The sequence below is a fragment of the Barbus barbus genome (assembly GCF_936440315.1).
Source record: "Barbus barbus genome assembly, chromosome: 11".
NCBI classification, from domain to species: Eukaryota; Metazoa; Chordata; class Actinopteri; order Cypriniformes; family Cyprinidae; genus Barbus; species Barbus barbus.
The window spans coordinates 142,271-213,788 of record NC_136739.1 but is presented as its reverse complement, the minus strand read 5'-3'; the positions used below and the strand labels follow the sequence as shown (position 1 = coordinate 213,788).

General features: G+C 41.3%; 2 protein-coding genes across 2 annotated transcripts in view; one reads left to right on the top strand and one right to left on the bottom strand.

Annotated features, from left to right (window-relative positions):
* Positions 1-31,465, bottom strand: part of LOC306877241 (E3 SUMO-protein ligase RanBP2-like) — a 41,252-nt gene extending 9,787 nt beyond the window's left edge. The window contains exons 1-21 of the mRNA XM_079428882.1: positions 31,262-31,465; positions 21,530-21,597; positions 21,325-21,436; positions 19,952-20,104; positions 19,653-19,877; positions 18,545-18,687; positions 18,039-18,234; positions 17,661-17,961; positions 17,396-17,577; positions 15,705-15,886; positions 15,503-15,626; positions 14,933-15,094; positions 14,684-14,821; positions 14,448-14,579; positions 11,181-11,369; positions 11,017-11,100; positions 9,377-9,515; positions 8,996-9,090; positions 4,721-8,900; positions 1,047-1,226; positions 804-881 (exon numbers count right to left, since the gene is read on the bottom strand). Coding sequence (XP_079285008.1) covers positions 804-881; positions 1,047-1,226; positions 4,721-8,900; positions 8,996-9,090; positions 9,377-9,515; positions 11,017-11,100; positions 11,181-11,369; positions 14,448-14,579; positions 14,684-14,821; positions 14,933-15,094; positions 15,503-15,626; positions 15,705-15,886; positions 17,396-17,577; positions 17,661-17,961; positions 18,039-18,234; positions 18,545-18,687; positions 19,653-19,877; positions 19,952-20,104; positions 21,325-21,436; positions 21,530-21,597; positions 31,262-31,333 — 7,135 coding nt within the window. The 5' untranslated portion in view covers positions 31,334-31,465. The remainder of the gene's footprint in view (positions 1-803; positions 882-1,046; positions 1,227-4,720; positions 8,901-8,995; positions 9,091-9,376; positions 9,516-11,016; positions 11,101-11,180; positions 11,370-14,447; positions 14,580-14,683; positions 14,822-14,932; positions 15,095-15,502; positions 15,627-15,704; positions 15,887-17,395; positions 17,578-17,660; positions 17,962-18,038; positions 18,235-18,544; positions 18,688-19,652; positions 19,878-19,951; positions 20,105-21,324; positions 21,437-21,529; positions 21,598-31,261) is intronic.
* Positions 31,466-36,670: 5,205 nt separating this feature from the next.
* LOC306876920 (interferon alpha/beta receptor 1a-like) lies at positions 36,671-65,643 on the top strand. Its single transcript, XM_079428372.1, has 7 exons — positions 36,671-37,364; positions 39,871-40,000; positions 46,540-46,730; positions 47,184-47,347; positions 51,385-51,532; positions 52,329-52,486; positions 63,392-65,643. The coding sequence occupies exons 1-7, from the start codon at positions 37,304-37,306 to the stop codon at positions 63,686-63,688; spliced, it is 1,149 nt and encodes a 382-aa protein (XP_079284498.1). The 5' UTR covers positions 36,671-37,303; the 3' UTR covers positions 63,689-65,643.
* The last annotated feature ends 5,875 nt before the right edge of the window (positions 65,644-71,518 follow it).

Here is a 71,518-nt window from a genome sequence, read left to right as displayed (position 1 = left end):
TTAACTTTTATTTTTTTTTTTTATTTTTTTAATGTATTTGAAATATTTAAAATATTTTCCAGAAATAAAAACAGGAAGCTGAAGCTACTTATGTGATCTCCCACAGCATCGTCGACCTCGAGCCTGGAACTTCAGACCCTAGAGTGATGACACCCAGTTATTAGACTAGAATCCAACCATCCACTGGGTGTCATCACTCTAGGGTCTGACGTCGATGGTTCCAGGCTTCAGCTTCAGCTTCCTGTTTTTATTTCTGGAGAATATTTTAAATATTTCGGCACTAATGCGAATAACGTTCTGTGAAAATAACTTACAACTCTCCAGCTGATCTGCCACATCCCGTAGCAAACAAATTACTACTTGCTGCTATTTTCTTTGAAAACTCTCATCTCTATCGCTTAGCTGGCCTGACGATTCGACGCGTGAGCTCTCAACCAATGATGCTCTGAAGCTACACAAGCACCACCTTCCTCATTTACATGTTACACACGGAAAAGTAAAAATAAATGAATAAATAAATCTAAAAATAAATACATGTGGGAATAAATCCTTCTAAAAACAATTAATGCATAAATATATAAATACATCTCAAAATAAATGTATATATAATAAAAAATAAAAAAAAATAAAAAATACATTAAAAAAGAAAAGAAAAAAAAAGTGATTTTTTTTTTTTTTTTAAATGTATAAATGTGTAAAAGCATAATTAAGTTAATGGTAGATTTGAGTATTTTGTTCACATACACCCCCCACCACGCCTCTGTGTACCTCAGTTTGAGAACCACTGGTCTAGAGCCACCTACCGTGATCAGACGCTGCATCAGCTCCATCCGCATACAGCTTCCCCTTCAGATTCCTCACTGCGCTTTCAAAATCCTCATCTGAGAACACAGCGGTGTGAATCTGAGGTTAACCGTTTCTCACTGCGACACAAACCACTTCAATCAGAAGATGTGAATACTGTTAAAGATTTAACAATGATAAACTGATAAACTAAACTGGGCTTCGGTCATGTGTTTTACTGTTAAATAGAGTGTGGATCTTACCATCGTTGTCATCGTCGCTGACGTATCCCGGACGGTTTTTGTAACAGAAGAACGTAGAAGGAAGCATCAGACTGGCGGCCAGCTCTGCTTGCTCTCTCGTTGACTTCAGCTCAAATACGATCTGAACATCATCATCATCACACATGTCCTGAGCGCTCTTCTGCTCCGACGGTGAGGAAACTGAGCAATAAACAAAAACTAGATTAACTACAGCAATAACTACGGCTAAACGGATAGCTCATCCCAACACGAAAACTGCTATCATTTACTCACTCAGGCAGTTCCACAGCGGTACGACTGAAAAATATGACCGTTTCACTGGGGTCTAAACAACATTAGTCCCATTGACTTTATACTGTACTGGGAAACACAAACCCTGAGATGTTCCACAGAAAGAAGTCAAACATGGTGAGAACTTCAAGAGATAGTTCATCCAAACCTGTACAAGAAGCTCTTTTAAAAGCAATCAGAGTCATTTCAAACCAACAAGTGTCAAAGCATGTAGCAGACTGAAGTACTCTGACCGTTTCAACGTCAACACACTTCACAGACAACGTTAAATCAGTAACTCTACAAAGACACACGCATGCAAACACTCATGCTGTCTATCAAACAGTGAGATGAAGCGTCTGCAGCTCTCTCTCACGGATGATCACGATGAGTTATATTTAAATACATGAGAAAAACAAGAGTCGAGTGACACGCTGATGCAGAAAATGAGTGAACGATGACTTTGGTTGTATATTTACTTGTTCTGCCAATATATTGACTGCGATACACAGGACTATTGATAGCACTCACCACAAACACTTCTAGCTGGATCTCCTTCAGGTTTCTCATACAGAAACCGCTGTGTGCCGTCAAGATCACACAAAGTTTGTGATTCAGCTCGTGAATTGTGATCATGTGTTCTAAGCATAGCCATATTTTATCTGGGGGGTGCTGGGGGGTGGGGCTTGATGTGGCAGGGCGGGGCCACGGTGGGGGATTTTTGACAAAATCATATTAACACGAATATAAGACGACCCCCCTTTTTCCAGATGTACTTTTTGGAAAAGGCTTTTTGAAAACCAAATCTTGTTTATTTTTTATTTTTTTCAGTAAAACACATTTTTTCTTAAATTATTTTCATATTGCATATTTTTCCTATTTTAATTTTTGTTTTGAAAGTATGGTAAATACTGGCAAGAATGTACCAACAATCGCATTTAAAAAATAAACACTTTTTGATATACCGTGAAAATAACAGGCAGCCCATCTGAATTATATTTAGGCTATCCATCACAAAGTAGCCTTGCAAAACGTCATTAACAGTAGAAGTGAAATCTTATTGTAGTCTTCAAACCTGGGTACTGTCTTATGATCTTATGATTTAAAATTGCTAACATGACAGTCACGACTCATGCTGCTGTAAGCTTTTCTTTTTCTTTTGTTTTCACTTGCGATCTTTACAACACATTACATTACGTCCTAGCTCATGTATTGTCCTGTATACAGAGTCTGATCTCTGTAGTCCTCGCTAGAAAAATTTGCCAAGTCTATTTTAATGTAAAATCTATTCATTAAAATTAATGAGAGAAATAATGCAACCCTCATATAGCTCAAGAAACACTGCGGTTAAGACAGTACAGAGGAACCACACAAAAACTGAACTCTGTACAGGTATCATATTAGTTGGTCTGTTGGCAGAAATAGCTCTATTTGTAAGGGAAAACATTAGCAGAAGAGTCAGCAGCTGGTTACAATGCTACATGTATGATGTATAGCAGAGCCAAAAATAGCCATAACCATATAGCCGAGATAGAAATACTTGGACCTGCCAGTGTCACATTTAAAGATGGGAAATCACTTTGCAAGACACTCACTGCAGAGTACCTGAAGGACTTGTAAATTCTACTGAAATTTCAAACAAACGAGTAAAGGTTAGCAGATTTCAGACCATGCAAATGTTTGGATTGAGTAATGTTGGGTTATCACATCATTCAGCCAAGGTCAGGTCTCCCGGCTCATGCCAGTCAGTGAGAGCTGTGTCACAGTAAACCGTGACCTGAAATACCTCGGGCTTCAAACTGGTTGGCTGATGTGCAGGTCCAAAAAGCCATAGGATTATTTTTGAAAAGCCTAAAATCCAAACCTAAAAAAATAATGTTATGTGTTAAAGTTTTGTGCCATTTTGTTGAAAAACTGAGTGGATGAAAATATGTCTATGTGTCAAAAATATTGACTTAAATGAGGCAGAGGCAACATATACCCCTTTTCTACCAACGCAGTTTTGGCGCATTTCCACTGCATGCTACGGCACGGTACGGTTCACTTTTGGGGGTTTTCCACTGGGTACAGTACCTGGAACTTTTTCAGTACCACCTCGTTTGAGGTTCAAAGCGAACCGTACCGTTACCAAAACGTGATGTGTAAACTCTGCTGATCACTGATTGGCCGGAGAAAATAGTCACTGCCTGTGTCATTGAACTTGAGACACGAGACCCAACACACCCGCTATTTAAATCAGTACAGCCAGCGAAGGATCGAATGCAACGGTTTTGAATGAGCGCACCTTTCTTTTAACAACCAAAAAAATGGCTGTTTCGTTGTCTGTTGTGGAAGTACAGACGTTCCTCTCGTTCATACCCGAGGAGCAGATCCAGTGAGAGCTTGATGGAGTCACGGCAGTAGAGGCGGCGCAACTATAACGACATGTGAATATCCCACCCACTCTAAAGCAGTACTAAACTGCAGTGGAAACACAAACCGAGCCGAGCAGAGTTGTACCACACAGTAGAAAAGCACCATTTGAGTGTGGTTCGGAGCCAGAGCCTAGTTTCAAATCGGTTCTTTGTCTTTCGACACCCAAAGCACCAGCTCCGAACCAGGAAAAGTGGTTCGTAAATAGCACCAAAACAATGCTGGGCTAGAAGTAAGAACCGTTTACGTCAGGGACTGGGGGCAGGGTTTCCGTGACCAACATAATATTTTTGACCGCCATGTTTGAAATAACAGCTAAACACGAACACGTTGGATTCGCTGTGTTTGGATGCTGATGTAGGTTCTTAAAGCCATGACCATCAATAGCAACACAATGTCCACCACTGTTGATGGTGTTTAGGCTTGTTTGGGATGCATTGGCACCGGGTGGACCATGCCATGCGCCATGGGAACGACTGGAAAGCAGATAGCTCTTTATGCTTTTGTATCGCTCCCAAACAAACCCGCTGAGTTTGGCGCTGCCGTGCTAGCGTTGCTAGGGGAAGTGAGACGTATTCAAATAATGTATTCAGTGACGCAAGACCTGGCTCTGTGGTGGCTCTCTAGCCAGTGGAAAGGCAAACCGGTTCTTAGAAGGCTTGCCCGTCGAACCAACTCTGAACCAGCAATAGCACTGGCTCTGAATGCTGGTGGAAAAGGGGTAATAGTGCAAGGATGTTTTACAGCAATAAGCTACACAATAAGAAAGTGTAGAATGGTCCTCATTAAAAAAAGTAACTTAACTAAATAGAACCTAAACCAGGGATGCACTTAACTCCAGCCTTAGTTGAACACACCTCAAGCAGCTAATCGTAATCTTTAGGACTACTTAAAACTGTAGGCAGGTGTGTTTGGGGCAGGGTTGGAAAGCTGTGAGCTAAACAAAGAGATACAGTTTTATTCATTACTATGGGTCACAAAACATAGCTTACTTGTTGGTATGCTGAAAGGAGCCCCACCTGAAGACTGGCTGGTCACTGCTGGTCCAGAGGTTTTCAGTCTCGAGACATCTTTTGAACTGGGAATCATAACCGGAGATTTCTCTTTTGATGGCGAAGGGCTTCCAAAGATCTTCTGCACAGAGTCTGACCCAAAGACGAACTTTGGAGGAGAGACCACATTCTTGATGCTTTGAGGTGTCTTATCCAGTTTAGGACTGCTTTCCTCAGAGAGTTCAGTACGTTCTTTTGTGGTTTCCTCAAGTACAGCAACTGCAGCCTTGCCACAAAGCGTCTCCTGGGTGGAAGCAGGTACTCTTGCAGAAAATGGGGTAAGTAGAGTGTCTTTTTCCTGTGCAGTCTTTGCCTCTTCGAAGATTTCTTTGAAAGCATTTGCAGTTTCCTGCAGTTTAAATCGAACTGCCAGCTGTTCCATCTTGCCCTGCACTTCAGCGAAATCCAAGGCACTCCAGATCCACGCTTTCTCTGCTCCTTTCATGGGCTCGAGATTCATATTGGAAGCAATCCAATGGTTTGCACACAGTTTGAGGACCTGGTCCCGTCTCATCACAAGTCTGACACATTTCGTTTGGTAGTGCTGTAGTATTTTAAGGTCTCCTATACCTCGTTCCTTCCACTGACTAAGATCTTTATCATAGCGGTATAATTTGGCCCGGTGACTGAAAAGGACTAGCTCATTCTCCTCTCCTGTTGAGACTTCAACAAGATCAGGCAGTGGCACAACAGGCTCGAAGTACTGACCATCTCTCTCTTCCTCCTGTGATGCTTCTTGCTCATCATCTGTGCCAACAGAAGCCTGGCTCTGGTTTAACTTAGATGGAGACTTAGAGGGACTGAGAATAGGTTGAAAACTGAAACTAAAGCCTGTGGACGATTCGCCAAAGCGGAATACATTTTTTGCTACTGAATCTGGCTGTGAAGGAGTATTGCGCACAGAGGGGCTGGCATAGTCCTCGAGCACTTCCTTTCGCAAATCGTAATTATCCCATTCTAAAGTGGGTGCGGTGCTCTCAGAATCGAGCTTGACTACAACTGCAGAAGTACTATGACTTGTATCGCCACTTTCGTCATCCTTGTTTTGGTAAGTCAAGAATGATTTGAGGTCCTTAAGACCAGATTTCATTTCTTCAGCTTTCTGTATAAGATGGGCCGTTCTGCCAGTGTTCACGAGCTTGTGAGGGGTCTGCAAAGGAATATCCAAAAGCAGTCGCTGACACTCCTCGAATTTCAGCTTGAATTCTTCTGCAAGCTCTGGTGTTTTGAATTTTGCCGCAAGTTGTTCTAATTTGGCATCTCCATCTGAGAAGTCACTTGCCAGCCACATCCAGGCTCTATCCGAGCCAGAGAGGGGCTTTAAGTTCATTGTGGTTGTGATCCAATGATTAGCACACACTTTCAACACCTGCTCTCTCCTCATAAGAACTCGCAGTCTCCCGTTCTGGTTATTCTTGAGCAGTTTAAGGTTGCCGACTCCTCTTTCTTTCCATTGGTTTGTTTCTGTATCAAATCTGAAGAGCTTGACACGCTGTGAATACAAGACTTTCTCATCTTCTTCGCCTGTAACAAGGTCGACCTTCTCTGGCATCTGAACAACAGGCTCAAATTGAATATCGTCATTCTCGTCAGTTTTGTACATTTCATCATCTAGATCGCCAGAGATGTCGGCCTTGGGGTCGGAATGAAACCCTGTAAAGAGCTGTTTGCCAGCCCCTGCAAAGCCTTTGAAAGTGGAATCGTTCTGGGACTGAAAACTTCCTTGTAACTTCGCCAAGTCAGCGAAACTAAAGGCGTTAGGTTTACCAGTAAAGAGGGGATTATTATCATGATTTTCAGCATCTACAGATTGTTCTGAGGAACTTGGGGCTGCCTCTTTTTCTTTCTCTTTGTGAAGCTCAGCAATATTTTTGAGGAGGTCAGATGCAGATCCATTTTGGGACTGTCCTTCTGATGGTTTTGCCTCAGATTCTGCAATGCCAAACTTGAATCCGCCAACAGGCGCCGGCATAGAAAACGAAAAACTGGAACTGCCTGATGACTTTTCAGCCTCCGTTGTGGAGGACTCAAACTTGAAGCCTTCTGAAGATACTTTTTCCTTACTTGTGCCAAACTGAAAAGCAGTGCCTGGATTGAAATTGGCTTTAAATCCTGTCGCAGCAGGTTGGCTGTTAGAACTACCAAAACTAAAGGTAAAAGAGGAACTTGGTGCAGCAGAGGTATTGTTTTTCATATTTGGGTTTGCAGTCTGACATGAAACACAATGGCTAGATGAACCTTCGTTTCTTACCAAGCAAGTGTCACAATCCCACTGTCCATTTGTTTTAGCAAACATGGCAGCTAGCCCAACTTGCGATGCTGCATTAGTTGTTTCAGTGTTGCAGGGGGATTTGCAAGAAACACATTCAGTTGCTGAGGCATTATTCCTCACTAGGCAGGAGTCACAGTCCCACTGACCCTCTTTCTTGGCAAACTGAGCACCAAATCCAGTGCCAAATGGGACTGCTGGAGCTGCTGACACTTTCTCTTGTTTTGGTGCATCAGCCTGAATTGTTTTCTTCTCAGCCTGAGCTCCAAAGCCAGCAGATGTCATCACAGCATCCTTTGATCCAAACTTAAAAGAAACTGGTATTTGAGATCCAAACGTGAAGCCCTTCGAGCTGACATCAGTGCTGGAGGAGTTCTTAGCGGAATCTCCAGAAAGTCCAAAAGAAAACTGTTTGGCAGGAGGAGCCACAGGGCCAGAGCCTTTGGGTTCCTCTATAGGTTTGATCTGTGCTGTAGAAGGAGCTGCACTGTTGCAGGCCACACACACCGCAGACGTGGGAGCGTTTCTTACACAGCACACATCACAGTCCCATTCACCCTTCTTCTTGGAAAACAGGGTTTTGAGATCCACTTCTTTGGATGAAACCTGAGGCTGTGGAGTTTCGTTTTCATTTTCAGTCTGTTGGCCTTGTGGGGATTCCGAAATGAACTTTTGAGCCTCCTCAAATTTAACTTTAAACAGCGCCGCATCTTCTGCCGTTTTAAAACGAATGGCCAACTGCTCAGTCTTCGGCATTTCATCTGCATAGTCCATAGCATACCACACCCAGGATTTGTCAGATCCAGCATTTGGTTTGAGAGCCATGTCGGCATTGATATAGTGATTGGCGCAGATTTTCAGAACCTGCTCCCTCCTCATCAACAGACGAACTTTCCCAGAGGTTTTGTGCTTCAGGATTTTGATACTGCCAATACCCCTCTCTTTCCATTCTTTAGTCTCGGAGTCAAATCGGAAGAGTTTTGCTCTCTTGCAGAACATCTCCTCCTCCTCCTCCTCACCAGTTTTCACGTCAACCTTATCAGGTAGAGGCACAATGGGCTCAAAATGAGGCCCATCCTCATCCTCTTCCACATGTATGCTATCATTGTCACTTTCCACACTTTTCTCTTCCCGAGCCTCTGAATTCCCTAAAGTTGGCTTGGTTCCACTTGTAAAGCCAAACCTTTGGTCGGTGTCACCAAAAACACTCATCTTGTTCTGAGCACCATCAGTGAATGAAAATCCTGCAGAATTTTTACTTCCAAAGGTAAAGACTTCGCTTTGGCTAGGCAGCTGGTCTTGAGTCTGATGTTTCGGTTCTGACGGCATCTCCGCTTTGGGAGGAATATCTGATGTCAGAAGTCCCAAGAGGCTTTCACTATTTTTCACCTGAGCAGAGGAGAAGGTGAAATCACCATCATTGGACTTGAAATTGGAGTTGAACTTGAATGCAGTTGTTGTTGTTTCGGTGACAGCTACTGCTCCAAAGTTGGGAACCTTAGCAGGTTCACCTGTGAACTGTGACCCAAAACTCATCTTGGGGTCGACAGCCTTGCTTTCAGTGCTCCTGGTTGGCTGTGTGGGTGTAACAGCACATGGTTTAGTGAAATATCCAGGCTCTGGCAATGTTGGATTGACTGTGGGCTGAGGAACATTGTGACCGTAATACTCCTCACTGTATGGGGAGAGTAATGATGTAGCTGGTGACTCAAATCGGATGGGAGGACCGAAGACCTGCTCTTGAGGATACATGCATGCAGGTGTTGACTGGAGAGGTGGAGTGTGTGTTGATTGTTGGTAGGCATACATATGCTGCTGTGGAGGAAGACGATTCATCCCGTATACAGGGCCCTGCAGACACAAACAAACAACACTTTGATGTAGGTTCTCTGCCCCGTTACTGTAATGTAGAATATTTTGTGTTTACATGAAAATCTCTCCATTACCTTTGTTGGTGTGACATTTGCAGCGGTGCGCAGAAGATACTGTGAATTATATGCTGGAGACTGGTTGTAGTACACAGAGGGACCTGTAGTAGCAACTGAGACAAATAAAAGGAATGGTTTAGGCATGTCTCAACTACTGTATACACAAGTGGTTCTTTAGTTAGTTTGCATAAACAAAGCACATACATAGAAGAAAAACCTGCACAAGCCTCATTGTTTCTCACATCTACTTTTGTGAGACTGTGTGTATATTCAAATGCTGAAATTGAACAAGACTCATGGGGGACGGGGGGTCTGGCACACTTTGAGAACCACTAGTATACATGTACAATTTCAAAATTCATACAAAGACTGCTGATTTGGATAAGTCATTAAACTGACCAGTGAGAGGAACACCGTGGAATGTCTGCGCTGCAGGAAACGTTTCCTGGAGTCCTTCTGCAGGGTAGTTGTCTCGATACATCCTATATGAGGATGCTGTGGCATCTGAAGAATTATGGCGCAGGTCATGAACCTCATTCTGCGTGAGACAAAAAAAAATAGAATAATAAAAATCAAAAATGAATTTCCTAACACTAACACTTGTTTTCAGCCGGTACTACAGGGCATTTATTATAGCTTATTTTTAAGTAATTTTTTGCCTTGTATGCCTTTATTAGGAGAGCAGAACAAGAGCGAGAGAGGCACATGAGAGATAAAGACCTTGAGCTGGGATTGGAAGCTGTGCTAGATGCCAGAGCACTGCAGACAAGACCAATTAACTCAATATTCAATCATTTACTGGGTTAATACAGCTTCACTGTATGAGAATTTACCCTTACCATCCCCCTTTGCTTGAAGTTGAAAACTGGTTAAATCACACTACATTAAATTCTCTCTGTGAAAAACTGCAACAATGTACCACCAGTAATACGCAGGTTTCAGGGTTTGGACCTAATTTTAAGAGTAAAAACCAATCGTTTCACTAGATAAGACCCTCAACTCCTCGGCTGGGATCGTGTAGACCCTTTGAAGCTGTATTGAAACTGCAATTTGGACCTTTAACACGTCGGCCTACATTTAAGTCCACTATATGGAGAAAAATCCAAGAATGCTTTCCTCAAAAACCTTAATTATTTTTCGACTGAAGAAAGACAGGCATGAACATCTTGGATGACATGGGGGTGAGTAAATGGTCAGTACATTTTTATTCTAGAAGTGAACTAATCCTTTGAAGTGATCAAATATGGATTATTCAACAGAAGACATTAAAAACAGACAGAAAAGTAACTATGCTTTTTAAAGCTTTAGCTAGAGTTGTCAAATGTAGCAGCACTTTTTTACTAAGGTGATTCTGAAATTATAAAATGTCCCAATACCAGTGTTTGGTAATACGGACTCAGTTTGGCTCCCTCTGACAGCCGACTGCTTTTGAACACTCCTGCCTGTATTTATGAGTGCAAAGGTTTCTAAACCGTTCAAAGCAGTGTTCAGTGCGCTTCTGCACAAAGACATGAGGAGAATAAGAGGCTGAGTTTATTAGCTTCAATAATAATGGGAGTTCTGGCAAGTGTGCGCTCACTCTGAAATGAAGTGAGTCACTGCTTCAGTGATTTTGAAGGAAGTGTTTTTAATATATCTGTCCTATGAACACCAACTTGAATCTAACATTTAAACTTAGTGTTGTTTTTTTCTTCTAATAAGCACTAGATTCACAAAGCATTTGTGCGTCAATGGATCAGTAAAACATATCTCTGTTGACTCACAATCTCAGCTGAACCTCTTGTGTTAGTGTATGCTCTCCAGTGGCATGCAAATGTCATTCGGTCTAGCTCTGAACTAGTCTACAGCACTCTCCTAATTCTCTGCTCAAACTGTTTGTCTCTTTGTGCTCACTCAGTTAAAACGCCAAAAGTTATATATTAAAAACAAAGAAGCTTCCATAATAAAATCATAAAACAAAAATAACGCTCAGAAGGTAAATTCACACAAAAACAAAAGCAAAGAAACTGACTGATTCTTCTGCAGGCCGTTGGACTGACCTTCAAGGCTTCGATCTGCTGGCATAACATCTGCAGCAGAGACTTCTGGTCCTCCACCCAGTGAGGAGGCGTTTTGGGGGAGAACTGCAGGAGGGAGACAGAGACAATCAGCGACAGTAAACAGCACGCAGAGTTTGAGCAGAAATAGCAGAGCCGTGACGTACCACAGATCTTTTGGACTGTGACGTGACATTCTTGGATGGGGAAGGTGTGGAGAATTTAATATGGCCTTCAGCGGGCTGACTGGATGTCACAGGATAGTCCACCTGATCTTCCTCCACCTCACCAACATCTTCAAGCTGCTGGTTGACCTCATTCAACAAATCCATCACCTCCTCCATAGATACAGGTAACTTCACAAAAACACATACAGACACGCCAGCGGTGCGCCATAAGCAAAGATTTATGTCACAATATTATTATAACTCTGGCTGATTACAATAAAAATCCCCATTATAGATGTGACCATTAAGAATGCGCATTTTTCTTGCGCCAGCACGCAACTAGTCGCGCGTGAACATAGAGCTCCCTGCAGGCGCTTTTTCAGATTTTTTAAAAACATTGTTGTGCTTCACACAATATACACCAGGTGGTGCAAGGAACAACATTCGTCAGTTAAACACCCAGACAAATAAACAAAGAGGACTATGAGATTGAAGTCATAATATTTTGAGAAAATCAAAATTAGGAGAAAAAAAAAAGTGCTAGCCATATTGTTGAGAATAAAGTCTTTAAGATTAAATATTAATTTATTTTGAGAATAAAGTCAAGGCAGTATAGTAGTAGTAGTAGTAGCCCTTTATTGTCACTAGTCACAAGTACCAGCGAAATTAGCCATCAACCTGTCCATACATACACATACATACAATATGACAAGGGGGTAGACAGGACAGGAAGACAGGGAATTGAGGAAGAAATACATCATAACATGAGGAAGGGGGGGAGAAAAAAAAAACCCAGACTATGCTCCTTTGGGAGTAGTGTGAGAACAGGAAAAACACCCCAGCAACAAAAGCACATAATCAATACAGCATAGACACACGACTTTGCAACAGGGGAGATAATCCAGCTCCGACAAGCAGATTATTGCAGTATATTGCTTGAATAACGTTAATTAATATGAAAATTCCACCACCTAAGCTAGCCTACTATGCAAAAAACATCCGTGGCATCCAACCTTTCATTCTTCACATGCATTTAATTTAAAACAGCAATAGTCTCTTTTCTGAGGTAAATAACATTACTTGACTATTCACAAGCTGTTTTATTGACTGTATAATAAATAACATTTCACATCTTCAAATATATATTTGTTTATTCGTTATAAAACTGATAAGCTAGGCCTAATTAAAAAAAAAAAAAAAAAGACTGCAAATAAAGTCTTAAAACTTAATTACAAAAATAAAAAGATTTTAAAACAATGTGCAGTGAGTAAATCTTTTTTTTTTTTTTTTGTTCAAAACACGTAGCCGCAAATTTGCTGTTTTCTTGCAAGTTGATGAGTTTTGAATTCAAGTGGAGCTGTATTCCAGAGGACGGAATTGCTAGGTGCAAGAATGAAAGACCTGATGCAATAGTTTTGTAACCACCCAGAGTTTGGTTAGTGTGTTTTTTTGGTGTTATGCCACTACCATTCACTACGGGACTCTAGGTAGCATTCTTTCTTGTATATAGCCACGTAAGGGGGAGAAGTTGTCAGTATTGTTTGGGGAAGGGGGAAGCATGGTTCACCCAAACTACTGAGTCCATCTGCCTATCTTTCTGCCGCTTTTAACACGGAATCATCAGATCCTCCTGTCCACCCTCTCATCACTGGGCATCACAGGGACTCCACTTCGCTGGTTTGAATCCTATCTCACTGGTAGGTCTTTCAGGGTGGCCTGGGGAGGGGAGGTATCCAAACCACATCAACTGGTCACTGGGGTTCCTCAGGGATCAGTTCTTGGACCCCTCATCTTCTCCATATACACTACATCACTGGGTCCCATCATACATGCACATGGCTTCTCCTATCACTGCTATGCTGATGACACACAGCTCTATCTCTCTTTTCAACCAGATGATCCAACGGTAGCTGCATGGATCTCAGGCTGCCTGGAGGACATCTCGGCATGGATGAAAGAACATCACCTACAGCTCAACCTGGCAAAGACTGAGCTTCTTGTCTTCCCTGCCACTCCAACTCTACAGCATGACTTCACCATCCAGCTAGGCTGTTCTACAATTACCCCATCAAGTTCAGTCAGAAATCTTGGTGTAATCTTTGATGACCAGCTGACTTTCAAAGACCACATTGCAAAGACATTTGCAAAGATCCTGCAGGTTTGCACTACACAACATCAGAAAGATCAAGCCCTTTCTAACGGAGTATGCTGCACAACTTCTTGTCCAGGCCCTTGTTGTTTCTAGGCTGGACTACTGCAATGCTCTTCTGGCTGGACTTCCATCAAACACAATCAAACCTCTACAAATGATTCAGAATGAAGCGGCACAACTGATCTTCAAAGAGCCCAAAAGAGCGCATGTTACACCTCTCTTTATCTCCTTGCACTGGCTACCAGTGGCAGCTCGCATCAAGTTCAAGACACTGATGCTTGCGTACAGATCTACCACAGGCTCTGCACCCTCCTACTTCCACTCACTATTACGAACCTACATCCCCTCCAGAAGTCTGAGATCTGCTAGTGAGCGACGCCTTGTGGTACCATCACAGAGAGGCTCAAAATCACTTTTCAGAACATTTTCGTTCACTGTTCCTGGCTGGTAGAATGATCTTCCCACCCCTATCCGGAATGCTGATTCCCTGACAATTTTCAAACGACAGCTGAAAACTCATCTCTTTCAACACTATATGACAAAAACATTGTCTTTTTTTTTTTTATTCCTTCCCTTTCTAGCTTGTACTTATTTGAACAATGCCTGAAATGTGGTATTATGAGCACTTTCTGTGTCTGTTTGACTCTTTAAGATGAATCGCTTGATGTATTCCCCAATTGTAAAGTCGCTTTGGATAAAAGCGTCTGCAAAATGAATAAATGTAAATGTCCAGACTGAGAAACCTCGGTTTCAAGCTCAATCATGTAAGTGTTCTGTTTTTTTCTGGTTAATGTTATGCTGGTTATGTGGTTATGTTATGGGTAAGCTGTATTTTCTTTTCTTGTCTTATGGCTGCTGTTTGGTGTGTAAGTGGTGTGCTAATGCTAGTTTATATGTCTTGTTTGTAGAGGGACTTTTTTGTATAGCATCTGTCTTCATTCCTTCATTGTTGGGGGTCGATGCTAATGGTACAACTGGAACATGAGTTCTACAATCGGAGGTCAGTAGTATCAAGGCCTGACTTCATTGTTGTGGTGTTTAGATCTGGATTTCCAGTTTCACTGCATCACATCACTCAATGGACATACGAGGAGTCAGTGGTGCATTTCACATACCTTCTCCATATCCTCTGCATTGGCCTGATAAATCTTGGTCAAGTATTTCCTGTACTTCAGGAGGAAGTTGGTACACCTGCCTTGAGTTTCCTCAAGCCCGTTTCCTGCCTCCTCTGACAGCCTCTGATAGATCTGATGATCAACACATGAGTCACGTCAAAAGCTGGCAGACTCGCAGCGCTTTCAGATGGAGCTGTGGATGAGCTGAAGCTGAGTCAGTGTGACTGCACCGTTACCTTCGCCAGATGCCAGTTAGACGACATGCTGTTGAGCTGCTCCAGCTTCGCGATGGCCTCCTCGGTGTTGCCCTCGATGTCAAGGAGTGTGGCGAAGCTTATGATGGCATCTCCCTCATATACTTGCACCTGAGAAGGCTAACGTCCAAAAGATCATTAGAGACGACACGACAACAGAAAACAAAGAGACCGCAGCAGGAAGCCACGCACATCTTCCCAACAGCCAAAGGACAGAAGTAATGTAGATACCTGTATGTCTCTGCTCCGAAAGTGCATGAACAAGGGGTGGAGGGGTTCAGGGATGCTGCGTTTGTGTAGGACCTTCTCCAGAAGGGGGAGCACAACCTTCCAGTAGTGCACACTGCGACCAGCGTACTCCTTCTGAGCGTAGTAGGAGTTCACCCGCTCAGCCTGACACACACACACACATACAAGACTTTAATTTCTCAAGACTTCATTTTACATCTCCAGTGAGCATATCTTGATTTAACGATGTTTAGATATTTGTATTGGAAAGCAAGACAAAACTACTGATGAAGCAATGCATGCAAACAATTTGTGGAGGTCAAATAAAGACTTTTTAAAAAAAATAGAAACTGTTGCAGAAATTGTTACTAGGACTCTAAAATGTGGCCAAAACTAATGAAGTCAAAAACTATTAATCATTTTGTGACAAAAACCACAATGTGAAAGCAATGAAAAGAGTCTTATTTGTCCAGCTGATTCCCTCAGTAGACTGCATGAGCTGCTGCCTGCGATGGATGCAAGAAATGAAGTGTATGACCTCAGGTGACGAGGGTGCTGCTCATCAGGACGTACCGCGTCAGTCAGATGTTTAGCCCAGTGTATGAGCAGCGCCGGCTGAAGGCCGTGTTTCTCTCCGGCGCGCAGCGTGCCCAGACCGTGCTGAACGACCAGACGCAGTTTAGCAGACGTTCCGGGCCTGAGAGACACACACTGCAGTCAGGAACACATGATGTCTCACACAAACACAGCTCAAGCGGCATGAGGAGTCACTCACTGCGCTCTCTTGTGAATCAGGCTGTAGACGGCATCCCACCACGCTCTCTGCCTGTCAGACGACAGCAGCTTCATGATGTGCAGCGGCAGACAGCGCGGCTCGTGCGGCTGAGAGCAGGACGCCATCTTCACCCTCTCCTGTAGCTGCACCTGACTGCAGAACACCACGCCGCACACAAACACCTGCAACACACACAATCAGCACCGCTGCCATCAGACACAGATCTACATCACAGCCTAGACCAGTGTGTCCGTTTGTGTCCTCATGCAGTCAGATGACACACAGGTCGTAGCACGGGTCGAGAGACTTCACCTGCTTTGACTTGCTCAGCTGGGCTTTAAAAGACACATAATATCAGTAATATTATCGATTTAACTGCACTGACACTCTCAGGAGAGAAAAAAAATTACATTTAGCTGAATAATGACACTATTGTCTTCTGTAGAGCTGCTTAACAGCAGAATTTGAATGTCTCCTGTTTGATTACGCTTGCATCATTGTCTAATTTCCTGCTTCTCTGTGAAGCTGCTTTCAAACAATCTGTATTGTATAAAAAAGGGCTGTTTAATTACTCTAAATACGGTTTAGATTTCGGCCTCCAACGATTATGAAAATACAATAATCGAGATGAAAATGATCAAATGTTCAGTGGATAATCTCCAAAATGGTGCCAGAGTGACGCGGAGGAAATTAATTGTTGAATAAAGTCTCTCTTTTTTTTTGCACACAAAAAGTATTCTCGTAGCTTCGTAAAATTACGGTTGACCCACTGATGTCACGAAGATTATTTTAACGATCTCCTTGCTATGTTTCTGAGCTTTGATCATGTAAGGATCCTTGCTGTCTATGGAGGGTCAGAGAGCTCTCAGAAAATATCTTAATTTATGTCCTGAAGATGAATGAAGGTCTTACGGGTTTGGAATGACATGAGGGTGAGTAATTCATGACAATTTTTATTTTTGGGTGAACTAACCCTTTAAGATGAGTTTATTCACTTACTATGCTTTAGAAGTATTTTTAACACTTTAATAATATAATTGCATATATGTGATGTCACTGCATGACTACAATTATTATTTATTATTTACTTATATTTATGGGCTTTTTTCTGCCTTTAATGGACAAAACAATAGAGAACAGACAGGAAAATACAAGGTAGAGAGCGGATCAGCAAAGGACCTCGAGACGGAAATCGAACTGGGGTCACCGGGAGCACAGTAACTCTATATATCAGCGCACCAACCACGAGGCTATTGGCGCCGATGTGACTAAAGCTGTTTGAACCAGTTCATTGAATCAAACTACCTGACAGAACCAGTTTGTGAAAAAATTATCGTATTTCCCCGTCTGCCTGAGGCTCTGGATTACAGGTAATAATGTTCTGATTCTTGCACAGACCAATCGTTTCACTTCATAAGACCTCAATAAACCATCAGGAGTCATGATATATTGATTGTGCTGCCTAAATTGCTTTTTTTAATTCTCAAAATCGGGCAGCCACTGACTTGCATTTTATGAATCACCAAGGAGCACTTTAAATTACTGTATTAAGTATTTCAGAAAGGCCCTGTCACCTACAGCAGCAGCCTGATACAAGCATCAGACACGAATGAACGTCTGACGTCAGACCCTGTCCGTTTCACACAGACCAACATCTCCCTCTGTGGAAGAAACTAAAGCAGCGAACGCACCTCCAGGTCCAGCAGGCAGATGGATTCTGGCACGTTGGTGTCCAGTTTGGAGGTCTCGAGCGTGAGCCGAGGGAAGAGCTGCTTGAGCCAGTCGTGCAGACTCCCGCTTTGACCCATGAGCGCCCACTGCAGGCCGATCCACGCCAGCTGCTGCAGATCACCCGCGTGCAGCAGCACCGCTCCTGTGACACACACACACACACACTGCATCAGCATCTACAGCAGACCCAACACACACTCACTGGTGCTCCTGTCTGACACTCACCGCTGTCCCACTTGGCCAGATCGGCAGCTTTGGGCACATGTACGCCGAGGACATGGATGTCATCGTTGCAGATGAAGGAGAGCTGCTCCTGCGTCTGTGCGCCGAACAGCTGGTCAAACAGACGACCCGGGCCACTCCGGTTCCCGAACACCTCCACCAAGTCCTTCAGCAGCTGCTCTACATCCTGGCTCAGGTTCAGCAGCATGTGACCCGCCTGACTCTGACGATCACAGGCCAGCAGCTCCAGAGGCTCATGGGATGCCTGCTCACTCTTGAAGCTCTTGGCTTTGGGTCTCGGAGCCTGAGGGAGAAGCAGATGAGTCCCTGTAAGGTGGAGGATCACAGGCACGAGGGCGTGAGGAAGAGGAAACGGTGTACCTGATAGGATACGAGATAACAGAGAGCGGCCAGATTCAGCACGGCCCTCCACTGCTGCGCCCCGTCCTGCGCTCTCTTCAGCAGCAGCGTCCCGGCGTACAGGTACAGGTGCGCCCTCATCTCTGTGAACACCTCCGCCAGCTCGTCCGCCGTGTTTGTGGCCGTGTTCTTCAAATCCTGCATCGCACAGTCAAAACTGCACCGCAACAAAGACAACGACGATAGTGAGCGACGCCAACATTAACATGACATCCAATCAGTGCGGGACATTTAAAAAAAATAAAAAATTAATTTCAACACAGACCAACATGATTACTGCTGTGTGTAATACTCCTATTAATATCAGTGTTTCGGTCAATAACTTCAGTCCTCCCAAACTTCTTTGGCCAAAACTTTGGCATAAATTCAGTAGCTGAAGGTTCAGCATGTGATTCATGTCCATGTAGAGTGACTGTAATTGTGGCGTGCTAACGGTCAGTGATGTGTGTGTGTGTTATGTGGCGTACCTCCAGAGCGCAGCGGTGCTCTCCTCACAGCTCTTCAGCCCCAGCGTCAGTCTCACGCAGCTGCAGTGTGCCAGCAGAAGCTCTTTGTGAAACTTGCGTGACGCCTGATCGTTCGACGACACGCTCGGCTGGCAGAGGTACTTCTGAAATACAGCAGAGTCAGATTATCAGGAGCATTACTTCCCATGAGCCACTGAACCCTTTCATGATAAACATGCATGGAAACATACAGAACGCAAAACAACCTTCTCACTCCAAGAGAATTTACTGAAAAACAAGTCATGATGACAGAAACCCCAAAAACAATGTTCAAATTTACATTACACATGTCAAGGAAAGAGGTCCATTCATTCATTCACAGTGAGGAACTCTCAATGACATTCGCTCTTCTATGTCTGAGCTTTACCATATTGGATGAGCTCTACTTGGGCATGTTGACCAATGTTTATATGTGAATTTAATCTGTTCACATTTTTTGTTCACAAAAATGTTGTTGTTTCTAGTCAAAATATCTACAAATTCTTAAATCAAGATATTTTTACTAGATAAGCAAAATGGCTTAGCCCTAAATTAAGTGCATTTTGCTTAAAACAAGTAAATTTGTCTGCCAGTGGGGTAAGGAAAACACTTGTTTTAAGAATATTTTACTTACCCCACTGGCAGATAATTTTACTTGTTTTAAGCAAAATGCACTTAATTTAGTTTTTTCACCCTGGAAACAATATCTTAAGTCACTTTGCTTATCTAGTAAAAATATCTTGATTTAAGAATTTGTAGATATTTTGACTAGAAACAAGACAAAAATACTAAGTAAGATAAGCCATTTTTTGCAGTGTTGATCATATCACATGATCAGATTAAACCACATGGATTACTGTTATGATGTCTTTACAAACTTTTTGAAGCATCAAAGTTGTGCTTAAGTGCACTTTGAATGGAGGGACAGAGATCTCTCAGGTTGCATTTAAATACCATCATACGTTTTGAAGACAAACAGACGTCTTGAGCTGCCAGTTTTGGGTGAACTATTCCTTTAAAGATGAACGAGCTAAAAACAACCCCTGTAAGAAACCGTGAGACAGTGGCGTGAGGACGGGCGATGCTGTACCTGCAGGGTGCTGACCAGCAGCTGGTACCACTCCAGACAGTGTCTCAGGACGCCGGCCTTCTCCACGGCGAGGCAGTGTTTGATGGCCTCCTCGTGCCGGCCGTCGGCGCTGTAGAGCTGCACCAGCTTGTGGTTGATGTAGGTGTCTGCGGGCCGCAGCTTGAGCTCCGACTGCAGCAGCTCGTACAGCTGGTTAGAGCCGCTCTGAGCGCTCAGAAGCTTCTCCTGCGGCAGAGAGGACTCGTGAGACACAGAAGCACAGCGCAGCGGACGTCTGCAGCTCTTTAGCTTACACTCACCCTCAGATTGAAGACGGCCGGGTGTCCCGGCAGAAGCCTGGCCGCTTTCTCCACCCAGAACTCGGCTCGGCTGTCGTGCTCAGGTTTACTGCACAGCAGCTCGGCCACCTTCAGGACCAGATCGTGCTGAGCCGGATTCAGATCCACCGAGCGCTGAGAGTCAAACAAACATTGTCATTACATAAAGTACACACACCTCACTCAGACTTCAACGACACACTGGCACGGTGTTGTACAGAGCCACTAAAGGGACATGGTTATGCCGCTTGCTAGCGGTAGTCTGATACATTACAGACAGTACATATAGTTTCACTCACCACATAAACAGAGTAAGGAGAGATGACTGATAGGACGATGATGGTGAATGATTTGCAGATCCTGAGCACCACTGACAAACATCTAATCTTGTAAAATGTGTGGTAAGTGCTACTGAGTGCCACTCCACGTGTGATCACAAATCTTGAAAGTGAAAGTAAAAAGCGAGTGTGCATTTAAAATCGATTTCAATGCCCTGCATATTAATTACGCCTCCCTGGTGCCCGCAATTTATATTATTCGCACTGGGCAATAGAGTATGATTAATGATTTGTGACCCTGGACCACAAAACCAGCCTTGTGTCAATTTCTTGAAATTTAGTTTTTATATATTTATGGTAGGAAATTTACAAAATATCTTCATGGAAGATGATCTTTACTTAATATCCTAATGATTTTTGGCATAAAAGAAAAATTAATAATTTTGACTCATACAATGTATTGCTACAAATATACCCCAGCGACTTAAGACTGGTTTTGTGCTCCAGGGTTCAGCGGTGGGTAGGGGGGGATCACCATGCCGGCTCAATATCATGACGTCTGTCAGCCATCGTCTACGGCCCAACCCTAATAAACGCAGCTCCGGATCATCCAGACAGATGAAGCGCGTTACAGTCTGATGTAGAGGCGCTTGCTGCAAGCCTTCAGTCAGTCATTCATAACAGATCAGAACAGCCCCTTATTTCCAGTTCTCTTTAAATGATTCATTGCGAATCGAGTTGCTCTGAGATGCTGAACGCATAAGATCATGAGCTGCTCAGGTATAAATGAACATTTTGAAATGATGGACTTTACGCTTCATTAAAACACAGACTGTAGTGTGTCAGAGAGAAAACAGCCTGTTGGCAGTGCATTCAGACTGTACAAAAATTTCCACACAAACAACTCTTTAAATACTTCTATTAAAATACTACTGCAAAACAGATATTTGACAACACTCTTATATGGATATTTATTTCCAGCCCTATGATTTATGCACGATCACATTAAACTCAAAAGCTGGTGTTTAAGACCACGCTATAGGAGAACATGTGAGAGCAAACGAGGAGAGGCCAAACCTTGTAACATCCCACAGCTTTGTCCGTTTCGCCGTCTCGCTCAAACAGCTGCCCGAGGAACTTGTGCGCTTTAGGATCCTTCGGCTGGACGGTCAGATACTCCAAAACGTGTCTGCCATTGAAGTGTGTGAGAGAGAGAAACATCAGCTCGTCTGAGAGGAACCAGACATCAGACAAAGCAGAAAGAGCACAGAAACCAGCCTACCTTTTAGCCAGGTCATACTCCTTAGCCTCAAAGTATAGCTTAGCAAACAGAAATCCTTTGACTGGCCTCTGCAGAAACAGATCACAGAATCACAAACTCAGGGCCAGGACACAACACCACTGCAAACCCTAACGACCACAGCAACCACATCATGATAATGAGCTTAAACAAATGTTGTAGTCCAGTGGTTTTGAAATATTCTTACTATTTAAAATAACTTTTCTACTTGAATACATTTTAAAAATAAAAATGCAAAGCTGCATTTTCAGCATCATTACTCCAGTCTTCAGTGTCACATAATCCTTCAGAAATCATAATAATATACTGATTTCATGCTCAACAAACATTTATTATTACAAATGTTGAAAACAGCTGAGTATATTTTTTGCAGGTTTCTTTATCACTTTTGATCAATTTAAAGCATCCTTGATCCTTGGATCTAAGAATCCTGAAAAAAAAGTACTAAAATAAATATTGCTAATAATATAATAATAATCAGAAATGTTTGTTGATCAGTAAATCAGTATATTATTATGATTTCTGAAGATCATGTGACACTGAAGACTGGAGTAATGATGCTGAAAATACAGCTGCACATCACAGAAATAAATTAGACTTTAACACATATTCACATAGAAAACTTATTTTAAATAGTAAAATTTTTTCAAAATTTTACTTTTTTTTGCTGTACTTTGGATCAAATAAATGCAGGCTTGGTGAGAAGAGACTTCTTTGAAAAAAAAATTTAAATGTTAAAAAAAACTTGACTGGAAGTGTAACTTTGTAAAATAACTCCCTTTTATCATTTGTAAGCAACTTATTGTATTTTTTTAAATAAATGACTGTTTAATGAGATGGATGTGCTGATATGATTTGCGTAACGGATGTTTGGTTGTATCAGAGAGAGTCTAAGGCTGGCCGCACATGAGATGATTTTCAAATCTTTACCAATTTTAAAACCACAGGAGACCACAGACATGAAGAGAACTGAATTCTGATTCACTTTCTCTTTCACAGTGGAAAAACAAAATAGAAAATTAAGAATGGGGTGATTATTATCTTATTATATTCTGCTTCATGGCATGTCTATGGTTGGCAAGTTTCAGTTATAGAAAGGTGTGTGTGTGTCAGCAGTGTTTAACTGGAAGCAGGTGTGTGTGTGTGTGTGTGTGTGTGTCAGCAGTGTTTAACTGGAAGCAGGTGTGTGTGTGTGTGTGTGTCTCAGCAGTGTTTAACTGGAAGGAGGTGTGTGTGTGTGTGTTTGTCAGCAGTGTTTCTCTGGAAGCAGGTGTGTGTGTGTTTGTCAGCAGTGTTTAACTGGAAGCAGGTGTGTGTTTGTCAGCAGTGTTTAACTGGAAGCAGGTGTGTGTTTGTCAGCAGTGTTTAACTGGAAGCAGGTGTGTGTGTCTCAGTAGTGTTTCTCTGGAAGCAGGTGTGTGTTTGTCAGCAGTGTTTAACTGGAAGTGTGTGTGTGTGTGTGTCTGCAGTGTTTAACTGGAAGCAGGTGTGTGTGTGTCTGCAGTGTTTAACTGGAAGCAGGTGTGTGTGTGTGTCTCAGTAGTGTTTCTCTGGAAGCAGGTGTGTGTTTGTCAGCAGTGTTTAACTGGAAGCAGGTGTGTGTTTGTCAGCAGTGTTTAACTGGAAGCTGGTGTGTGTGTGTGCGTGTCTGCAGTGTTTAACTGGAAGCGTGTGCGCGTCTGCAGTGTTTAACTGGAAGCAGGTGTGCGTGTCTGCAGTGTTTAGCTGGAAGCAGGTGTGCGTGCGTGTCTGCAGTGTTTAGCTGGAAGCAGGTGTGCGTGCGTGTCTGCAGTGTTTAGCTGGAAGCAGGTGTGCGTGCGTGTCTGCAGTGTTTAGCTGGAAGCAGGTGTGCGTGCGTGTCTGCAGTGTTTAGCTGGAAGCAGGTGTGCGTGCGTGTCTGCAGTGTTTAGCTGGAAGCAGGTGTGCGTGCGTGTCTGCAGTGTTTAGCTGGAAGCAGGTGTGCGTGCGTGTCTGCAGTGTTTAGCTGGAAGCAGGTGTGCGTGCGTGTCTGCAGTGTTTAGCTGGAAGCAGGTGTGCGTGCGTGTCTGCAGTGTTTAGCTGGAAGCAGGTGTGCGTGCGTGTCTGCAGTGTTTAGCTGGAAGCAGGTGTGCGTGCGTGTCTGCAGTGTTTAGCTGGAAGCAGGTGTGCGTGCGTGTCTGCAGTGTTTAGCTGGAAGCAGGTGTGCGTGCGTGTCTGCAGTGTTTAGCTGGAAGCAGGTGTGCGTGCGTGTCTGCAGTGTTTAGCTGGAAGCAGGTGTGCGTGCGTGTCTGCAGTGTTTAGCTGGAAGCAGGTGTGCGTGCGTGTCTGCAGTGTTTAGCTGGAAGCAGGTGTGCGTGCGTGTCTGCAGTGTTTAGCTGGAAGCAGGTGTGCGTGCGTGTCTGCAGTGTTTAGCTGGAAGCAGGTGTGCGTGCGTGTCTGCAGTGTTTAGCTGGAAGCAGGTGTGCGTGCGTGTCTGCAGTGTTTAGCTGGAAGCAGGTGTGCGTGCGTGTCTGCAGTGTTTAGCTGGAAGCAGGTGTGCGTGCGTGTCTGCAGTGTTTAGCTGGAAGCAGGTGTGCGTGCGTGTCTGCAGTGTTTAGCTGGAAGCAGGTGTGCGTGCGTGTCTGCAGTGTTTAGCTGGAAGCAGGTGTGCGTGTGTCTGCAGTGTTTAACTGGAAGCAGGTGTGTGTGTGTGTGTGTGTGTCTGCAGTGTTTAACTGGAAGCAGGTGTGTGGGTGTCTGCAGTGTTTAACTGGAAGCAGGTGTGTGGGTGTCTGCAGTGTTTAACTGGAAGCAGGTGTGTGGGTGTCTGCAGTGTTTAACTGGAAGCAGGTGTGTGTCTGCAGTGTTTAACTGGAAGCAGGTGTGTGTGTGTGTGTGTGTGTGTCTGCAGTGTTTAACTGGAAGCAGGTGTGTGTGTGTGTCTGCAGTGTTTAACTGGAAGCAGGTGTGTGTGTGTGTCTGCAGTGTTTAACTGGAAGCAGGTGTGTGTGTGTGTGTGTGTGTGTGTCTGCAGTGTTTAACTGGAAGCAGGTGTGTGTGTGTGTGTGTGTGTGTGTGTGTCTGCAGTGTTTAACTGGAAGCAGGTGTGTTTGTGTGTGTCTGCAGTGTTTAACTGGAAGCAGGTGTGTGTGTGTGTGTGTCTGCAGTGTTTAACTGGAAGCAGGTGTGTGTGTGTGTGTGTCTGCAGTGTTTAACTGGAAGCAGGTGTGTGTGTGTGTGTGTGTCTGCAGTGTTTAACTGGAAGCAGGTGTGTGTGTGTGTGTGTGTGTCTGCAGTGTTTAACTGGAAGCAGGTGTGTGTGTGTGTGTGTGTGTGTGTCTGCAGTGTTTAACTGGAAGCAGGTGTGTGTGTGTGTGTGTGTGTGTCTGCAGTGTTTAACTGGAAGCAGGTGTGTGTGTGTGTGTGTGTGTGTGTGTCTGCAGTGTTTAACTGGAAGCAGGTGTGTGTGTGTGTCTGCAGTGTTTAACTGGAAGCAGGTGTGTGTGTGTGTCTGCAGTGTTTAACTGGAAGCAGGTGTGTGTGTGTGTCTGCAGTGTTTAACTGGAAGCAGGTGTGTGTGTGTGTGTCTGCAGTGTTTAACTGGAAGCAGGTGTGTGTGTGTGTGTGTCTGCAGTGTTTAACTGGAAGCAGGTGTGTGTGTGTGTGTGTGTGTCTGCAGTGTTTAACTGGAAGCAGGTGTGTGTGTGTGTGTGTGTGTCTGCAGTGTTTAACTGGAAGCAGGTGTGTGTGTGTGTGTGTGTCTGCAGTGTTTAACTGGAAGCAGGTGTGTGTGTGTGTGTGTGTCTGCAGTGTTTAACTGGAAGCAGGTGTGTGTGTGTGTGTGTGTGTGTGTGTGTGTCTGCAGTGTTTAACTGGAAGCAGGTGTGTGTGTGTGTGTGTGTCTGCAGTGTTTAACTGGAAGCAGGTGTGTGTGTGTGTGTGTCTGCAGTGTTTAACTGGAAGCAGGTGTGTGTGTGTGTGTGTCTGCAGTGTTTAACTGGAAGCAGGTGTGTGTGTGTGTCTGCAGTGTTTAACTGGAAGCAGGTGTGTGTGTGTGTCTGCAGTGTTTAACTGGAAGCAGGTGTGTGTGTGTGTGTGTGTGTCTGCAGTGTTTAACTGGAAGCAGGTGTGTGTGTGTGTGTGTGTGTCTGCAGTGTTTAACTGGAAGCAGGTGTGTGTGTGTGTGTGTCTGCAGTGTTTAACTGGAAGCAGGTGTGTGTGTGTGTGTGTGTCTGCAGTGTTTAACTGGAAGCAGGTGTGTGTGTGTGTGTGTGTGTCTGCAGTGTTTAACTGGAAGCAGGTGTGTGTGTGTGTGTGTGTGTCTGCAGTGTTTAACTGGAAGCAGGTGTGTGTGTGTGTGTGTGTGTCTGCAGTGTTTAACTGGAAGCAGGTGTGTGTGTGTGTGTGTCTGCAGTGTTTAACTGGAAGCAGGTGTGTGTGTGTGTGTGTGTCTGCAGTGTTTAACTGGAAGCAGGTGTGTGTGTGTGTGTGTCTGCAGTGTTTAACTGGAAGCAGGTGTGTGTGTGTGTGTGTGTGTCTGCAGTGTTTAACTGGAAGCAGGTGTGTGTGTGCGTGTGTGTGTGTGTCTGCAGTGTTTAACTGGAAGCAGGTGTGTGTGTGTGTGTGTCTGCAGTGTTTAACTGGAAGCAGGTGTGTGTGTGTGTGTGTGTGTGTCTGCAGTGTTTAACTGGAAGCAGGTGTGTGTGTGTGTGTGTGTGTGTGTGTGTGTGTCTGCAGTGTTTAACTGGAAGCAGGTGTGTGTGTGTGTGTCTGCAGTGTTTAACTGGAAGCAGGTGTGTGTGTCTGCAGTGTTTAACTGGAAGCAGGTGAGTCTGTCTGCAGTGTTTAACTGGAAGCAGGTGTGTGTGTGTGTGTGTGTGTGTGTGTGTGTGTGTCTGCAGTGTTTAACTGGAAGCAGGTGTGTGTGTCTGCAGTGTTTAACTGGAAGCAGGTGAGTCTGTCTGCAGTGTTTAACTGGAAGCAGGTGAGTGTGTTTGTCAGCAGTGTTTAACTGGAAGCAGGTGTGTGTGTGTGTGTCTGCAGTGTTTAACTGGAAGCAGGTGTGTGTGTGTGTGTGTGTGTGTGTGTGTGTGTGTGTGTCTGCAGTGTTTAACTGGAAGCAGGTGTGTGTGTGTGTGTGTGTCTGCAGTGTTTAACTGGAAGCAGGTGAGTGTGTGTTTGTCAGCAGTGTTTAACTGGAAGCAGGTGAGTGTCTGCAGTGTTTAACTGGAAGCAGGTGAGTCTGTCTGCAGTGTTTAACTGGAAGCAGGCGTGTGTTTGTTTGTCAGTAGTGTTTCTCTGGAAGCAGGTGCGTGTGTGTGTCTCAGCAGTGTTTAACTGGAAGCAGGTGAGTGTGTGTTTGTCAGCAGTGTTTAACTGGAAGCAGGTGAGTCTGTCTGCAGTGTTTAACTGGAAGCAGGCGTGTGTTTGTTTGTCAGTAGTGTTTCTCTGGAAGCAGGTGCGTGTGTGTGTCTCAGCAGTGTTTAACTGGAAGCAGGTGCGTGTGTGTGTCTCAGCAGTGTCTAACTGGAAGCAGGTGCGTGTGTGTGTCTCAGCAGTGTTTAACTGGAAGCAGGTGCGTGTGTGTGTCTCAGCAGTGTTTAACTGGAAGCAGGTGAGTGTGTGTTTGTCTGCAGTGTTTAACTGGAAGCAGGTGAGTCTGTCTGCAGTGTTTAACTGGAAGCAGGCGTGTGTTTGTTTGTCAGTAGTGTTTCTCTGGAAGCAGGTGCGTGTGTGTGTGTCTCAGCAGTGTTTAACTGGAAGCAGGTGCGTGTGTGTGTCTCAGCAGTGTCTAACTGGAAGCAGGTGCGTGTGTGTGTCTCAGCAGTGTTTAACTGGAAGCAGGTGCGTGTGTGTGTCTCAGCAGTGTTTAACTGGAAGCAGGTGCGTGTGTGTGTCTCAGCAGTGTTTAACTGGAAGCAGGTGCGTGTGTGTGTCTCAGCAGTGTTTAACTGGAAGCAGGTGCGTGTGTGTTTGTCAGCAGTGTTTAACTGGAAGCAGGTGTGTGTGTGTGTGTGTGTGTGTGTGTGTGTGTGTGTGTGTGTGTGTGTGTGTGTGTGTGTGTCTGCAGTGTTTAACTGGAAGCAGGTGTGTGTGTGTGTGTGTGTGTGTCTGCAGTGTTTAACTGGAAGCAGGTGTGTGTGTGTGTGTGTGTGTGTGTGTGTCTGCAGTGTTTAACTGGAAGCAGGTGTGTGTGTGTGTGTGTGTGTGTGTGTGTGTCTGCAGTGTTTAACTGGAAGCAGGTGTGTGTGTGTGTGTGTCTGCAGTGTTTAACTGGAAGCAGGTGTGTGTGTGTGTGTGTGTGTCTGCAGTGTTTAACTGGAAGCAGGTGTGTGTGTGTGTGTGTGTCTGCAGTGTTTAACTGGAAGCAGGTGTGTGTGTGTGTGTGTGTGTGTGTGTGTGTCTGCAGTGTTTAACTGGAAGCAGGTGTGTGTGTGTGTGTGTCTGCAGTGTTTAACTGGAAGCAGGTGTGTGTGTGTGTGTGTGTGTCTGCAGTGTTTAACTGGAAGCAGGTGTGTGTCTGCAGTGTTTAACTGGAAGCAGGTGTGTGTGTGTGTGTCTGCAGTGTTTAACTGGAAGCAGGTGTGTGTGTGTGTGTGTCTGCAGTGTTTAACTGGAAGCAGGTGTGTGTGTGTGTGTGTGTGTGTGTGTGTGTGTGTCTGCAGTGTTTAACTGGAAGCAGGTGTGTGTGTGTGTGTGTCTGCCTGCAGTGTTTAACTGGAAGCAGGTGTGTGTGTGTGTGTGTGTGTGTGTCTGCAGTGTTTAACTGGAAGCAGGTGAGTCTGTCTGCAGTGTTTAACTGGAAGCAGGCGTGTGTTTGTTTGTCAGTAGTGTTTCTCTGGAAGCAGGTGCGTGTGTGTGTCTCAGCAGTGTTTAACTGGAAGCAGGTGCGTGTGTGTGTCTCAGCAGTGTCTAACTGGAAGCAGGTGCGTGTGTGTGTCTCAGCAGTGTTTAACTGGAAGCAGGTGCGTGTGTGTGTCTCAGCAGTGTTTAACTGGAAGCAGGTGAGTGTGTGTTTGTCTGCAGTGTTTAACTGGAAGCAGGTGAGTCTGTCTGCAGTGTTTAACTGGAAGCAGGCGTGTGTTTGTTTGTCAGTAGTGTTTCTCTGGAAGCAGGTGCGTGTGTGTGTGTCTCAGCAGTGTTTAACTGGAAGCAGGTGCGTGTGTGTGTCTCAGCAGTGTCTAACTGGAAGCAGGTGCGTGTGTGTGTCTCAGCAGTGTTTAACTGGAAGCAGGTGCGTGTGTGTGTCTCAGCAGTGTTTAACTGGAAGCAGGTGCGTGTGTGTGTCTCAGCAGTGTTTAACTGGAAGCAGGTGCGTGTGTGTTTGTCAGCAGTGTTTAACTGGAAGCAGGTGCGTGTGTGTCTCAGCAGTGTTTAACTGGAAGCAGGTGCGTGTGTGTTTGTCAGCAGTGTTTAACTGGAAGCAGGTGTGTGTGTGTGTGTGTGTGTGTGTGTGTGTCTGCAGTGTTTAACTGGAAGCAGGTGTGTGTGTGTGTGTGTGTCTGTCTGCAGTGTTTAACTGGAAGCAGGTGTGTGTGTGTGTGTGTCTGCAGTGTTTAACTGGAAGCAGGTGTGTGTCTGCAGTGTTTAACTGGAAGCAGGTGTGTGTCTGCAGTGTTTAACTGGAAGCAGGTGTGTGTCTGCAGTGTTTAACTGGAAGCAGGTGTGTGTCTGCAGTGTTTAACTGGAAGCAGGTGTGTGTCTGCAGTGTTTAACTGGAAGCAGGTGTGTGTGTGTGTGTGTGTCTGCAGTGTTTAACTGGAAGCAGGTGTGTGTGTGTGTGTGTGTGTGTGTGTCTGCAGTGTTTAACTGGAAGCAGGTGTGTGTGTGTGTCTGCAGTGTTTAACTGGAAGCAGGTGTGTGTGTGTGTCTGCAGTGTTTAACTGGAAGCAGGTGTGTGTGTGTGTGTGTGTCTGCAGTGTTTAACTGGAAGCAGGTGTGTGTGTGTGTGTGTGTGTCTGCAGTGTTTAACTGGAAGCAGGTGTGTGTGTCTGCAGTGTTTAACTGGAAGCAGGTGAGTCTGTCTGCAGTGTTTAACTGGAAGCAGGTGAGTGTGTATGTGTTTGTCAGCAGTGTTTAACTGGAAGCAGGTGTGTGTGTGTGTGTGTGTCTGCAGTGTTTAACTGGAAGCAGGTGTGTGTGTGTGTGTGTCTGCAGTGTTTAACTGGAAGCAGGTGAGTGTGTGTGTGTCAGCAGTGTTTAACTGGAAGCAGGTGAGTGTCTGCAGTGTTTAACTGGAAGCAGGTGAGTCTGTCTGCAGTGTTTAACTGGAAGCAGGCGTGTGTTTGTTTGTCAGTAGTGTTTCTCTGGAAGCAGGTGCGTGTGTGTGTGTCTCAGCAGTGTTTAACTGGAAGCAGGTGCGTGTGTGTGTCTCAGCAGTGTCTAACTGGAAGCAGGTGCGTGTGTGTGTCTCAGCAGTGTTTAACTGGAAGCAGGTGCGTGTGTGTGTCTCAGCAGTGTTTAACTGGAAGCAGGTGCGTGTGTGTGTCTCAGCAGTGTTTAACTGGAAGCAGGTGCGTGTGTGTTTGTCAGCAGTGTTTAACTGGAAGTGTGTGTGTGTGTGTGTGTGTGTGTGTGTGTGTGTGTCTGCAGTGTTTAACTGGAAGCAGGTGTGTGTGTGTGTGTGTGTGTGTCTGCAGTGTTTAACTGGAAGCAGGTGTGTGTGTGTGTGTGTGTGTGTGTGTCTGCAGTGTTTAACTGGAAGCAGGTGTGTGTGTGTGTGTGTGTGTGTCTGCAGTGTTTAACTGGAAGCGTGTGTGTGTGTGTGTGTGTGTCTGCAGTGTTTAACTGGAAGCAGGTGAGTGTGTGTTTGTCAGCAGTGTTTAACTGGAAGCAGGTGAGTCTGTCTGCAGTGTTTAACTGGAAGCAGGTGAGTGTGTGTTTGTCAGCAGTGTTTAACTGGAAGCAGGTGAGTCTGTCTGCAGTGTTTAACTGGAAGCAGGTGAGTGTTTGTCAGTAGTGTTTCTCTGGAAGCAGGTGCGTGTGTGTGTCTCAGCAGTGTTTAACTGGAAACAGGTGAGTGTCTGCAGTGTTTAACTGGAAGCAGGTGAGTCTGTCTGCAGTGTTTAACTGGAAGCAGGCGTGTGTTTGTCTCAGCAGTGTTTAACTGGAAGCAGGTGCGTGTGTGTGTCTCAGCAGTGTTTAACTGGAAGCAGGTGCGTGTGTCTGCAGTGTTTAACTGGAAGCAGGTGTGTGTGTGTGTGTGTGTGTGTGTGTCTGCAGTGTTTAACTGGAAGCAGGTGTGTGTGTGTGTGTGTGTCTGCAGTGTTTAACTGGAAGCAGGTGAGTGTGTGTTTGTCAGCAGTGTTTAACTGGAAGCAGGTGCTTGTCAGCAGTGTTTAACTGGAAGCAGGTGTGTGTGTGTGTGTCAGCAGTGTTTAACTGGAAGCAGGTGCTTGTCAGCAGTGTTTAACTGGAAGCAGGTGTGTGTGTGTGTGTGTGTGTCTGTAGTGTTTAACTGGAAGCAGGTGTGTGTGTGTGTGTGTCTGCAGTGTTTAACTGGAAGCAGGTGTGTGTGTGTGTGTGTGTGTGTGTCTGCAGTGTTTAACTGGAAGCAGGTGTGTGTGTGTGTGTGTTTGTCAGCAGTGTTTAACTGGAAGCAGGTGCTTGTCTGCAGTGTTTAACTGGAAGCAGGTGTGTGTGTGTTTGTCAGCAGTGTTTAACTGGAAGCAGGGGTGTGTGTGTGTGTGTGTGTTAATCTAGTGACAGAAAGCTATGACTGGTTGATACACTTTAGGCCCGTTATGCTCTTCTTACCGCTTTCTGCGAGGGAGAGGCGCTCTGAACTGTAGAGATATAGTGCTCCACGTCCGCTTTAGTCCGCCTCATGGCTGCGGTGACAGACTCTTCGTCTTTGTTTCAGAAGATGATCATTGAAGCGCGGATCAGTGGCTCCTATCACTCTGTTCACGCGCGAAACACACGAACGAGAAATGGCGGAACTTCCGCTCTGTCTTCTTCTGCTGATGGTGCTGTTACGTGTGCGTCTCCGCCGCCTGCTGGTTTGGAGCGGCAGGTTTCACTCGCATGGAGATGAATCTGTATTTCCCTCATAATGTAGTGATCAGATCAGAGCCCATGTCTCACTGGCTCTGTGTTCAACTCCTGCTTCCTCCTCAGACACTATAGTGCTAAATCCTGTGGTCTAGTCCTGTAAGCTCTAAAAATGTTAAAATCACCATATATATCTGATTATCACTCAAACCCTTTCACTAAAGGCCTACGGTGCTCACTGGCCTATTCTTTATATTGTTAAAAATATTATTACGCTGATCATTTACTGCATTTAAAAGCACATGCTCTTCTGTTTCTAAAACATCACATTCATCACCATTTTCATGCTTCCTCGTTAATAATGCAAGTCCCGTGTGTCCCAGCCTTAAAGAGGTCATCGGATGCCCATTTTCCACTAATTTATATTTGATTCTTTAGGGTCTTAATTAAGTCTATGGCCTGGTTTCACAGACAGGTCTTAGACTAAGCCAGGATTAGGCCATAGTTCAATTCGGAAATTTAAGTAATTTTTATTAACATGCCTTAGAAAAAAACATTACTGGTGAGCATCTTAAGACAAAACAAAAGCGCTGATCTATTTTAAGATCAGTCAGTGCAAGTTTCTTTCATTTAAAACAGCTCAGACGTACACTTTAGTCTGGGACTAGGCTTAAGCCTTCTCTGTGAAACCAGAGGAATAACATACTTCGGTTAACTTCTCAATGGTAGAGTACAAAACAAATTATTTTCCCTGTCAAAATCAGATCTGTTTTAAATATTTAGGAACATTTATAGATATTAGTTTTTTTAAAAAGCAATGCAGAGATTACAACGTTTTGGTGTGAGTCTATCTATTTTAGAGATGGTTTATAAGAATCTTGTTGCGTGTTATGTTTTAACATGACTGTGGTATGGACTATTGCCAGCAAAGCAACAACTGAGTCGAGTAGTTCCATTATAAATACTGGGATCGGGTGATTGCGTTACGTGCCTTTTATATAATTTGTGCTTGTTTAAAGGGGTCATATATGACAATACACCAAATAATGTTCTTTTTAGCAGTTTAGGGTTAAAACAAACATTTTTCACATACTGTACATAATTGTTGCTCCTCTATGCTCAGTCTTTCTGAAACGCACTTTTTTTTTTCTTTTTTTTTTTAATATTACAAAGCTCATCGTTCTGAGAAGCGAGGCGTGCTCTGATTGGCCAGCTATCCAGTGCGTTGTGATATGCTTGAGGTATTCAGCAAGTCACGGAAATGTTACGCCCCCTTACCGTATTGTGATGCAGTGTCCCGGTGTAGTGCTGAATTCTGACCCCCGCCAGATTATTACCCCCCTAGTATTGGTAGGGTTAGGTGTGGGGGAGGGGTTAGGATTAGGCAATCAGGTAGCGATTTCAACGAGGGGGGTAATAACTTGGCAGGGAGTCGAAAATAAGCACAACACCGGCGCGACGAGACTAAAACAATAAAACCCATTACACATGAGGCATTTGTTGCATCCAGTGAGGACATAATTACTGATTATAATGACTTATACTGTCTTAAGCGTCGCATCGCGCCACGTAAACATTACCATGTCTGCATTTGTGATTGGAGAAACAACAAAGAAGCACTACTCTGACTATTCAAACGAGAGGTTTGAGCAGTGTAGTGGCAAATTCTTTAAATAAGAAAACATACTTACAGGCTGTGAGTCAGAAGTGCCAGACTGTCCTTGCAATGTTGGAATTACCCCACTTTATAGAAACAGGCTTTGTGCAGCCAGCATTGTAGGCTACTCTCCCAGGATCAGGAAATACTCCTCTGTAACTTGCGCTGCACACACTCTAATATTTGGGTTGAACTGTTCTGGAACAGTGTTGTAAATACAACTTAACCACTGATTTCTAGTTGTGTGCTCTTTTGGAAGCCCAAACTAAGTAGTTTCACTTTCACAACGAAACACAGTGTCTCCAGGACATGGCGCTGGCGGCAGCAACAATACTACAGCCAGAATAATAGCTCCGCCTTTCATTGGGTATGCATTTGGGTGGTGTTATTCAAATCTTCCCACATCGTGATGTAGACGTGGGGCCGTGTTTAAATGAGGTGTTTTAGGAGGGTGTGGTTGAGTCTTAACTTTTATAAAGAATATCTCTTTGGGTTTGAGACTTTAGTCTTTGCAACTTCAGGGATCTTATCTCTGCACGAACAGCTTGTAACACTCCAAAGAGAAAGGAAAACTTGAACTCACATATGACCCCTTTAAATGTATTTGTGTGGTGAAGCCAAAGACAAATTTCCACTTGTGGACAATAAAGTGGCTAAACTAAACTTCTTCATTTCTATGCTTTTCTCTTTGCTTTTTTTTCCCCTGCTGATTTTACAAAGTGCTGCTATTTTGCCACCTTATTATTTCCCTGTTAATCACTGATTTTATCTAATTTCTTCCCAGAGGTACCTTAATATCCACCAAGTTTTTTCTTTAATGCCTCTTTTGCTAACTTATCAGCTATTTCATTCCCTACTAACCCGATATGTGCCGGTACCCAACAAAACTCTACTTTCAGTCTGTACAGTAACGTATAAGCCTCCACTAGCAGCTTTATAAGTTTTTGTAGACATTATACACTTGAGAGCTGATGAAGAATCTGAGCTAATTACAATCCTATTTGGTCTGACCTGTTCGACCCATTGCAATCCTACTATAGTTAATTCTGTAGAGTATACGGAGTCACTCAATCTTATTTTTCTCAAATCTTGGAATCTACACTCCAACTCTGTCTGATCGATTAGATCTTTACAAATCTGTTTAAAAGAATAAATTCTCTCATAAAATCATTGATTTCAGAACTATATCTCTCTTCTGCTTTTTCCCAGACCTCCAATCTAATTTCAACAATAGGTTCAGGAATATTCCATATGATACACCATTTAATGGCATGTTAGGACCGATTACTTCTTTCTCCAGCCCACAATCCTTGACCCGCTGTTCATATTTCCATCCAGAACTATTCCCTCCATTCTTTTTTGCAGATTCTAGGGGCTCTGGACTGTTGTCCAGTTTCTTTAATTCAGATTTAGCTCCAGTACCATACACTGCACACCCATAATCTATGATAGAACGTATTAAGGCTTGATTATACATGTAACAGTGTGCTTTTTCTTGCTCCCCATTCATACTTGGCTATTGAAGTCATGCAATTTATTATGCTTTTGTATTTGTTTTTATTTTATTTATTTTTTTAAATGTCTCTTCTGCTGCTGTGCAATGGTGCTTGGCAAATGTCATGTATGCATCTCTGCCACCTACGGGCCTGGAGCCAGGATCGGCATCATCTCTCAGTAGGCAAATAAACTTATTTCTGCCAGCTCCTAAGAAAGAAAAAGTCACGATCCACACAGGGAGAAACGTATATGATATGACGTATAACAGCAGACCTTGAAGACACGGAAACACAGGGCTTAAGAACACTGGTTAGTAATACACACAGATGGAGACTAATGAACTAATAATCACACTAAACGAGGACCGGAATAGGAAAACCCAAATATGGACATAGAGGGAGAAACTAGGGCAAGGAAGGCACATGGGGAGCAAAACAAGACAGGACACAGGTATGACAAAGAAATTTACATAAATTTTAATAAGATTTGCTGACATTTGTCAGTCTTGTCGGGTTAAGTATATACAGTGCTGCTTGAAAGTTTGTGAACCCTTTAGAATTTTCTATATTTCTGCATAAATATGACCCAAAACATCATCAGATTTTCATATAACTCCCTGAAAGACAAAGAGAACCCAATCAAACAAGTGAGAAAAATATTTTCTTTGTCATTTTATTTATTGAGATAAATGATCAGTGTTGCAAAAGTATGTGAATCTCTAGGATTAGCAGTTAATTTAAAGGTGAAATTATTGTTCATCTGTGCAGAGGTGTTTTCAGTGATGTCAGTACATGATCTGTTTTATTCAAAGAACAGGGATCTATCAAAGTCTGATCATGTTTGTAGAAGTGAATCATGTCATGAACAAAGCAGATCATGGAGAACCTCAAAAAAAGTTGATGTTGCTCATCAGGCTCGAAAAGGTTACAAAACCATCTCTAAAGAGTTTGGACAAATCCACAGTCAGACAGATTGTGTACAAATGGAGGAAATTCAAGACCACCGTTACCTTCCCGAGAAGTGGTCAACCAATAAAGATCACTCCAAAGCAGAACGAGTAATGGTCTGCAAGGCTGCAAAAGTTCCCAGGGTAACCTCTAAGCAACTAAAGGCCTTTCTTACATTGGCTAATGTTCATGAGCCCAGCATCAGGAGAACACTGAGCAAGCATGGTGTGGATGGCAGAGCTGCAAGAAAGCCACTGTTCTCCAAAAATAATTGCTTGCTAAAGATCATGTGGACAAGCCAGAGGGCTACTGGAGAAACGTTTAATGGATGGATGAAACGGCGTGGGTGGCTTGGGCCTGTCTGCTGCATGTTGGCCAGGACATTGATGGAACAATGAATTCTGAATTATTCCAGCAGATTCTAAAGGACATCTGTTTAAGAGCAGTGTCTCGAGAACGTGGGTCATGCATCAAGACAACAACCCCAACCACACAAGTCATTCTACCAAAGAAGGGTTAAAGAAGAACAAAGTTAATGTTTTGGAACGGCTGAGTCAAAGTCCAGACCTTAATCCAATTAAGATGTTGTGGAAGCACCTAAGCAAGCAGCTCATTGGAGGAAACCCACCAACATCACAGAGTTTAAGTGGAATGGGCTAAAACTCATGTTATTGTGCAGAACTGATCCGCATTTACAAGAAACTTTCCCTTCAGTGACTGCAGCAAAAGGGGGTCACAGCAGATACTGAAAGCAAAGATTCACATACTTTTGCAACGCACAGATGTGTAACACTGGATCATTTTTCTCAATAAATAAATGACAAAGAAAATAATTTTTCTCTCACTTGTTTGATTCGGTTCTATTTGTCTACTTTCAGGACTTCTATGAAAATCTAATGATATTTTGGGTTATATTCAGTGCTTGAAGTGGGCCGGTACTTCTGACATGTTGCCGGTACTCAGAGTAAAATCATCAGGGTCTGGGTGATTAGGCTATGATTCCATATATGATTAGAAATGATATAGAAACGATGTAAATCACACTACCCAGGCGGGATCACCTCTCATCTCGACCAATCACGTGAATGCAAGCAGAGTCGGTCTACTTCATTGTGTGGTGCGCGAGTAGTAGAATAATAAGTAATTATTGATTACTAATTTGAATCAATACTTTATAACGAAAATCATATCTTAAAATGAAAAGAAGCCGGCTTTAGTAATCACATCATTTTAAACTATAAACTCCTGGAAAGTCCAAGGATCCAGTGAACGAATTCTAACAGTAAGCTCAAAACGGCGCTAATGCAGAGAAAACACGGCCGGTTTTTACGGAGAGAATCGTCATTTACGTCCAGATGTCTGTGAAATTATTTTCAGCGTGTATTTGGCTTAAAAGCAAGAGTGTTTTTGTAATGAAGGTTGATTATGCGGTGGTCAGAGATTTAGTCATTCTGAATGGATCCGTATATTAAAGGCAGGCTTTAGTGGTCTTTTACAATTTCCGCAAAACGTCCTTGGTTTTTCAGTCAACCTGAAGTTGATTTACAAATTCATGAATGTATTCAAAAAGGTCAGAATGACATTGATGTAGTTTCGTAACAGCTGAGCCATCGAACATCACTTCCGCATGACTGAGGCTCCACTTCCTGTGTTGTGGACACGAGCAGAAGCGAAAGAAACGGAGCAGCAGCGCAAAGCTGAGACATGACGGCGCTTCTCTGCTTCTGCGTCTGTTCTCTGCTTCTGCAGCTGAAAGCGTCCGCGGGTGAGTCCGAGCTCTTCTGACACTGACCGTAAATATCTGTTTGTTCATGATCACTGAGCTCCTCTGACACTGACAGTAAATATCTCTGTATGTTCATGATAACCGAGCTCTTCTGACACTGACAGTAAATATCTCTGTTTGTTCATGATAACCGAGCTTAGTCACTCTACATTCTGCGTACTGTTATTATTAATACTCATGACTCGAACGCTTGTTTAATCGTCGTCTGGTGTTTAATCGTCGTTGTCATGTATTCGCTGCGCCACAAAAAGCTTTTACTCTTTCAGCAGCTTTAACTTCTCGACTAGAAAACAAGCAGCCTATGCTCTATATCCAGCTTCCTCCTAACGTGTCTGCTGCTCTTTAGATCATGGGAGGTGCTTCCAGTTTGAGGAATTTCCACTCAAAAACACCGAAACTAATCATTTCGAGATTCGCTGTAAATAATCCTCATCTTTCAGTTTGACGTCAGGAGGATGACGTAACGCTCTTTGTTTTAATGTGACGTGGTAATGAATGTGGCACGCGCTCTTCTCAGTCGCTGTGTCTCTGGATTGTTTCTCTTTTACTTTATATTCTGCTGTAACAAAACAGACAGCATATACTGTGTGCATCACTGATCAATCCCATGAAGAAGTCACTTAATGCACCGAAGAATGTCTATTTATTGGTCTCTTTTCAGGTTTGTTTTCACACTTTAAAATGCTATTTTCTTTCAGGAATCTTTCTGATTCCTATTATAAGTGTTTGCTGCAGGGGACCTCAACTCTCTCAACTGTCGGGAAATGTATTTCTTGGTATAAAAGATATTCATAGCGCTTGCATATTATTGCTCATTTGTTGGTTTTGATTGCTTCTGTTGTCCTCATTTGTAAGTCGCTTTGGATAAAAGTGTCTGCTAAATGACTAAATGTAAAAGAGGACAATGATAAGAGGAATACCAAATCATTGTTTTAAGTGTGACAAATAGCAAAAGTAACTTCAAATTTAATTCAATTTCAAAATAAATTAATTTGTGAATATTAAATTAAAACACGTAAAAGTATGCACACACACACACACACACACACACACACACAGTATCTCACAGAAGTGAGTACACCCCTCACATTTTTGTAAATATTTTATCTTTTCATGTGACAACACTCAAGAAATGACACTTTGCTACAGTGTAAAGTAGTGAGTGTACAGCTTGTATAACAGAGTAAATTTGCTATCCCCTCAAAAATTCTGAAGACTTTCCAATTAGTTGTAAATGGGGTGCGTGTGAACACTCATGTATTATAACATGTTCAGGAACGCAGTGGAATATTCTGGACTCCCTTCTCAGGTTTGGCGCCAGTATTTTGAATAAATGCAATAAAGACTAATAGGCAATACGCCTAACAATAAATATTTAATAACGTATGTCCACAAAAGAGTTTTTAGCCAGCTGAAAAAGTGCCAGCTGCTCTTCTGAAAACAGCCAGTTGGTGGCGCTTGAACGCTTTGGTTGCTATGATCCATGACAGTGACGTATTAGTAGCATCTCATTTTAAATAATATTATTCAATATAAAAATTAAGTAACCAGCCAAATTAATTTTCATTGTTCGGTTATTGTACAAGTAGGATGATTGGTCGGTGTAGTATTTGTCCCGCCCCTCCTTCACTGATTGGACGGCTGACATAATGACATGAATCACTTTGAAATAGTATCACTTAATGTTAATGAACATTGCATAATACTGACACGCATTCCTACAGTAATATTTATCTGTAATATTGCTGTGAATAACCAAGATTAGACCATCAGAGGAACTGAAAGAGTTTCTCAGCTGTGCTCTAGACTTCTCTTGATCCTCCCTAACGCAACATCACTTCTGAGACTCGAACCCTTCTCATTACAAACTCTAAACCCTGAGCCGTCTGGATCTTTACAGCCTCGTCTAAGGAACACGATATTTCTATATGAACATGTCTTCAGATGTGCTCTAGAGATGGGTGTTTGTTTCAGGGAGCTGTACGGCCTTCCTGAGCTGAGATACTGAGCTAAAACCAGAAATTGTTGCGGCACGACACACAGACAGCTACTGTGGTTAAACACAGTCAAACCTAAAATAAAGCTTTAATCACTTCATGTAGACTGGTCATAAAGACACATACAGAGATTAAAACACTGCAGTTATGCATTAAGCAATCTGTGTGACAAATTAAAAATAAGGCCACGAATGGATTATAAGAATCTGTAACTGTAAATGTGCTTTTGTTGCATTTACGAATGCACTCTGTTGCTCTTGTTTGAAACTTCTCTGTCTGTTCTTGAATGCATGCAGTATTTCACACTAAATGACATCCATGAGGTCATAAGTGAAAATGTAATCAGGTTTAGGGCTGTGTGATTAGATCAGTGAAGCTGTCAGCCCTGCACACTGCTGCTTATGAAGACGAGTTTGGAGAGCTGTGGAGCAGAATACAGTTATAATGATCAACCCTACAGAAACTTTGTGTCTCTGTGTGTCTGGCAGGATTTGGAGATCTGAGGAGTCCTGAGAACGTCAGCGCGGACTCGCTCAACACCCAATATGTGCTGCGCTGGGACTGGCCTCACGAGACCCCGACCAACCAGACCGTCACCTTCACTGCGCAGTATCTATCGTAAGAGCCTTCGTCTGCATCTGCTTCATGCACGTGACCCGTGTGTCCATGCTTATTTGGGTTGTGACTGAATCAGCTGTTAAAGTGAAGAAACAGGTCATAAGACATCACAAACACTGTAATGGATAGTTTGAGGAGATTTAGGCCAAGCATATGATCACGGTCTAATGTGTGACGCGTTATAGTTTAAAACAGTCCATCTTACTGTGTAAACGCTTCTGCGATCAGGTTTAATTTTCATCTCAAAATACTAAGGAAAATATCTACTAAATTATATTTAGCATAAACATTTTTGGTATGTCAGCAGTCTTTTCCTCAATTTCTGATTATAGAATTTTGTCCAGATGTGTTGTTTTTATTCTCACTGTTACTGTAATGCAGTGAATGAAAATCGCATAAATTAAAGACAGTACAACGAATACTACCAAGAGCATAATTGTTATAGTAATCTTTATCATTTTTGCATTACAGCTGTAAGAAATGAGGGAGAAATGTTTTGTGCTCAGGCTTTATTAACCCTTTAAACCAGAGGTGTCCGCACAAAAAAAAAAAAAAAAAAAAATTCTTAATTACTAAGCACTCCCTGAATGGAATAACATCAATTAGGTATAATTTTAAAGCTTATAATCTGTTTTTTTTAATTCATTATTTTGATCAGCTCTTAATAAGTGCTGAGCAATCCCTCTATGCCGGACACCCCCTCCATGAAAATATTACTAATCTAATTACTATTACTAATTTTTCAAACCACTGCCTTGATCAACAAAAATTGATACAATTTGAAAGCTTAGTCTGAGCTTTACAATGCATGTAGCCACTTTGATTAAAGACTACTCGAAAGTAGTGCTGAGTTATTTGCTAATAAATGACAAAAATTCATCGTTTATAAAACATTTTGTGTGCCATGTGTCAAAAACATCAAACAGATCAGATAGTCATGTGTCATGTGATTTGAAAGGACTCGTCGAGTAGAATAAAACAAGCATAATTGTTTGGGACTAAGACTAAACCTGAGCGAGTTTTTCTTCAAGTCACCCCCAGACCCATATTAAAATAATATATAACTTCATACAACATGCTCAGATCATGGAAAAATACCACTAAGGCATCATTATTTAGAGCAGATTCTCCTGATTAAAAAGAGCCCAAACTCAGTATAATTCGTCATTTATATCTAAAGATATTCCTCATGAATTTATAGCACATAAAACTGCCCAGGCATCATGTAGCTGAGCAGAACAATCTGAGGTAGCTGTCATGTGGCGATTTCACTCGTAACTTCAAAAAACATGCATATATCATAAAAAAGGGCATGTCATTATTTGTGGAAAATTCTCCCAATTAAAAAGAGCCCAAATCCATCACTAAGCTCTAAAGATATCCCTCATAGAGCTATAACACACAAAGAATTAGTACATGTAACTTAGCAAAACAATCCTGTGGCGTTTTAGCTCGTAACTTCGTGACACGTGCATAGATCATCTGACAAATTGCATTATTTTCAGAAAATTCTCCCGATGAAAAAGAGCCGAAATATACCATAATCTGTCGATTAAAGATATTCCTCATAGAGCTGTAACACATTAAACCAGACAGGCGCTACAAAGAAAAACAACTCTATGCTTCACGTTGCATTTTTATTCCTAACTTCAAGGTTCAAGTTTATTATAAGCCCAAAGGGCGATTATTGGTGCTGAATAAAATTTGTAAACATCATACAAGACACACAAACAAAAATAACACAACATTCTGACGTCTTACAGCAGTGGGAATAAAAGAATAGCTTTAGTTTAGGCATACTATATGGTACACCAGACGGAAGCAGTTTAAACTCCTGGAACAGTGGATGAGTACAATCAGTTTTAGCTTTCTGTAAAACAAACCGTTCAAAACTATTTGATAACCCAGTCTGCTTAATGCTGATAATCTTACTACCTTGTTTGACAATGCCATTCAATAAATACCAATGTTTAACATTTACATTACCAAACCAACAGCATATAGTACAGAGACAATATAAGATTAATAATACATGGTCATAAGAGTCCCACCAATATTAAAAGTCGAGAGCCTCCGAAGACAGTGTAACCGCCTTTTTTGCATACTTGCAACATGAGTATCAAAACTCAACTTATTATCAATGATAAGCCCGAGCTACTTGTCAAGGCTGCTTTATTGTCAATTCTTCCACGTACTATAGATAACTACTAAAAATCGTCATAATCTGTCGATGAGATCCAAAGATATTGCTCATAGCTATAGCACATAAAACCCAACGGACACACTTGAGGCACAGCAGAAGAAACAACTGGACGTTTCGCTTTGCACTTTTGTTCGTAACTTCATGACGCATGCATAGATCATGGAAGATTGCACATTATTTTCAGAATTCTTCCAATTAAATGGAGTCCAAATGCATCATAATTCGTTCCCTAGATCTAAAGATATTCCATTATGTTAGTGCTTCTAGAAGCATTCAAACTAGAAAACTAGTAACTTCTTTGTTTAATTTTCTTTTTGTTAATTTTTTCCGTAATTATCTTGTAGTTTTTTTTGTGTTGCTCTTGTATGTTCTCTAGAGATGCACCGATTGACCGGCCAGTGATCGGAATCGGACAATTTTTCGCATGACCGGCCCGGATCGGTGACCAGCCGGTCAGTCTCACGTCTTGCCGATTCCGAGCCGATCCTTTCATTTCCAGCGCAGGCACGCGCACACTCAGCTGTTTCGCGTGAGAATGATTCTCATTTGAATTGCATTCAGTGTAAATGGCAACTGATAATGTATTTGTGTCGTGCCAGATGAGGCTTGCACAGCCTGAGGGAGTGAGAGAGACAGCACACACAAAGTATTTCACAGAAATTTATCGATGCATACTGCGGTAGAAAAATAAGACATATTTACAAAATTTGATTTAATATTAGCGACATTAGCAACATTATACGGCCATGATGTTTCCCCGAATATCAACACGATTGCAATGTGACACTGATTTTATGCTATAGTGCTTCAATAAACAAGCTAAAATTAAGTGACTTAGATTTTAGACAAAATATTGACCTGCTTTTACTCAATTTCGCTGATAAATCGTTCCGATCAAAGCCACAGAAGAACTGTTGTATGTCTCCTAGCAACACAGTGGTGTTTCGTTACTGAATGAATCCACGTTTTTGAAGGAATCGAGTGAGTCAATGGTTCAGTGGCCCATTCATAAGGACAGTCACTTGCCTCGTTTCTGAATGAATGAATGAATAAATGACTTATTAAAACAAACACTTGCAGCCACCTACTCGTGGTTCAGTCATATTTAAAAGTATCATTGCATTTTTTTCAACATTTATTTGTATGTTTAAAATATTTAAAACATTTAATCTTAAATTATTTATGCATTTGAAATTTAGCAGTGTAAATGCATTTATGGCACCTCAGCTTTATCAAACAGTCTGTGTGAATGCATCTAATGCCACTTCAGATGCAGCTTCTGTTTCCTCAGCAGTGGAAAGATAGAGTTTGTTAATACTAGTTTCATTTGAATGGTAACTCTACAGTTTCTTATTATGCTAAATTGAAGCAAAGTAAGAATTTGATGTGAAAGATGACACATTTAATAAGGTTTATGGGGAAAAAAATGACCATTTATAAACAGTGTTTCCCGCACATAGACGAATCTGTGGCGGTGCGCCACAGATTAAATTCCGACCGCCACAGATTCAACACCGACCAAAAAAAAAAAAATCAATACCGACCGTCACATATTGCGTTTCGTTATTCTTTTGTACGCTATTTAAAGCACGCAGCGAATTCGTTCAACTGCATTTCCTTTCCCTGCTCTCTCTTCATCTCTCTGTCACTCACGCGTCTCTCCCTCTCACACACACACACACACACACACACACACACAGACAGCCCCTCACCTCCGTGCACACCACATCTGTGGAGAGAAGACGGCTGGCGAAAGGTTGGTATCTCGTGAACACTTAACACACAATCACAGATTAAAAAGTGCTATAAAATATTTTATATTCTGAATACAATAGTTTCAGTGTGTTGATGTTACTGTAAGTCTCGACCCTTAGCAAACGCGATTGCGCCTTCTTTAGAAAGTTAACTAGTCGCAAGTTTGCGGTAAAATGTAGGCTAGCCTAGTTGGGTTGTCGAGGTCAAAACACTATATGTAGCAGCTGTGAATCAAATAAACGTATTATAAATGATGTCGTTTCTTTACTCTTACACCGAATGTTTGCTGCTTCAATCCAGATGAGTATTGAAAAGTATTTTCCGCGACTGAAAAAGGCACGTGTTGAGGATGAGGACCATCCTGAACCGGAGGTATCAGTCTGAAACAGAGCTTAGTCCGACCAGTGTAATTAGTTATGTTATTGTTTACAATATTTTCAGGCTTCAACTAGTGCTGCTCAAGCAGAAAGACAAGGTCAGGGAGAGAAAGAAATAGATTTGTTAGGCATTGAAGAAAGAGGAGGAGAGGAGGAGAGAATTAATGTAATAAAGTTCTGTGTAACCAATTATTAACAGTTTTTTTTTTTTTATTAACCTTTAGGAATTAGGAAATCCCTTTAGGGGATCCAATCGTATCCCCTATCCCCCCCTCCCCCCGGGCTGACCACCACACATTGCCTTCAAACCTGTGGGAAACACTGATAAACATAGTGGGAAATGACATCTGTTTTGTTTCATACAGCAACTAATTTTAAGTTAACTATTTCTTCCTCTTTCCAGTCACAGAGCACTTTTTTGAGAGTTGTTTAAGTGAGAGAAAATCTGTAACTTAGTTGTAATGTTTAATTTCTTTTATGTAAATTTTTGCATTGAAATTTGCATGGATTTTTGTTTGTATATGCTGTCAATTGTAGTTCTTAGAAACAAAATTGGAATCGACAAAAATCGGTATCGGCAGGTCACACTTCCAAGAAATTGGAAATTGGAATCGGCCAAGAAAATTGCAGTTGGTGCATCTCTAATGTTCTGTTAAAATACCGTTTTCGATCACTTCACTTAATGTAAGGGAATTACAAAACTTAGCTAAAAGAAAAGCTGTATTTTTATTTTGAAAAAAATCGGCCTCCATTTTATTTTATCAAGAGACTCATTCCAGTGTGAATGATGTTACATTTTGAAGTAATCAATGGGGAGAATATATATATATATATATATTTTTTTTACTTATTCATGGAACTACTCGTTCAGCCGGAGTGGAGATTTTGTTTAACAAATCTCCTGGAAAAATAATTACAGCTCGTGTTGATTTGAATGGGCATTGGGTGGTGCTCGTGTTAAATATTGAAGAGGTCTTTTTTATTTTGATTAATATATATACGGGTATAACAGTATGTCACATAATCAGTGCTTGTTCTCAGAGCTTCTAGATATGATTGTAGAGTTAAGAAATTTATATCCAACTGATATTATTTTGGGTGTAGATTTTAATATTGTACCAGAGGAGGTTATTGATCGATACCCATCTAAATGTACTACTCAACAACCCAATGCACTGATTTCTGTTTATTTAAATCAAGTCTGTTAGATGTATGGAGACATTAAAATCCCTCTTGCAAACAGTATACATGGATGAATTCCAGCTGTTCAAGTAAATCTAGAATTTGACTTTTGGCTTGTCAGATCACTTGAGTACTTATGTGAAGAATGCTCTATTTCAGCAGCTCCACTTACGGACCATTGTAGTATTGCCATCTCATTTAAACCAATAGTTGAGATTTCAAGGAAGAAAGATTATTGGAAATTGAATGCGTATTTACGGTTTAATGAAAGTTTTTGTAATAAGATAAAAGATTTCATTCAGAAAATTACAAAGGATGCAACATTTTGCATTCTGATTACTTTACTACTTAAACCCGATAAAGATCTCTAGATATATAGATAATCAGTATTTAACAAGGTTATCAGATGCAGATAATAACATTTTTGCACAATTTTTTTCCAAAAGACTTAAATATATAAATAAGGTAATTAATGAATCAGTCAGGTTTTTGGTTTTGTAGACAGATTTGTAAATATAAGGATGATCTGCAGGGATATAAATAGTTCAATATCTGTTTGGGACATCTAAAAGGTTTATGATTGGCCGGTGCAAGACAGGGGTGCCCCCTCTCCCCTCTTATGTTTATTGCAACAGATCTGTTGGCTTGTTTAATTAATCACGATTCATGTGTTAAAAAATTGAAGGTATTTAACATGACTTTTGGTAGAAGTTGGTTAGCAGATGATACCACTTAATTTTTTTTTTTTTTTTTTTTTTTTTTTTTTTTTTTTTTTTTTTCAGGATGTAGATCAAGTCTCTAATTTTTTTTTTTTTTTTTTTTTTTTTCTAAAGCGTCAGGTCTCCGTTTAAATATGTCCAAATGTGAGCTTATGCCAATTCATAATTGTGATCACACAACAATCTTTAACATTTAAGCATATTTTGAGGGGGGCCGGTGCCACCCCTTTAGACACACCCCTGTCGGGAAGCACTGCTTTACTGACAGATCAGGTGCACTCACGTCGCTCTTTCCTCCAACAGGGAATTTCGGGCCCAGAAAACCAATTATGAGAAGTACTGGACATCGGTGTGTGTCAATGTTTTGGAGCATCTCTGTGATTTCACTGGAGCTGAACTGCATTACAATGGCTTATATCTGCTGCGTGTGCGGGCCAACTCATCACAGCAGACCTCCGGCTGGGTCCAAATCAGATTCTGTCCTGATAAACATGGTGAGCTGTCTGTCTGTCTGTTACTAGTCTGTCTATCTGTCAGTATTCTGTCTGTCTGTCATTAGTCTGTCTCTCTGTCAGTAGTCTCTCTGTCAGTAGTTTGTCTGTCATTTGTCTGTCTGTCTATCTCTGTCTGTCAGTCTGTCATTAGTTTGTCTGACATTTGTCTGTCTGTCGGTAGTCTGTCTGTCGGTAGTCTGTCTGTCGGTAGTCTCTGTCATTAGTCTGTCTGTCTGTCTGTCATTTGTCTGTCTGTCTATCATTTGTCTCTCTGTCAGTAGTCTGTCTGTCAGTAATCTGTCTCTCTCTGTCAGTAGTCTGTCTGTCTCTGACATTAGTTTGTCTGTCTCTCAGTAGTTTGTCTGTCTGTCTGTTAGTTTGTCAGTCTGTCTGTTCCTGGCACTGGTGTTTGATTCTGTGATACTGACCCCGGCTCTTTTCTTCTGCTCTCAGCTGCTTTAGGTCCTCCCTCCAGCGTGAAGCTGAACTCAGTTAAAGGAGATCTAGAGATCATCATCATTGACCCTCTAAGCAGCACTAATCAGTCCATGAAAACATTGCTGGACAACAGGTTGAGCTACCTCATCCAGTACTGGAGGCGCTCTGAAGAGCCTCAGGTATCTGTGCACACTCGCTCTCGCATGGGTTTCTGTAGCAGCTGCATGTGGATACTGTCTGAATGTGGCATTTGCTGAGGACTAGTAGAAGCTGTGAACACAGCAGCATTTCTGAGACTGAAACTGAAGATATCTTGAAGTGTCACACATACTGGGCTCCAATAGTCTGTGAACGTGGGAACTATTCTCTTTTTTTTAAGCTCTAAATGACAGTTTTTAATTGTAATTTTCTACTTAAATTTTAGTTTGTATTTTTGTTTACCATTATAGTAGGGATAACGATGACTATTATTTAGATATTCCCTGTTTTCAGCAAGTGTAAAGTAAATGAAGTATTGGGCTAGAGGGGAAGTTGTGGCCTAATGGTTAGATGTCCTGTTAAACGCGATTTAGCTCCTCCCTGAACAAACAATTGGATATGCGTCTAACAGCGCACATTTATATAGGTTAAACGTTTAAACTAACATTGTGATTAGCTTGAATGATTTTATATTTATAGATTTTATTTTAGGAAAGTCGTGATGATTTTAGAAGGCTAAATTGATCAAACATGTTATAGGCTATGATCAACTCTCTGTCTGCCGGTGGCCGCTACGTCTTTACCTTAAAAAACAAAAACATGCATTAAACGAACAAAATACTCCAAACATGTTTCTAAATTAACTTAATTAAAAAATTAAACTAAATATAATCACTTTACCATTACAAACAAAACTGAGCTATTTTAATAGCTGAAACAGTAGTATAAGCTGTTTTGGGAGAAGGGAAAAAAAAGACTTTTCAATACTCATCTGGATTGAAGCAGCAAACATTCGGTGTAAGAGTAAAGAAACGACATCATTTATAATACGTTTATTTGATTCACAGCTGCTACATAAAAAAAAAAAATTGTTTTATTTATATAGCACATTTAAAAACAGCAAGCACAGCTGACCAAAGTGCTGCACAAACAAAGACATAAAACACAAGATAGCCCACAGATTCATACCATAAATTCACAGTGAATTATGTCAAAGAAAAAAGATAGGTTTTAAGAGATGATGCCTCTATGCTTTAACCGAGATCTGGGGACAAAGAGAAGTCTTTGATCACCAGACCTCAGGCTTCGAGTAGGGTTGTAAAGATAAAGTTGGTCAGATGAATAGCTCGGTGCCCGATTATTTATAGATTTAAAAACATAGAGAAGAATTTTGAACTCAATTCTAAGATGCACAGGTAACCAATGTAACAATTTCAGAATAGGAGTAACAATCAAATTTACGTTGTCCTTTTGAGGACTTTAGCAGCAGCGTTTTGAACTAATTGGAAACGAGCGATGGAAGATTTAGAAATGCCGAGATAGAGAGAGTTGCAGTAATCCAGGCGAGTTGTAATGAGCGCATGCATAGCAATCTCTAAAGTTTTCACAGAAAGAAGTGATTTAATTTTAGAAAGAAGGCGTAGCTGAAAAAAAGAGGAACTAATAACCGCATTTATTTGTTTATCAAATTTAAGACCCTGATCCCAGAAAACACCTAGGTTCTTAATACAGGAAGAAGTAAAAGGAGCAAGGTAGTCCAAATAAACACTTCTGCTCCCTGACTTTTCACTAGGGCCAAAAACTATAACCTATAAATACTTTGATTCATTCAGAAATAGAAAATTGAGAAAACCATGTTTTCACTTCATCCAGGCAGGCAAAAAGAGATTCCAGAGCAGCATGTTTATGTAGTTTCAGAGGTAGATAAATTTGGGTATCATCTGCATAGCAGTGAAATGATACACCATGCTTTCTGAAAATAGAGCCCAGAGGAAGTAAATACAAAGAAAAAAGAATTGGTGCAAGAATAGAACCCTGCGGCACTCCACAGGAAAGTTTAGCAGGCAATGAAGAGAAATTGCCCACTCTGACAGTGAAACTTCTATTTGTTAAATATGTTAGCTAAGAACAGTTCCCTGGATGCCCACAAAATATTTTAGTCAAGAAAAAAGAATTTTATGATCAACTGTATCAAAAGCCGAGGTCAAGTCTAACAGAATTAGGACAACAGAGTCAGTCGCCAATAAGATATCATTTAGGACTTGTAATAAAGCAGACTCTGTGCTATGCAGAGGCTTAAAACCAGACTGGAAGGTTTCAAAAATATGATTTGCACTAAGGAAGGACTGTAACTGAAAGTTTTCTCCAGTGCTTTTGTAATAAACGGAAGATTTGAGATGGGTCAAAAATTATTACAATTACTAGTATCAAGAAGTTTCTGAAGAGGTGTCACAGTAGCTTCTTTGAGGCTATCAGGAATGGTCCCTGAAATTAGACATTCAGAAAAGACACCAGACTGGGACCAATCGAGTCGAAAGTTTGATTTAAAATAAGTGGAGGGAGAACATCAAGAGAGCAAAAAGACTTTTTCAAATGGTCGATGGTTTCTTTAAGAGACTGGAGAGCAACTGGATCAAAATCACACCATATAGCTGAAGAGTAACAACATTCAGGTGAAACATTAGCAAGAGGTTGTAGCCGAGATCTCAGAGTAGTAATCTTATCACAGAAAAACCTTGAGAAACCTTCATATAATGACACTGAGGGATTTGAAATCACATTTGCAGGAGGATTTAACAGAATTTATAACAGAAAATAAAGCTTTAGAGCTATGGTGATTCTTTGCAATTAAATGTGAAAAATACTTAGACTTAGCAGATTTCACTGCTTTCTGAAAAGAAGCAAGACCATCTTTAAGCATTTCATGTGAAATTTGCAATTTGTCCTTTTTCCATCTTCTACAAGCTTGCCTCAGAGAGCGGATGTTATCATTGAGCCATGGATCTGTTGTAGGTTTTGACTTCTTGGGTTTAAGAGGAGCAGTGGTATTCAGGACCTCTGAGCAGGTATTATAGAACAGACTAAGATGCTGTTCAGCATCCAAGTCAGGTAAAGATGACTCCAAGGACAGAGACGAGCACACCTCGTTAAAGGAGTTTGTGAAGTCATCACAAAAGTGAGAAGAAAATGAACGAATCATTTGTACAGTAGGAGTAATATTAGAACTTAGCTGAGAGAAAGGCAACGTAAATACAGGCAGATGATCTGAGAGCAAAGTGTCAAAAACCTGAACCAACAGTAATAGAAAAACCGTAAGAGAGAACCAAGTCCAAAGTATGTCCGTCTGTATGTGTAGGATCTTTCACCCACTGAACCATATTGAATGAAGCATTAATCAGAGCCATCCTAGAACGCGGTGGAGAGATGATGGGAGCAGAGGCTCTGTTCAGAGAGAGAAGATTCTGAAGATTAACTCCACCGGGGCGAACACGGAGAGGAGAGTAGCGAGAGGTCGCAAATGGAGAATTCATGTGATTGGGTCGAAGCCAGCGAGCAGGATGATCCAGCGAACGCCAGATAGCACAGCGGCCACCGCCTAAGGTCCGCGTCATAGCGTAACTCCACTTTCAATTTGACAGCAACCCCTCCGCGCTTTCCGCATCTCCTGCGACGCTTTCTCCGGGAAATATCAGGAAGCCATCTGCGCAGATGATCTGGAATATCCGAGATAAGGTTTGGAGAACACTGTTGTGATTTAACCAGAGAGCTTGTTAACTCTGTGGTATAGAGGTGGTCACAACAGAGTCTTTAATATCCAGAAGTAAATGGCGATCATAGACCAGAGGGGAGTAACAGTTCGACACGGATAGAAAAACAGAGACAACACAAAACAGCAGAGAAGGTTTCAAACAATACCTTATTGTTATATGTACGATCAAAAATCAATGAGGATTTTTAGTTCTTATTGCGGTCTTCAAGAAAAAATTAGACCGACTGCACCGGTGCGGTCTTTGACATCAGAGGTTTAATGTGTATGCTGATCAAAACTCCTAATCTAGGCAGAAATAATAAGTGCAGTGAAAGTATAGTTCATTGTTATTTCAGAATACCTGATGCATTCAGTCGTGTTAACGGACCTTCTTATTTTACGGCCATGATTGGTGTGTTTTCAGCGCAGTATTACTGTATAGATGGCACTGCTGAGTGACATCATTTCCTGCTCTGACTGTCCCTGCAGACAGCTGAAGTTCTGAAGACGAAGAACAATGTGGTGATGCTGACTGAGCTGGACAGACAGACGTGGTACTGTGTGAGAGTTCAGAGCAGTGATGACTTCTATGAGAAGAGCAGTGTCTTCAGCGACACACACTGCACACGCACTGAAGGTCAGCAGCTCCGTCACACACAAGTCCATGTCAGATTGAAGAATATGTGTAACATGCAGCCACAGAAAAGAAAAAACCGTGTTCCAGTGACACGACTTGATCTCAAACATCTGGCACTGTACCTAGTAAAGGCTACCATTTTGGGAAAATTGATTAATTTACTAAATGTATAGCTCATTCCTGTGAGTTATTTTTAAAATAATTTACATGGTTATTCATCCACGTTTATGAGCATTTATAGCCTGCATGTATGGATGATGTTACATAAGGCAGAGTCGGTACTCATGATGACAAGTGAATCTTCTGTGAGAGTTTAAAGGGATGGTTCACCTAAAAATGAAAATTCTGTCATTAATTATTCACCCTCATGTCGTTCCAAATCCATAAGACCTTCGTTCATTTTTGGAACTCAAATTAAGATATTTTTGATTCAATCCGAGAGCTCTCTGACCCTCCGTAGAAAGCAGCACTACTGAAATGTTCCCAGGTCCAGAAACATAGCAAAGACGTCTGTAAAATGGTCTGTGACATCAGAGGTTTAACCGAACATTTCTGAACCTGGGAACATTTCAATTGTGTTGCTATCTATGCAGGGTCTGAGAGCTCTCGGATTTCATCAAAAATATCTTAATTTGAGTTCCAAAAATGAACGAAGGTCTTATGGGTTTGGAACGACATGAGGGTGAATAATTAATGACAGAATTTTCATTTTTGGGTGAACTATCTCTTTAACCCAGACGAATGAGTGTGTGTGACATACAGTGACATTACGACTGAACGCTGTGTGTGATTTCAGGTCAGATAGCGTACTGGCAGATATTCCTGTACTTCCTGATTTCTCTGCTGCTGTGCTTCCTGCTGGTGCTGCTGCTGTTCTTCTGCTTTTACAAGATGTTTACGCTCCTCAAGAACACCTTCTACCCAGCCATTCAACTCCCGGATCACATTCAGGAGGTACAGAACATTTATACCCCGCTCAAAAATGATATATATCAAGGTTTTAAATAAATTTTTTAATGAGTCTCAGGTCAATTTATACATTTTAGTAGTTATGTGTAGATTAACAGTATGTCCAGATACATTTATCAGCTCTCTTCAGGAATAAAGACAGTGTTGGCAGAGAGCCGTTCTGAATGAATTGTATATTTTACATGTACAGTAATATGTATGGTCTCCTGACGCATTATTGCTGCATATATTAGGATTAGGGTTAGTTTCTTCTGTTTTAATTTGTTTCTCATCCAGCTCTTTGTGTCAGCTGGTTCTCTGTTGTTCATTTGTTTGTTTTTTTTGCTTTAACTGGGTGCTCCTGGTCCTAGTCATATATCAAAAGATTACTCACTATAAAATGCAGTTAAGTGTATTTATATAGCACACATTGGCTTTACATAGCAGGACCTAACACATTCATACAATCTAGTAGGGATGCACGATATTCGGCCGATAATAGTTTAAAATGTAAATATCGGACTCGGCCCGATATGAAAATTGTTATATTTTTTGCCTTGCCGATAAGAGGATTAACTCGCATGTGCTCGGGGTGTCCTAGCAATTAGATCACATCAGCAGTGCGGTCATTCTTGTAAGGTGTTGTATTTAAATAGTTTTGTTAACAAGGTTCGGGAGGAGCACGATCAGATGATCAACCAATTTGGCTCAGGTGTAACTCGTTTAGCTAACCATCCTAACTAGCACAATACGTGTGTGTGTGTGTGTGTGTGTGATGTATCCTACCTACCTCTGTCCTACGACAGTTTTCCAGCATCCCTCCTCCACCCCAACTGCTCACTCTTAGAGTTCTCGGGGTTTGGGCTACAGGTCCTTCTCAAAAAATTAGCATAAGACTTTCATATATTTTAGATTCATTACAACACAACTGAAGTAGTTCAAGCCTTTTATTGTTTTAATATTGATGATTTTGGCATACAGCTCATGAAAACCCAAAATTCCTATCTCAAAAAATTAGCATATCATGAAAAGGTTCTCTAAACGAGCTATTACCCTAATCATCTGAATCAACTAATTAACTCTAAACACCTGCAAAAGATTCCTGAGGCTTTTAAAAACTCCCAGCCTGGTTCATTACTCAAAACCGCAATCATGGGTAAGACTGCCGACCTGACTGCTGTCCAGAAGGCCATCATTGACACCCTCAAGCAAGAGGGTAAGACACAGAAAGACATTTCTGAACGAATAGGCTGTTCCCAGAGTGCTGTATCAAGGCACCTCAGTGGGAAGTCTGTGGGAAGGAAAAAGTGTGGCAGAAAACGCAGCACAACGAGAAGAGGTGACCGGACCCTGAGGAAGATTGTGGAGAAGGACCGATTCCAGACCTTGGGGGACCTGCGGAAGCAGTGGACTGAGTCTGGAGTAGAAACATCCAGAGCCACCGTGTACAGGCGTGTGCAGGAAATGGGCTACAGGTGCCGCATTCCCCAGGTCAAGCCACTTTTGAACCAGAAACAGCGGCAGAAGCACCTGACCTGGGCTACAGAGAAGCAGCACTGGACTGTTGCTCAGTGGTCCAAAGTACTTTTTTCGGATGAAAGCAAACTTTGCATGTCATTCGGAAATCAAGGTGCCAGAGTCTGGAGGAAGACTGGGGAGAGGGAAATGCCAAAATGCCTGAAGTCCAGTGTCAAGTACCCACAGTCAGTGATGCTGGTGTTGGTCCACTGTGTTTTATCAAGGGCAGGGTCAATGCAGCTAGCTATCAGGAGATTTTGGAGCACTTCATGCTTCCATCTGCTGAAAAGCTTTATGGAGATGAAGATTTCATTTTTCAGCACGACCTGGCACCTGCTCACAGTGCCAAAACCACTGGTAAATGGTTTACTGACCATGGTATTACTGTGCTCAATTGGCCTGCCAACTCTCCTGACCTGAACCCCATAGAGAATCTGTGGGATATTGTGAAGAGAAAGTTGAGAGACGCAAGACCCAACACTCTGGATGAGCTTAAGGCAGCTATCGAAGCATCCTGGGCCTCCATAACACCTCAGCAGTGCCACAGGCTGATTGCCTCCATGCCACGCCGCATTGAAGCAGTCATTTCTGCAAAAGGATTCCCGACCAAGTATTGAGTGCATAACTGAACATGATTATTTGAAGGTTGACTTTTTTTGTATTAAAAACACTTCTTTTATTGGTCGGATAAAATATGCAATTTTTTTGAGATTTTGGGTTTTCATGAGCTGTATGCCAAAATCATCAATATTAAAACAATAAAAGGCTTGAACTACTTCAGTTGTGTTGTAATGAATCTAAAATATATGAAAGTCTAATGTTTATCAGTACATTACAGAAAATAATGAACTTTATCACAATATGCTAATTTTTTGAGAAGGACCTGTATATTCTGGGCTCTGAGCCCTCCTCCAGGTCAGCAAGCCAAAATATGCTTACTATATGCTGTCAGATTAGATGTAAGGGTCAACTCATGAAATAGGGGGTGCTGTTGGCCTACTTGTAACAAAATGAAAGTAAAATACACAAATATCACTAAGAAACTTGAGTCCGAATAAATAAAGCAGTATCAATGTCATAAAATCATGAGTAAGTTAATACAAAGGTCAGAAGCTATAGCTTACATGATTAAAAAAAAAATCACAAACATGACGCTTGTAAATTAAATCATTTTATATATACAGATTTATTCATTAATGTGTAATTAGTTTGTTTTTTCAAACAAATCATGAGTTCTAAAAGATTTTATTTTTACAACTCTTGCCTTAGACCATCTACAAATGTTAAATCTTAAAATAAGGTTATCACTGCATATTTCTGGAAAAACAAATGCAGTGATTGATATTATCTGATTTATAATTATTTTCAAAGCTTTCAATGTACTGTCATTTATAATATAACTTCATTATTTAATTCTAACTAATTTAGGAATTAATTTCCGCACAGGAGAGACTTGTTGTTTCCAAGCAAAAAGAAATATAATGGTATCAGCTATGGGCCAAAATGAGTTAAAAAACAAATAACTTCTTATATTTGAGTGTGAATTTGACTGGAAGCCAGTGGAGGGATGTTAATACAGGTGATGTATTTGCATATTTCTTCATCCCAGCAGGGGTGTGTGTCCAGGATTTTATACTTGGGGTGGCAAGAGCTGAATGAGGGGTGGCAACTAGGCTTGTCACCAGGGGTGCAACTGCACATTTGCTGAGGAATGCAAGATCAGTGTTGTTTCCCTCATGTATTCTATTCCCTATCACTAAGACTCACAGAAAACTTTATGCAAGTCAACCAGGGCTGAAAAAAGTGGCAAAGATGTGACGTAATAGCACATGTACATCGGAGATGTCTATTTGATGTCTGCATTTACATCTGCAATACGTCTATAGGTCATTTCCTTTTTAGATGTCAAATAGACGTCTATTAGATGTCTTTAAGATGTATATGATTTAGAATGTATGTAAAATTGACATCTGCAAGACGTCTGTCAGACTTTGTAGACAGCAGATACTTTCCAGATCAAAAGATCTTTACCAGACATCTTGCAGACGTACGTGTGCTATCTGGGTCCTCTCCCTATTTTCCATACCACAAAAAAACAAGCATTTTATAACACCCCATTGACTCCTTAAGGCCATTGCTCCCATTTTAAACAGTTTTGTCTCAAAATGATGCCCATTTTTGTATATATTTGCTCAAAAAAGGAAGATTATAAAATACACTTTTTTTTTTTTTTTTTTAAATGAATGTAGATCATTCATGGGAAATGTGCCATGCAAGTGGAAGATTTCTGCCGCCTGGTTGAAAACACACACTTAGCAAAATGAAAATGACTTGATATTACCACTATGACCAGTAGATGGCTGCAGAGAGTCACTCGTTACGTTTGCCGTTTCCAGTAGTTATTTTCATGTTTTTCTTTTGGATTTATATTTGGACATTAGAAAATCTGCTGTTAGATCAATTTAAAAGCAAAATTGCACAATTTCCTGAATCTGTGGCCAGGAACAGGTCATTAGACACTTTGAGAAGGGCTGATTCTGAACTGAGTCCAGCAGACTAAATCCACCAAACTGGATAATGATATCGGTTCAAACTCGCTCAAATCATGATCTAATGGAGGTGGGGAAATATAATCAAGAATAAGGTCAGGAGATGAAATGCTAGTTTTGAGAGCCTCAATTTTGTTTATAAAAACAATAAAACGTTCTACTGACTGAGTAATGTCAACACCTGTAGTTGTGCTAGGATTTAAAACGGAGTATATTGTCTTAAATAACGCTTTAGGATTACTAGGATTCCTATAAATAAGATGAGAAATATTTTACCACTGCAGCTTTATGATTACATATTGGAAGGCAGTTAATGTCTGTCAACCTGTCATATCACAGCTCATCTCTTCCACTGCCTCTCTGCTTTTCTCCACACTTGTCGGAGATCACGAGTATCATTATTAAGCCATGGCTGTGTGTAAAATTAAATGAATCAATAAGATGTAAAACTGCTTTGCCATAGACTCGTTAAGACAACAGATATGTAATTTTAAATCACCAAGTATTAATATCCACTCGGAATTTGGTACAACCGCTCAGAGAATTCTTTAAAAAAGTTTGTTATATTTGGGTGGTCTATATATAGGTGCACAGATAACTGGACCGTTTAACGGTTTTAACCAGATGCAGCTCAAAGCTAGAATAATCTTGTACTGCTAATAAACATTTAAAACGAACATGAAATATAACGTCAACCCCTCCACCTCTTGCTCACTGTATTTACAGACAAAGTATATCAAACACCACTGCCTCTTTTCGCTTTCATTTAAACACATTAATAGCCGCAGAAATGTAGTTCAGGGAACGTACATACATTGCAATGAAACTAAATATTATATCAAACATTGCCTGTTTTCATTTTCATTTTAACACATTAATAGAACAATAGAATAAAGGCCAAGGATTACCTGTTAGATTTACCCAAAACGAATGATATCTTATGTTTATCCACTACAGAGACATCAGAGCCAGCTGCAAATGTCAGAAGGACTAGCCGAGGTTATGCTCCTCTCTTCGGGATACATGAGCAGTGAGCGCCCGGTGATCGCCTGGAGCTCATGGCTCCGAAATTGGCCAAGCACATTTTCAAATAGGCGCTGTTTTTATAAATAAACCACAGATTTGAGTTTTAAACAACTACATTCTCGCCTGAAATACACGCGTCCAGTGTGAGCAGACTTGAGCTGTTGCGGCACGTCCGGTGTAGACCAGTGTTAATTTTGGCTGGCATTTTTGATTTAGTCTTAGTCTTTATCTTGAGACGAAAATGCTTAATAGTCTTAGTCACATTTTAGTCATTTGAGTCTTTCATAGTTTTAGTCTAGTTTTAATCGACAAAAAGTCATTGCATTTTTGTCAACTTTTAGTCCTTGCTCTGTCAAACTGCAGTTACCAACATTTATTTTGGTAGCTATTTTATATGTAGTATTCTAACAAAAATAGTCATTAATTCTTCTCTCTTTAGACCAAATCAATTAAGCTTAGTTATGAGAAATTTGAATGAATTTTTTGGTAGAGATATAAATTAAACTCATTTTTCAGATACAGTAGGTTTACTTAACAAGTATACATTTATTTAACATCTTTTGTTGGTTAACATTTATGACAGATAATTAGGAATGCTGTCCATTTAAGATGGAAGGTATGTATGTAATAGCCTACTGACATACATTCAGTTTTCACCCACCTGTTTAAGCTCACTTAAACCATAACGGACTGTATTTCCGTGAGATACTCTACATGAGAGACATGTGGACTGCTGTGTGTGTATTTGAGCGCTGAGAACTGATCGCGCGCTGTATGAGAACTGAAGAAGTGGAGCGCGCGCGAGAGAGAGCACTTCTATCAGCACGATTCCGCCTAACGCACCTTCACTGACTTTAAGTTAATCGACAATGAATTGTGACTCCCGGGAAAAACGGGACGTCTGGTCACCCACTCCCTAACCCTTTGGGTGCTGAGGCCATTGTTTCAGATCGCTAGTTCGCGTTTTGGTAGCCTATCCGTCCACCTCGGCTGCCATGCAAACGCACCTTATCCAATGACAGAGACGCACATTTTGAAAGACAAGACAGTTAACTTAGCCTGTAGGATGTATTTTGAATGTCCGGTAGTCCTCAAATAACATTTTAGTCCCATCTCGTCTTGTTAATGAAGACGCGCATAAATTTCGTCATAGTTTTTATCATCAGATATTAGTTTTAGCTCGTCAACGTCTCGTCTTAGTCACAGAAAAAAGGTTCGTTGACGAATATTTTTCGTCGTCGTCTTCGTCAACGAAATTAACACTGGTGTAGGCACAGTGTTACACACCTATCGAGAAGAAACAAAGCAACCACGGTGTCCGATCGCAGGCCTTCCGCTCCTTGAGTTCTCTCCAATGCTGGAAAGCTGATCTAATATTTACACAGGTCCTACTTCTTGCCTTATCGTTCCGCAGTTGTTTTGCTCTTTTTTTTTTTTTTTTTTTTTTTCTTTTTTTTTTTATATCCGCCATCTCTATCTTTGTCGCTCGGCTAAAGGCAGGGTATGTAATTTTTCAAAAATGTTTAAGAATAGAAAATGATTATACATAGTGCAATCAGTAAGAACATAACACAAAACTCATCTGTTTAACTGTGCATTTGTTGAATGAGCACTGAGTCTTGATTTAAATGTGGCTAATGTTTTAGCACATCTGATCTCTTCTGGAATCTGGTTCCAACTGTGGGCCGCATAATAGCTAAAAGCAGACTCCCCTTGTTTTGTGTGAACCCTTGGTATTTCTAACTGACTCGATCCTAATGATCTGAGTGGTCTGTTCGGTTTATATTCAGTGAGCATATCTGCAATGTATTTAGGTCCTGTGCCATTGAGTGATTTATAAACGAGTATCATCATTTATAAACGAGAAATCAATCCTAAATGTAATTGGAAGCCAGTGTAAGGACCTGAGGACTGGTGTGATATGCTCAGATTTTCTGGTTCTAGTCAGAATCCTGGCAGCAGTGTTCTGGATGAGCTGCAGTTGTCTAATGGTCTTCTTGGGAAGGCCGGTGAGGAGACCATTACAGTAATCCACCCTGCTGGTGATAAAGGCATGAACAAGTTTCTCCAAGTCTTGACTGGAAACAAAACATCTAATTCTTGCAATGTTTTTGAGATGATAGTATGCTGATTTAGTTACTGCTTTGACATGACTACTGAAACCTAAGGTCTGTCTCCAGAATCACACCTAGATTTCTGACTTGATTTTTAGTTGTTTGACCCCTAGAGTCAAGGTATGCATTCACCTTGAACTTCATCTTTGTTTCCGAATGCAATGACTTCAGTTTTCTCCTTGTTTAACTGAAGAAAGTTCTGGCACATCCAACTGTTAATTTCATCAATGCATTGGCAGAGGGAGTCAATGGGGCTATAGTCATTTGGCGATAAGGCTAGGTAAATCCATAAAAACAATTGACTCACTCAGACTTGTACGAGTGCACATCTATAGATTGAGAGATGTGCATTCTCAAAATGCATTCTCTAAGAGCCGTAAGGCAAATAGTGCATTTGAAGGTATAGGAAATACTGAGAGAATGTGAGACGCTAGAAGGGAGGTTCTAGTCGTAAATCGCTCTCTAAATCAAATCTAAATTCCTAACATTACAGACAGAGGCACGCCCCGAGTTTTAGCGAATAGGTCAGATACGATGGTCAAAGTAGGGGGTGAAGTAATAGAATAGTTAGCTGTTTTGGAAGGTTTTTTTTTTTTTTCACATAGTGCGGAAGAGTTTGACCAAAGCTTGAGAATATTTGTTTTTACATTTCTTGTTGATTTATTATTATTACTTTTTTTTTTTATTCCTTTTATTGTTGTGATTTAATATTATTTTTCTATGACTATTTTACTTTTATGTAAAGCACTTTGAATTACCATTGCGTATGAAATGTGCTATATAAATAAACTTGCCTTGCCTAAGAGATATGCTTCTAAACAGTTAAGCACACTTTTGAAAAAAGATTTGGGAAGTGTCAAGATAGCAAAATTTTGGAAGAAATAGTACAGCACCATAAATCGTCAACCTGCTATCAATTGTCAGTCTCTCCACAGTAGAAAAAAAGAGTGCGAGTGTTGTTTGTTACTGTTTATGAGGTTTGAGGAAAAAGGTCTGTCTAGCTGTGGCTAGTTCCACATTGAAAGCATGAAGGCTGTCTTTATAGATGCTATGGTGAATTTCAAGTTTCGTCTTCCGCCACATCCGCTCAGCTTTTCTGCTTTGTTTTTTCATACTCTGAACTGCTGTTGATTTTCTCCAAGATGATTTTTGTCTGCCAGTCTTCTTGCTGACCTTTACCGGAGCAATATAATCAATAACATTCTCAACTTTTGAGTTGAATGAATCCAGGAGAAGATTAACAGAGTCTGCAAAAATGCTTTGTGTTAAAGATGTTGCCTTCATAAATAGCGCACTAGTGTTCTCGTTAATGCATCTCTTTCTGATAGAGTCAGATCTAGATTCAGTGGTAACCGAGATCAATATATCAAAGAAAATACAGAAGTGATCATATAGTGCTACATCCTTAATAACAATAGATGAAATGTTTAGACCTCTGCTGATGAGTAAATCTAGAGTGTGTCCACGATTGTGTGTGGGTCCATGCACATGTTGAATCAGGTCAAAAGTGTTTAAAGCAGTTATTTATTTTGCGGTTTTGATTTCTGCATTATCTATGTGAATATTAAAATCCCCTGCAATAGCAAAACAGTCAAACTCTGAGGAAATCATTGACAACAGTTCTGCGAACTCTTCAACAAAGGCTGGAGAGTATTTTGGAGGCCTGTAAATAATGATAAACAGAATGTGTGGAGCACCTTTCAGCACAATACCTAGGTATTCAAAAGACAAATACTGATCAAATGACACTTACTTGCATTGATAAACATCTTTAAACAGAGCAGCTACATCTCCACCTATCCAAACAGTCAACAAACATCGGGGGACAGCTTGCCGATAGACACACTGGCACCGTCTTGTAAATTTTTTTTTACTAGGGCTGCCACCTTATAGTCGACCAAACTTTAGTCAAGAAGAGACCTATTCGACCAAAACTGTATTAGTCTGGTGGTGGTTTGTGGCAAGCTTTGTGTAACCATGAAGGGTAACATGACAAATTTGCTCAGATCACACACCTGGCTAAAGGCCTGTTCAAAAACAATGACTATAATGATAATTATGTACTGTCCACACCAGCAGACAATAATGTTCTGTTCACTTTAAATGCTTGAGCTTGTTAAAGCAGGATGGTTTCTGATTTGCTGCCAATGTTTTCATTAGCTAGGCCTCAATTGGAACCCAGATTGCTTCAAGAAACATTTGTATTGTTATTTTCTTGCATTTAATTTAATGTTTCAGATCATCAAAGTAATTTAAATATTAATCAAACATAACACAAGTAAACACAACATGCAGTTTTTGAATGAAGTTGTTTTTTTATTTTATTTATTTTATTTTTTTATTATGAAAGGAAAACAAAATCCAAACCCACATGGCCCTGTGTGAAAAAGTGCTTGGCCCCTAAACCTAATAACTGGTTGGGCCACCCTTAGCAGCAACAACTGCAATCAAGCGTTTGTGATAACTTGCAATGAGTCTGTTACAGCGCTGTGGAGGAGTTTTGGCCCACTCATCTTGGCAGAATTGTTGTAATTCAGCCACATTGGAGGGTTTTCGAGCATGAACCGCCTTTTTAAGGTCATGCCACAGCATCTCAATAGGATTCAGGTCAGGACTTTGACTAGGCCACTCCAAAGTCTTCATTTTGTTGTTCTTCAGCCATTCAGAGGTGGATTTGCTGGTGTGTTTTGGATCATTGTCCTGCTGCAGAACCCAAGTTGGCTTCAGCTTGAGGTCACGAACAGATGACCGGACATTGTCCTTCAGGATTTTTTGGTAGACAGCTGAATTCATGGTTCCATTTATCACAGCAAGTCTTCCAGGTCCTGAAGCAGCAAAACAGCCCCAGACCATCACACCACCACCATATTTTACTGTTGCTATGATGTTCTTTTTCTGAAATGCTGTGTTACTTTTACGCCAGATGTAATGGGACACACACCTTCCAAAAAGTTCAACTTTTGTCTCGTCAGTCCACAGAGTATTTTCCCAAAACTCTTGGGGATCATCAAGATGTTTTGCTGGCAAACTTGAGACGAGCCTTTTATGTTCTTTTTGCTCAGCAGCGGTTTTCGTCTTGGAACTTAACTGAGGCAAGAGAGGCCTGCAGTTCTTTAGATGTTGTTGTTGTGGGGTCTTTTGTGACCTCTTGGATGAGTCGTCGCTGCGCTCTTGGGGTAATTTTGGCCGGCCGGCCACTCCTGGGAAGGTTCATCACTGTTCCATGTTTTCTCCATTTGTGGATTATGGCTCTCACTGTGGTTCGCCGGAGCCCCAAAGCTTTAGAAATGGCTTTATAACCTTTTCCAGACTGATAGATCTCAATTACTTTCTTTCTCATTTGTTCCTGAATTTCTTTGGATCTCAACATGATGTGTAGCTTTTGAGGATTTAAATTAGTTTGATCTGAAACATTAAAGTGTGACATTAAAGCATGCAAAAAAATAAAAAATCAGGAAGGGGGCCAACACTTTTTCACACCACTGTATGTGTGTGTGTAAAATGTACATGACTAAATGCGCTGCCCCTTTCTTACAATACATTGCGAGCTCCATCATAAAAGCCAATAGGTTGAACTAAGGAGGGAGTGAGTAAATTATCATAGCTGGGTGAAAAGCAGGTGTAAAGAGCCAGGGTCTTGGTTTGGTGCTCTTGATTACAAATCTACAAACAGGACTGACTTCTCTCTCCCTCTCTCTCTTCAGCTGTGGTTAAGTGACTCCGAGAAGCCGCAGCTGCTGGCTCCTGAGTCTCCAGAGTCTGTGTGTGAGCCGCTGGTCATGGTCCGTGTTGAGCTGGACGCTGAGGCGGTGGATGAGCACTCAGACACTGGAGATCTGGACTCCAGCGCACACAGCCGGCACGGCAGCGGAGACTCGGGCGTTTACTCCACAGAGGAGGACTCCTGTCACAGATCCACCACACACACTGATCTACAGATGAGCAGCACAAAGCACAGAGAAGAGCTGCATGATGGGACGCTGCTGGAGCTCTGTGCTTGAAACGGTCAACAAATGTCAGACGGACATGACTGTGACTATTTGCAGCTTTTTCTTTCTCTTCCAACATCTGTCAGCTTATTGTACATGTAGAGACAGCAGCACCTTTCTTATGTTTATAACATTTGAGCCATATTTGTCATATCTGTATGCTAACATGCAGATTTCTTATGATTCTTATAGAATCTTAATTCATTGTCACTTGATGTCTTTCTTTGTTAGCTTTAACAACAGCAGGGTTTAACCGCTTAACTGTCATCCCCATTTTTGAAAATTCTTTGAGAAAAGTGCGCTATCCAAACTTAAATTATTATAATTCATGAACGCTCTTGAATACAGACCTAAGATTGGTCTCTTTTTAAAGAAGACAATTAGTAGATTATTACAGAAGTGAAATCATTCATATAATACTTTCATTTTATTAAAAGTAAAGAGAATGAACTGTCGTTTGTTAGTTTGATTGTTTCCTCATTCATCTCCTCTGTCTCAGATTAAAATGCCCTCTATCATATGTAAATGACTTGTTCTTGTGTCTTTAAATGGTCTCATTTCCTTTATAGCCCTATAAGTTTATACTTGTGTTTGTGTGCTGTATTTGCACTTACAGTGCTTTAGCTGTCAGAAGCAATCAATCAGTGAAGACGGCGCTTCTGAGTGTTTAATATCTGATTTCTGTTGTTTACAACAATATTTTCTCAATATACAGTGCCCTCCAAAAGTATTGGAACATTAAGGCCAATTCCTTTTATTTTTTCTGTAGACTGAAAACATTTGGGTTTGACATCAAAAGATGAATATGAGATGAGAGATTAACATTTCAGCTTTTATTTACAGGTATTTTCATCTGGATCTGATACACAACTTAGAAGATTGCACCTTTAGTTTGAACCCACCCATTTTCATGTTACCAAAAGTATTGGATCAGATAGAATTAACATAGATTAGTGAAAAAGACTTAATATTTATTTGCAAATCCTTTGCCAGTGACCCATTGACATCACCAAACTTTTGCATTCTTCTTTTGTGATGCTTTTCCAGGCTTTCACCGCAGCCTCTTTCAGTTTTGGGGGGTTACTCCCTTCAGTCTCTTCTTTAGCAGGTAAAATGCATACTCTACAGGGTTTAAGTGGAGATTGACTTGGCCAGTCTAAAACCTTCCACTTCTTGCCCCTGATGGACTCCTGTGTTGTTTTGGGTCATTATCTTGCTGCATGATGAAGGATCTCCCAATCAGTTTGGTTGCATCTTTCTGTAAATTGTCAGACAAAATATTTCTGTAGACTTCTGAGTTAATTTTGCTGCTGCCATCATGTTACATCATTAATGAAGATTAATGAGTCTGTCCCAGAAGAAGCGATGAAAGCCCAAGCCATTACATTACTTGTGTAATGTGTACTATAATGTACACCTGTGTACACTGTGTTTCAGATGAGCTTGTATGTTTGGGATTATGAGCAGATCCTTTCTTTCTCCAAACTTTAGCCTTTCCATCACTTTGGTCCATAAAATCAGTCCATAAGACCTTGTCCCAGAATTTTTGAGGCTGGTCTCCTATTCTCCTTTCTAATGAGTGGTTTGCATCTTCTGGTGTAGCCTCTGTACTTTTGTTCATGAAGTCTTCTGCGAACAGTAGATTGTGATACCTTCACTTTTGGACACTTTCTTTGAGTATTTTGTTTAATAAAAACCTCTCCGAGGCCTGACGCCACACCCACTGTGTCTGTCGTTTGCTCCTCCCGCCACAATATGCATGCATACATACATACAGGTGCATCTCAAAAAATTTGAATATCGTGAAAGTTAATTTTTTTTTTTTCACTTTTATTTAAAAAAGTGAAACTTTCATATATTCTAGATTCATTACATTAAAACATTTTAAAAGCGTTTTAATTTTTATGATAAGAGTTTACATCTAATGAAAGTTAAAAATACAGTATCTCAAAATATTTCCTAAGATTAATAAAAAAAAAAAAAAAAAAAAGGATCAGCAAAACAGAAAAGTTCAAGTTCTTTAAAGTATGTTGATTTCTGCACTCAATATTGGTATTGGCTCCTTTAGCACAAATTCCAGCATCAGTGAGGAATGGCATGGAAGCGATCAGCCTGTGGCTCTGCTGAGGCACTATTGAGCCTTCAGCTCGTCTGTATTGTTACAGATACTTATGGCGCAGCTGACACAGAAGAGCATACGCTGTTTGCCTTCAGTGGATATTCTCCAAAATGGCGCTAGGGTGACGCGGAGGAGAGCTCTCAGGTTCCATCAAAAATATCTTAATTTGTCCTCCAAATGAACAAATGAGTTTGGAACAACATGAGGGTGAGTAATTAATGACAGCATTTTCATTTTTAGGTGAACTAACCCTTTCAGATCTGCCACTGCTGAAAGTGAAGCAGATCTGACACGCATTGTATTTTCTCTCAAGTCTCTTTACCTCTTCTGCCTTTGTGCGTGCAACTGAAGAGCACGCGCTGCGAGAACAGTACCCTTTCCACACTTGTTTGACTCGCGCCTGAACGTCTCCGATTTGATGTGGTCATAATGAAGTTCTGTTACTGAATAAATGCACTTCTTGTCAAGAGAAAAAGTGACAGAAACAGCAGTTGAGTGGGAGGCCAACCCCAGCTCTGCCCCCTTGCGTTAATTGCATTAAATATTTTTAAACTGGAAAATTAATCACTTGCGTTAACACGCTTATTTTGACAGCACTTATATATACTTTCTACAGATTGTTGCCGATTTCACTTGATCTTGGATCATTTGTTTCTTTGAAGCTCATCCTGGACTTGCTGTCATAGCAACAGGTCCGTAAGCTTAAACCTGCTCGGCAGCAGGCTTATTTCATGTAAACAGGATTAGATTGCATCTTTTTAAGCAGAATTGGTACTTAAAGGGGTCCTATTATGCTTTTTCACTTTTTTAATTTTAGTCAGTGTGTAGTGTGTATGTTTGGGCATAAAACGATCTACAAAGTTACAAATATCAAAGTCCACTCCAAAGGGAGATATTTCATTTTTTTTAAATCCCTTTTCAAGAACTACAACAAACGGCTCGTTTGGACTACAAAGTTGTTTTCCTGTATTTGTGACATCACAAATTGTAAATCCCGTCTACAGAAATTCGAATGGCTGGCTGGTGGGGAGAATGTTTAGTTGAGCACTGCACGTTTCAAAATGGAAACCCAGTGCGGGTATTTTTATATAACTGTATTTCTGATGGAAAACAACTGTTTTCAGAAAATTTTGGATGTCATTTTCATTTAATCTTGCATATAATGTCTGATAAAGCAGCGTTTGTGAGCAGAGCTCTGCTTTGTGTGCAGCGTTACCGGGGAAACCTCGCTCTCTCCTGCTGCAACAGCGCCTCCTGCTGTCAGAGAATTCATTTGCAGATATGTGCCGCCACAAATAGTGTGAGTCTGTGGGACTATAGTATAAATAAATTCAACTGTATAACCGTTTCAGTGCAATTCATGTTATAATGTTAGAATTAAAGAACAATAAACACAATACATATTACCGTTGCACTTATCTGTACATAGTCAATGCAGTTATTTTTAAGCTGTTGTTGACATCCTATCTAAAAAGTGATTTAGCCAAAAAAACAAAAACAACAATAACATTACCACTTTAAAATGTCTTGCAATATCCGTGCGTGCAAAGGTTCTGCACGATCCTCTTGTTCAATATTCTCGGGGTCTGAACTGATATGGCAATAGTGACGAACTTGCTGTTTTGGCAAGGGGCGGGGCAATACTGAAACACCGTCTAAGCTGTTCACCAATCACAACGCACTGGTACAGATAACCAATCACAACACACTTTGTTTTTCGGAAGGTGGGCCTTCATCAAACCCCGAACTAATAGTCGTTTGTGTCAGGCTGGGGAGAAAGGTATTGTAATAATGTAAATTATGTGAAAAATAATGTGATTTTTGAACCACCGAGCATGTTCTAGTACACCCCCAAAACAAAATCAAGACTTTGTAAAAGAGCATAATAGGACCCCTTTAATATCTGCCCCAGCCACCGCTACTTTATTACAAGAGTACCCTATCGGTCCAGGGACAATAATTTAAAATAATAATTTGAAAATAATATAATGTTGTGTAGTCTATAATACTATAGACACAGCCAGTTTTACTAATTGAAAGATTTACTAGTGATTAAATAATTACTTTATAGTATGTAAGACTCCAATACAATTATACAGTTAATCTGAGCCTTGCATTAATTTGAGTGATGACAGATATTATGGGAATGGAGCGCACGAGATGCAGATAACTTCATATTGACCCTTAAGAAACTTTAATGCTGTCACGTAACAAAGATAAAATTAAATTAATTGATAATTACAACATTGAAGTAAAAATATGAAGCCTGTACAAATACTAGAAATCATGAATATAAATAATTGGGAATCATTTAAAAAAAAATTACAAATAAATTCAAAACAGTGCACATTTCATTTATCTATAACATTTATGTAGTTTTGTTCACTTGGCCATTTCCTTATAAAAGTCCAGCAATTTGTCAAGTTTTTCATCAGGTGTCTTTAATTATATGATGTCATTACTAGCCAATCACTGGATTACTGATTGTGGTTTTGAGTATCGAAACCATTTTAAACCAACCCATGAACACACCATTATCTCAATCCTCAATAACTCAATCCAGCCATACTAATCATCAACAACAGGTGCGTTCAAAGAACTGAATTAGCCAGATCATGATTAGCGCGATGATATCATCTTGGATATGTCATTTAATTTCGGATGTAATAAGCGACATATGAAGAACGGGCCCCTGGGCTGCATTCCAGTTAATTTTTTTTATGTCCTTCACTCGCAAATTTTCCTCCGTCTCGTTTACTCGGATGTACATCATTGATTACGTTGCATGAGTGCCCACTTCTGGCAGAACGCTTGCAATGGGCTGACCTGGATCACTTAGAATCCGCTATGGAGGGGTTTACTGTTTACGTTTTCCCCCTTATTTCTTTGGTGCAGCATTCTATATGTATATAGGTATGCTTGGGCTGTTATAAATGTAAAATAAAAAACATTTATGTATTTTAGAGTTGTTTGGGGTGGAGTTAAATTAACGCGATCTGCGATGACATCACAATCGTGTTGCATTGTGGTTGATGGAGCGGCCTGAAGTGTGCATATGAAACAGACTCGCTCCCTCGGTCAAAATCAAGTGGTCGAGGGTCTGTTCATATAAACTTCCCTCGTTCAGTTCATGAAGTGGAAGCACTTCAAAATGGCAGCGGGGATTCCCCCGAAGGGAAGTGCTTAAAGTTCCCGAGTGTGTGTCTAAAAGTGGAGTGGAACGCAGCGCTGGATTTGTCCAGAAGACTCTGCAACCCCTCCTGCGGTCTCTAACAACTTCTCTTCCTCTCACACCCCCGTCAGGTTGGGAGGGGTGGAGGTACTGGTCTTCTCATTTCTAACAATTGGAAATGCTCAACCCAATCGCAAGTCAAGTCACCTTTAATTTTTATAGCACTTTATACAATACAGATTGTGCCAAAGCAGCTTTACAGTGATAAACAGGAAAAGGGTGTGTCAATAATGCAAGAGGAAAATAGAAAACAATAAGAGGACTTCAGTGATGTCATCGTCCAGCTTAGCTCTCTTCCAATAGCATTTGTGCAATCAAGCGACAATATTGCCAGAAATTAAGTGTCACCAACTAAGCAAGCCAAAGGTAACAGTGACCTAAATCAGGGGTTCTCAAACCTGTCCTGGAGGACTAGCTAGCCCTACACATTTTGTATATCTCCCTTATCAGACACACCCAATTCATGGCTGTATCCGAAATCGCCCCCTATACCCTCATTCACTATTCCCTACATTAGTCCACTCATACAGTTCACTTGAAGGAGTGAATGAAAACGAGTGAGTGAATTCAGACACTGAGTGCACCGGAAGGACTGCCGCTTTTGCATAGTTTGCTTGCTGTTTAATAATCATTTGATACGGGCAGCTCCAGTAGTAAGATTGAAAGATTTATCTTGAACTCTGTCACGGAAATTATGTATAAACCCTAATAGTCAATTTACAACTAATTTTTTACCTTTGCTGTATTACGCCGTGGACGAGCGCTTCTAAAAATCAATGAATTGATGATTCAGCTGCAGGCGCCGTCTTCTGGTGAGACGTGGGAATTGACTCGGCGCGCGACTCTCACAGTGCATTCTGGGGATTCTCTAGCCGTTGAGTGTACATCGATTGTACACTCGTTTTTTGCGGTGCATTGTGGGATTGAATGAGTGCACTCAAGAACATCCACTATGGTTTCGAACACCACTTAAAATGGCTGTCCCCTCAAATAGTGCACTATCTGAGGGTAAAGGGGGCGATTTCGGATACAGCCCATGTCTTGCAGTCCCTACTAACGAGCTGAGTTGAATCAGGTGTGTCAGAAAAAGGAGATATACCAGATGTGCAGGGCTAGGGGTCCTCCAGGACATGTTTGAGAACCACTGACCTAAATAATGCAGCCTAACAATCCTTTAACAAATTTGAATTATAGAAATGTGTTAGATTATCGTAATGTTTTATTGGGTGGTTGCTCTGCACGCTTAATAAACAAACTCTAGATGGTCCAAAATGCAGCAGCTAGAGTTCTTACTAGAACTATGACCACATTAGCCCGGTTCTGTCAACACTGCACTGGCTCCCTTTTAAACACTGTATAGATTTTAAAATCTTGTTAATTATTTATAAAGCCCTGAATGGTTTAGCTCCTCAGAACTTGAGCGAGCTCTTATTGCATTATAGTCCTTCATGTCCGCTGCGTTCTCAAAACTCTGGCCATTTGATAATACCTAGAATAGCAATCAACTGTGGACGGCAGATCCTTTTCCTATTTAACGCCCAAATTCTGGAATAATCTACCTAACACTGTTCACTACTAACACTTCCGGATCCTGTCTGCTGTGCTGCTGAGAGGTTTGCGATTGTAGCTCAGTGTAGCTTCGCTTTTCTCTTGAATCTCTGTCTTACTTTCACTCTCTGTTGTTTACAGTGATAAAATATAACTTAATTCCCTGACTAATTTTATCATTCGCTTTTAATTGAGGAGCACAATCTTTAAGAAGACGGGCTTTAAGACAGTTTGTAACATCTGTCTCCTTAATAACTATAGATTCCTCTGCACTAAGATTTGTGCATATCTCATCACATTCTATCTTACCTTCCACTGTATCAAATCTGCAATAAAAATTATTCAAATCATTAATAAAAGTTTGACAATTTCTGACCAAACTGTTATCTTTTTTATTTGACCTGCCCATTAATGTATTTAGTCTCTCCCAAGCCTGTCTAACATTACCTGTTAAAAAATTGCCCTCAATTCTCGTTTTAAAATCAAACTTTGCTTTGAGAATTTCCCCCCTCAACGGTCTCTTTTTCACACGCAGTAATTCTATATTCCCAGAACAAAAAGCAACCTTCTTTTCATTAAGACAGATTTTCAGCTGTCTAGATACCCAAGGCTTGTTATTAGGGAAAATTTTCACAGTTTTAGTTTCAGATACAGAATCTTCACTAAATTTGACATACGACGTAATAGTGTCTGTGAGTTCATCGGCATCCTGGCATGACTGAAAAAAAATGCCCCAATTAGTCTCTTCAAAACAGTCCTTTAACCTGTCAGACCACACATGTACCTGCTTAATGACAGGCTTCGCTGTCTTCACAGCAGCCCTATACTTGGGCAAAAGATGAATTACATTGTGGTCAGATTTCCCGAGGGGAGGTCTACAAACCGCTTTATAGACATTGGTGATATTTCCATAGCAGCGATCAATAGTTCGATTTAATCGGGT

Bases quoted from the DNA above. Each gene is read 5' to 3' on its own strand.
- LOC306876920 (XM_079428372.1), top strand. From the start codon at position 37,304: ATGACGGCGCTTCTCTGCTTCTGCGTCTGTTCTCTGCTTCTGCAGCTG. The intron at 37,365-39,870 runs GTGAGTCCGAGC...TGTGTCTGGCAG, and splicing joins GCAGCTGAAAGCGTCCGCGG to GATTTGGAGATCTGAGGAGT. The intron at 40,001-46,539 runs GTAAGAGCCTTC...TTCCTCCAACAG, and splicing joins TTCACTGCGCAGTATCTATC to GGAATTTCGGGCCCAGAAAA.